We start from the raw sequence: 71343 nt of genomic DNA, 5'->3' as shown, positions 1-71343 counted from the left end.
GTGGCCCAGAGAAGTGACAGAGAGTCAGCCCAAATGCAGGACAAGAGCGATCTCTTCTGGACAACCGACGTCAATACAACCAACAGGAGAAGGAGAAGTGGGCCACAGGGAGGATGCAGAGTGAGACCACAACTAACTCAAATCTCAGTAAATAAAAAACGATATTGTATTTTAGAACGAAAATAGATTTATATGTCTTTAAATGCACTTGGTTGGATACAGTGTGATTGAATATTAGACACAGGACACTTAATTCTAATCAGACTTGAGGAAACAGACCCACCAATTAGATGAAAACTCAAAACAGAAATATTCTGGAAACATTTGGATTGGGATTTTCCTGAGGTTTTACAGTAAAGACCAATCGAGTATGACGTGTCATGCCCAAATGATCCATCATCATGGAAAAGAGCGAGAAAGACTTGGAAATATTTGTCAAAAACATAAATAGACAGAAAACAAAAAGACGGATATGGAGGATGAGAAAGGAAACATGTTTTAACTCCACTTCCTGAAATGATATTTTCCTGACAGAGCTGTGCAAATAATTATTATTTGTGAGTGACAACAAAGTGGGAGTGTCACCAATGCAATTGACTTTGACAAAGGATGCCACCTGTCTACTTCCAGCTGTCAGTGTTACTTTCTTTTAAACGAGACCACAATGTAATTCAACCCAACCTTCACCTTCGTGGTGGCAGGTCACATGGTTATAGCAATCATTTCTGTAATCATATGTTGTAATTATTTGCAAATGAGCGGACTTGAGTCATGAACCTGACGTGTTTAAACTCAGCTTGACAAAAAAAAGACTTGGGCCTGTTTTCGTGGCAGTGCAATGACCAGCGTAAGCGAAGCTCAGACAGTTTGGGTTTCCTGATTTTGAAATTAGCTTTGGTTGGATGCTATGTGATTGAAATTGCGGTATTTTGGTGCCAAGCGCACGGTGCATGGTGCACAGGTTACAGGAGAGGCACAAGTAGCTGGGAGGTCTATTCAAATGAAGCTGGTTGTTGGTATTGTGGGGGACATGTTTCCCACAATACCCTCCGATACATTAAATCCTTTCAGATGTGAAGACTGCCGAGGCTGACAAAAAAACTAACAAAAAACAACAGACGGCCACACAGGTTATCCATTCTTCAGTGAGAGCTGCAGGTGAGATTTGAACTGCTAACGTTAGCCTCAAGAGCTAGAATGTTTATCGTTGCCAGGCAACACATATACCGCTGTAGACTTGTCCTTACAGAGATATAATCATAATCTAGGTTTAACTCCTAAATATCAAGCATGTTTGATATTATTGGTGCGGCCCCAATGAATTCCCCCATTTCATGAGGCTTAATGACTGTAATGATTGTGAACCCGTCACATTATACGTGTGTACATACAACAACAATAATGTCAAGCCTCTGGTCTAAAATACCCATTTCAACCTTGTACTGTATGAATCACATTGGTATCCAACAATTTTGCTTCAGTGATTTATAATTAGTGGCAGCATTCAGTGATAATGCAGGTAGTATGTTACACTCATGATGTGTAAGCTTTCCAGGTTCATGTCTCTACAAACAGCACTGCATTATTCAACTATACGGCATCTGATGGCTGTGTGTTGTAAATGAAGGTACTGTTGCTGAATTACTTCAGTAACACCACACTACCTCTTCTGAAGTCGGGTTACCGCCCCCCTCCACCCCCCGTCTTTATGCTGTCTAATCATCTGGCCTCATTAGGCCCCGGCTCCTCCATTAGGGGCCCGTGGCTTGGCACAAAATGGCCGCCCTCAGGCCCTCCCGCTGCCTGGGGAGTAGCTGCGAAGCAGCAAAACTGCCTTGTGATGCCTCCACCACCCCGGCAGATCTATCCATCACCTCACCGTTTATCACACTCATCCACTGGCATACCTATCCATCAGAGCCTAATGCGTCAACGCCTGCTGGAAAAGCCAGCAGCTCCTGTGGTAAATAAAGAAGGAACACAGCAGGACCACAGAGGAGGAGGGAGGGAGGGAGCGACGAGGTGGTGGGGAGGAGAGGAAAAAGAGGACGGAACATGGTATGGGAGAATGAAAGACTAAACTAAATCGGAGAAAGAAGGAAGAGTGTGAAGGAAGAGAGACAGAGAAGGATGACAAATAAGGGAGGTGAAGGGGGGGTGAGGATGATGAAGAGGAAATGGTAAAGTAGGAGAAAGAGAACAGGAGGAAAGGAAAGAGGAAAAGAGCAAAACGTATTGAGCCAGAGACAAGCAAAGGATGAAGGAAGCAAACGATCAGCAGCAGAGAAACAACAGTATTCATCATTTGTTCAAAAACTCAAAATGACAAATGTCAAATCCTGACAAGTGACCTCTGGTGGTTGAGTACTGACTGTTGTTTCCCAGAAGCAAAGATAGAAGAGTAGGCAGTACTTTGACACCACACAGCATGGTTCACATCCTGTGTGCTACCGATGGTCAACATTGTTTTTCTTTTTAACATGATCTTTCCCTGAACATAACCAAAATATTTGAGTTGCCTAAACATTATAAAATGTTATAGATCTGTGCCTTTATTTGTCAAGCCACTCAGAGTTTTCATGTACAGTGGGCCTATCTTTGATGATGTAAACAGGAAGCAGACTGCGAGCTCTGCAGTTGGTTAGCTGCATAAAATGCTACAAACAAGGAACGAAGGCAGCTGTAATGTTATAAAATGCAGAATTTAAAGACAACAATGTCTTATAATTCATTACATGTTGCCTTTGTGGCAAATAGGATATGTATTTAATCGTCCACTCGTTTAATATGTTGCTCTTTAAATGTGTTATTTTATATCTATAGGCTACATGTATATATATTTCATTTTTAAAGATCTCATTCATTTATTTTACATTTATTCTTACAGGTGGGTAAAATTGGGTAAAAACGGTCATAAGTGTTGTCTGTTTTGTGTATTGTTATGTATTTTAGATTATTCTGTATACATGTTAAATGCGTAACTGTCAGTGTTAGCTTAATGTTTCAAATGGAGGCGAGTGGTTGTTGTCAGGTGACGTCTGTTGGGGTTTGTCGGGGGGGGGCAGGGGTGTCCTGCTCCGCTGGTAGATGTGTGTGTGTGTACAAGTTAATGTTACAGTGTTTTGTGGTTTTATATTTTGTGTATTTGATTATTTTAATTGCAACAGTTTTAATCATTGTTTAGCTAACTTGTTGTAGTTTCTGTTGTTAGAGCTGGAGTCACAGCTGATTAACTGCGATTACAGCGCAACAGTTTACCACAGTTTACAACAGTTTACCACTGCTAAGCAACCAGAGAGCGCACAGGCTGCGGTGCTGCAGAAAGAGGAACAGGGAGATTTTATTATGGAAACATTGTAAATGTGATTGTTTTGGGATTTAATATTTAAAGGAGAATAAGTTGATTATTTGTATTGGGACAGATATAATATAATAATTATATAATACCTACATAATTGTAGGTGGTAAAATGATTTAGAATTAACATTGTAAATACCTTTTTATGTAGAATTCATTATTATAAGCTTACCCTTTTTTTATATAATGGAATATTTCTGCTTATTGGGTTTAGCCTTAATTGTAAATGGAAATATCTAGTGAATAGTATTATTGTATTTTGGAAATAGTGGGACTTATATTAGTGTGATTTTAATTTTGTAATGTTGTTTTACACTGTGATTTATATTGATGCATTTGATTTAGTTGGCAGTTAACATCCTTACAGTAAAGCCCCTGAAGTCCAGTTCACTCAAATTGTCTTTTTATTTATTCTTACAGAATAACAACCTATTTTTAAAGTATGTCACCCCTGGAGTCTGCTTGAACTCTAAGACATATCACGGAGCGAAAGATGGACGTCAAACACCGCAGAGTGAAGCTGCAGGATATTCAGACTCAAAGCAGAAACAGGAATGTAAATACAGTATGTATATAACTGGTTAATGGAAAGTAATGCCAATGGACACTGAGAACATTAAAATGAAAATTGAAAAGCTGTTTGACATAAAACACATAACTGTGTTATTGTTCATCTATTAATTTACAGACTTATTGGTTAGGTGACAAATGTGAGAAAAAGGCATATACTGCCACCAAGTGCAAAATCCTCACTCAGACCTTAGAGGTTGAGTTGAGGATAACGTGGGAACACACTGGCTGCTTCGAAGAAGCACGTGTTTTCACACCGGCTGCATCACCGCATAGAGTTTACAGGTTACTGAAGTGTTGAATATCTTTTTGAAAATGAAATGCATCCAGTGTGTTGATGGTGTAATGCATCTGGTTGTGTATGGATGTAAATCATTGCCATAATAATTAAAAAACATATCAGGAACTGCAGAACAAATTGTGACGTTTAATCATGACTGAACGCTGTTTTATCTCATCTCAATTCTACATTCATGTTTCTGATTATGTGACATGTTGCGTGGCCGTTAACAACCTGTCTCTGTAAGCACCGAGTGATAACCAGGTTCTTGGTGCTCACCTCAAACTCGCACCTAATCAGTCTGCTTTCTTTCTCCATTGTCTCTTTTTACTGCAAAGAACACATGCGGAGTATCTCCCTCACTACACACAGAGCAACGACCTGCTTTCACGCAACCAGCTGTACAAATTAAACACAGAAAACTATGAGCGTTGAATGGCATACATGGATGACAATATTTTTTGTGTACACACGTTACACCCACATACACATACTGTACATATACACATATCTATACACATTCATACTGAAGTATACGTTAAACAAGAAAATAAACAAAACACACAAAAAAACATTGACCCTGTTGTCATTAACGATGATATCATATGTCCTTCATTACTACTGTTTATCTTTAGGAGCTCAGTGCCAGAAATGATCCAATTCATTAGTGATCACATTTAGAAGGGTTGTCTAAGCAAGAAAATAATGGGAACCACAAGTTTTAGGTCATAGGTTTCTCTCAAGTTAATCTCTCTTAAGTAAAAACTTCAGCTATTTGGTCCAGGAGGTGGAGGCGATTCATTTTTACAAACTAGAAATATGCATTTCTTAGCTAGTATGTTATAGTAATTAATATTCTGCATTGTTTTAATCTATTTGAAAACCAGGCATATAGTTTAATAAATAGCAACAAAGGTTTAATTTATATTCCAATTATTTCCAAAACTGATGTAGTGAAGAAGTGAATTAAGTGCCAGAAACTTTTTAACAGATTGCATTGCCAAAAGAGATGCATAAATGTTCCTTCTCTTGTCTAACAGCTGCATCTTTATAGGAGGGAGGCAGAACTCAAAATTTGCTTCCTTAATTTTGTTACTCGTAAATGAGAAGTGAATTCTTTCACTAATGTTTATCCGAGACCCAAATCTTTAATGGCAGTTGCAAAGATGAATGACCTTCTCCAGACAGAATATCATGAAATTCTCCAATTTGACCTTTGATTGTAATGGAGGACTTTATATATCCTCTGCTTCATATAAGTGAACGGACAACGTTTTGAATATGCAGATATTTTTTAAAAATGTGTTAGTTATGCCGTATTCAGTTCTAAATTGATGAATGATTTTAATAGGATTTTGATCATGAAACAAATGTTTGAATTGTTTTGTTGATGTTTAAATTTGTCCGTTTGCATATGATCGATGTTAAGTGTTTGTTCAAGTCTGGATGTTGATGGACAGGAGAGTGGATGTTAGTAGAACTACAATTAGTGAATCCAATCTTCTTAATCCATTGGCTCCGGGCTAAAAGTGTGATGAATACAGTGAAAGAACGCTCCATCATGGTTCTTATTTTATTCAAGTTTATAAATATGAGAGAATCCAAAGGTAACGGATCAGGAATGTTGGCTTCCATCTGGACCCATCTGGAGTCCTGTCTCCCCAATGACCATGATACTGGATGTCTTACTTGGTCTGACCACAAGTAATATTGGATGTTAGGGAGATCGAGAACCCCCCCCCCCGGCATGACTTCATTCATTACGACCACTTGAAAAATACTTGATTCAGTGCTGAAGTGTTGCTTATCTGGCATTGCAATTATTTCAGTGAAACATCACAAAGGTCATGGTTGAGTCCAGACTGTAGCTTCTGGTCACATCAACTACCTTTATGGCAGCACCTGAAGTTTAGTTACAGTTAAAGGTAACATTAACCGCAGGTCGACAAAAGAAAACTATGTTAAAAGCTTCAACGGCTCATGTGAAGGTGGTGTTGTGTATTTAAAAGATCCTTGTCCCCATTAGCTTCCATGTTAACCCAAATGAACCACAAGGCAACTAGGTGGGGTTTTTTTTTTTTCAGGAATCAAAGTCTCTTCATTAGCAAGGTTCGGTGCACAGCAGAGCAACAAGGCAGACTGATACACGGGAGAAGACAGAGGTGAGGTCAATTACTGCGCCGAGGTCATTCACAAATTAACTAGCAGCACTAAGGCCGGAACTCCTGACACAGAGGACGAAGACGAACTGGCACCGGGGGAGGGGAGAACAGGAGTTTGTGATACCAAAATTAGACATGACCGACGATGAAAACATGACCTAAGAAGCAGAGCTGGACATGACAAAATGTAGATTCAAACTCAAGTGATGTTAATAACAAAAATGGATGTTGTCATTTTTGTTCCTCGTCTGTTTAAGATATGGTTTGTTTTATATAGAAAAGTGATATTTCCTTTACAGCTAGATGCCAACTCACAGTGACAAACGATTTCGAAATGCTGTTGCTTATTCTCTGAGAACATGCACAACGGAAACAAATACAGCGGTGTACTCTGGTTCACACAGATGATATTAATGTCCAATGTCCCAATCTCAGCCAAGGCCTTGAGGATAAGGTGCTCTCCAGTAAAGTAACACACACTCGAGGAGCCATACTCCTTTTGCATGTGCGAGCACACGCACTGTGGTTCTTCAATATGCTTAGATGATGGCACCTATTATGAAATCAAATGACATTATTCCTTAAAAAGACAGTGTAATATTACCATTGATTTGAATTAAAATACATATAGAGAAAGACTTAACCAAAAGACAAGATAACAATAATATACCCTTCAGTTTGGGGGTCAAAGGGCTTGTCCAATCAATTTCTTGCCATTTACAAAACAACAATATCTCCTTTTCACAGTCCTCTTCAGAGATAATCTTGCCACACAGTTAGGTTAGGCTTGATATCTGCATTCCTTTAAATGTATTCGCTCTCATGAGGTCAGTGTCACAAGCACAAAACGCACATTGCAGGCTTAATGTCTCATTTTCATATAACTGTAAACATGAAGATGGCTGCGCTGAGAAAGATCAAGCTGCGAGGACTACACCTTCAGTGTCAGGCACTTCTGGAGACTGTCGACGGCGTGAGGATGTAGCTACACACTACGCTCCGCAGCCCTGTTCTGTCTCTCAGTGTGTCTCTCCTCCACTGTCCCAGCTAAACCTCAAACTGTTGCTGTTACTCTCCTCTGAACCCAAACTATGGCTCTTACCAGCGGCCCTGTAAAGAAGCCTGCGGGTGCCAGTGAATTACTTGGATGTTGCATTGCATAAGAGTCAAACTGCACAACAGTGCCTGATCCTACCACATGGGGGGTGGGGCATGCCTATATAGAAAAGACGCGACTTGAACCATAAGCCAACATTTAATATCACATAGGCACTCAAAGAATATATCAAAAGGCAAGTCAAATATACATCATGAGTCAAATAAGTATAAAACAACAAACCTATTGTAGCATATGCAGGTGTTAAAAGAAGAGACTGTGATGTTGTACTGAGAGTAAATGTTCGAATCATACTCAATTAAGTATATTTCTATAACTGATATAAAGCATGTTGCCTGAGAACCCTGCATACAGCATGAGGAATGGATTTACATCAGATCCTGGTGTATTACTTCTCAAGGATGCTAATGGAGGTGAGGCAAGTAGAACCCCTCTGCTGCTAATTATAGAAAGCTGTACATTATGGGTAATGTGTATTAAACCAAAGGGTCAATATATGAAACTATAGAGGTTATTGTTATTATTGGTAAATGCCCCAGGTATTAATTTAACAAATCGCTCACTTTTCACAGGGGTCACCGTGGCGTTCCATCTCTCTAACACAGATTTTTTTCTGAGTAGTACAGTCAGTCAGTCAGTCAGTCAGTCAGTCAGTCAGTGGTCCATCAGCCGAGGAGGCTTCTGAAGATTATATCATCAAAACAGACATAAATAAATGTCAGTAAATGAGACAGATAGAGAAATATACTTGCTAATCATCAAGAGATATATCCAAAGATTTAAAAGACATGTCAAGGACAAGTTTATGTATTTTTGAAGTGGTCACCGTAGCTGCTCCAGTGGTCAGATGTTCAAGGGAATATCCCTCCTTCGGTCAGGGTATTGTGTCCAAACCTTTGGCCCTTGTTGTCCCTCTGCATCAAAGGAGCTGAAAACCCTCCACACTCCTTTAGATGTGGAAAATGATGCAGCAGTGTCTCTAAAAGCTCATCTGGTGAGCAGAACTAAAATGAACAATATCATTACCTCTACACTGAACCTGTACCAGGTCCACAACCAAAACTAGAAGCAACAGCTTTGTGTAAAAAGATAAATGAAAAAATGAGACTCAACCTGTAAATGTGATCTTTTCCTTTCCCGGTCCTATCCTTTCAATGGTACCTTTCTCTTTCAAATGTGGCACTTCACAGTCCTTACCCTCCCTGCCTGGCAGAAGCAGCGGTGTGTGTATGAATACCTTTTTGTTTCCTTTGCTGGTTGAGAAAGGGAATGTGTGCTTGGCTAAGGCCCAAAAAGCCTCATAACTTCAACTATTGAAAAAATGAAAAATAAATATGTCAGTACAGCCCAACATTAAATATCATACAGGCATCTTAAATGAGTTTCCTCTGCGGGTTGCTGGGCTCAGCCTTAGAGACGAGGGTGAGGAGCTCTGACATCCAGAGGGAGCTCGGAGGAGAGCCGCCGCTCCTTTGCGTCCAGAGGAAACAGTTGAGGTGATTGAGGCATCAGGTTAGGATGCCAGGAAGGCGCCCAGCAGGCATCCTAACCTGATGCCTAACCTGAAGCCTCAGGATCCCCCAACTGCTGAGGTAGCCATGGTAACCACTATACTCTAAGTAAACATTTGATCAGCTGTCAGCAAAAGTTACTTTTTTTAATCTAAATAGAATTAATAAGTAGAGAAGCTGTTTACTTGCCATGGGTTGAGGAGAGTTTATTAACAAGGGGTAAAAAACCTGTGGCCGGCGCATGTGAGAGGTGCACTTGACAGAAATACAATATTAGAGAATTGACAGAGGAGAACGGGGCACAAATGGATGAGCCGGTCGTGATATTTACCAATAATAGAATGACGAAGCAGCACCCTACACATTTTATTTCATGTTTGAGTTTTGCGCACAGTTATTTATTATAGTTCCATTCACCGAACAAACCATCACTGAACGTTGGAGTGCCACGGGATTGAAACGTATACACAGCTTCACTGTTGTTTCACTGTCATGTTATTATGACGTTCCACGGAGCCATTGAGAGACTGGATACTCATCAAAGAGAGAAAAAAGTACATTATTAGTATATATCACTCACCCAGAAGCCTGACTGAATGTTGGCCATGTTTACGGCAAGAGGGAAGGCTGCAGCCACAATTTTTGGGATGTCATGAATGGTCATGGTTTTTGCTGGATCGCTCAACATCCAGGCAGCTGAGGGAAGTGTTGACGTGCCTCTTTAATGGGCCAGTGACAGACAAATCCAGAGGCTGCAGGCGGTGGGAGCAATGTGGGGGAATGATAGCATCACAACCCCATTCTCTTTGGTATAGTTGAATCCATCAACTGATAGGTGGGAGTTGTGGTTGTCAAGGAGCAGGAGAAATGGTCTATCTCTGCTGCGCCTTGTGTGCGCCACAAAATGCTCCTCCTTCATCCAGCCGCTAGGATTTGCCCCTCCTGCACTTCCTGTGGGGGCGCAGTTGAAAATAATGGTCATGAAAGTTGACTCTGGGAGATGGTAGATTAGGGAGGAATAATGTTCCCTGTGGCAGAAACAGCACAGGAAAGGGTGACCAGGGTTCCCCTCTCTGCAGATGACAAAGATCCCACCTGGCTACCACCTTGTTGGGTTTATGGACAGTGGAAATACAAGTTTCGTCCATATTGGATGGACTGGGGCTCAAACTGGTGTCTTGCCATCACCTCCTCCAGGTTATTGAAGAACTGGCCAACATTGTGCTTATTAAAGCCACTGGCACAGGCAAAACGCTGGTAGCCTCCAGGGGCCTGATTGAAAGAGAGGGATGTCTCTTCAAAAAGCCAGAGAACCAGTCTGCCCCGGCTATTTCCTTCTCTGCCCAGTTTGTGCATGCAGGGATATCATGGTGGACTGCATATGTGTATGCAAGTTTGTGAACTTCAACAGGAGAGAGGCCAAAATAAATGTCTGATGCCGTCATGATGTATTCTGCCAGCTGACTTTCCTGCTCCTCACTGAAAACTAAACGGTTTTTGATATGCTGGCAGGGATTGGCATCTCCAGCAACCTCTGATGGACTTATTTTATTACAGTATTTTGCCAGTGTTCTGTAATTAATCTGAAATCCCTTGGCAGTGGCTCTGATGGTTCTGTTGAGCAGCTTCACCTCTCTGACCGCCCTCAGAATTACATCTTGCGGAGTTTGGCCCTTGTCCTGACAAAATTCCCATTTCTATATCTAAAAAGGAAAAAAAGGAGTAGATATATCACACCGTGCATGTGTATGCCAACAAAGGGCTTGTGTCACATGTGACATGTAACCAACCCCGAAGAGAATGTGACAACCATCCCCAACTGAGATTTTTTGCTAATGCTAACATCCACCTGTTGTAGCATAGCTAAGAATTAAACATTTAAATTATACTTATTAATATATATATTATATTATTTAATATATTATATTAATTTAAATTATACCTTCATACTTTTTGATTGTAATAATTATTTTCTATAAACCTATTGTGTAAAAAAAACCTAGAAGAGAAACCAAAGTGTTGGATATTTACATTTTGACATGAAAAACATTCAGATTCCTTCAATTCACTGCAATGACTAAGTGCTTTCTCCAGACATGTCCTTGAAGGTGACCTCTGACCTCAATTTTTTTCAACAGTTTATAACAGCATGAGTGAGTTTTGATGAATGTGACAGCCAACCCTGTACTCCCCTACATGTCATGTAGCTACACATCATGTTCCATGATGGAAAACAGTGATTTTCCTGAGTACCCAGTAAATCTGTTTAACCGTATCTAAAGGTGGCGTTTATAATGATGTCAGTGCAAGCTCTTTAATAGTTTAAAATGGCTCCTAGGTAGAGCCCTACATATAAACACCATATTCACAAACGAAAGGCTGCACAGAAAGCGGCCGGGGCCGGGAACAAACAGAGGGAGCCGCTGCAGGAACAGCTGATGGCGTGTGGGTGAAATTGGTCTGTGATCATCCCTGTGTCCTCTTGTGGCTCCTGGCACCAAATTGTGGCAAGGCAAGTTTGTTTGTTTATGGGGATAAAATCTGTTTTTGTCTACCTGCTTATGTCTATCACATCTCTGTTAGGGAGAAAATCTGATCATCGATGGTTGAGGTTTTGTGAGAAGGAAAGACCACTGGAGCCCTGGATGTCTTACGCTGAAGATGTTTATTGAGATCCGCCAAGGAGAACGGAGGAATCATCAATACAAGCAAATGTGCATGATGTCACCTCAATTCTGACGAGAGTCTCTGTCGTTCCTTTAAGTAGCTCAAAAGAACGCCATAGATAATCTACTCTCCTTATTTGGTATAATGTGGAAAGAGAGGGATGTGTGAACATTCTATTGGTTCGTTAACCATAAACAAGTGAACTTGATTTACGCACGCCCAGGTGCAGGGCGTAGAATGCCAGCCACTTGTAGCTGCACATCCAAGGTCGTGCATTATCTGCCGTAGCTTCCGCAGTATCAGTAGAACTCACAGATGTGTCTGGAGGAGGCGTCTGTGCGTCTCCTGCAAGATTTAGTTCATTGTCAGTGTCAGGCAGAGCTAGGGCCTTCAGGATGACCTTTCACCTTCAATCAGTCAGTGACACTGAGCTCAGAAGCAAAAATTCCCTCACAATCTCCTCCCATCCCCACAGCTGTGAAGTGAACACAAGCTTTTATTAGCATATATAAGATTTAAACATGCACAATAAACTTATAATCAATGCTAACAAGACTTCAGCCACATTTGCTAGCTAGCAAAAACCGAAAACAACGTATATGAACTAGCCTTGCCTTGTCTGATTATTCCAATTTTCACTGTATGTTCTGCTGACTGCTGCTGAATGCATGCAAAGTCATGAACAGCTCATGTTGGTTATGGATAGATCCTTGGAGTCTACGGGTGGCATCATCTCTTGCTGCTTTCACTTGCACTCGGACAGATCAGTTGTAAATTTCCAACTAGCCACAATCTTTCATTTATATATTTTTGAATTTGATTGTCAAAAATAAGGGTGCTAGCTGCCACCCCATGCCACCCTGGTCGATCAGCCTCTGGTATGAACGTCCAGCATCCCTTGCTGACACAGACACCCACACCCACATGGATACAAAACACACACACACACACACTTGAATGTCCAGTAAAGGTTTTCAACAGTGTCAAAAATGTTACATTTATATCTTATCTCTGTCTCTTGTTAAAATTGCTTCATCTTTTCTAATTCTTCTCTTACTTTTTCTGTTTCAAAATTATTTGTTGTCCACAGATCTGTCTTTCTTTTTCACAGAGTCTGACAAACCCTATCCTGTGATTACTTTTTAATTGTTTTCCTATTGGTTCATTCTGTCTCACCAGTAAAGGTGTCCTCTCCCTCTCAAGACCTGTTTCCAAAGTAGCACAGATGGGCTGTGAGAGACTCTGATCCTGACCCAAATCTAACACCCCTCAAGGTCATGGGCTCCGGTAATGTGTGTGTGTGTGTGTGTGTGTGTGTGTGTGTGTGTGTGTGTGTGTGTGTATGTGTGTGTGCGTGTGTGTGTGTAAGTCTCCGGGTCTTGAACAACACTGAAGACTAGATGAACTATTCTTCAGACTCTTCATCAACAGTTCAATTCACACACTCGTAGGAGCTCAAGTCCAGTCTCCATCATGGTGTCCCCACGGGGTCAGAGTTCACCTCCTGCTGACAGGACAGCAACGCTGTCCTTTTACTAGCGTTGAAAGCTGACATCCTCCTGAAATGGCAAGCTGAATGTCAGGGCATGACCTCAGGCCAAGGGGGAACACTTCACCCCCAAAGCACTGGGTTGTGGCTAAAAAAAGCTGCTTTTGACATTCGTCAGCCAGGAAGCTTATTGGCCTTCTTGTCTGCATGCTAAGTATATAGCTGGAGCCAGGAGGCAATTAGCTTAGCTTAGTTTGGCCTAGCTTAGTTTAGTTTAGCGTGCAGTCTGGAAGCAGAGGGAAAAAATGAACCTGCTTAAGGCTCGAGATGAGGGTTTTACTCTCAGTTAAAACACCTGTTTGTGTATGCATTAGACAAAGCACATACATGTTAATTAATGAGCTTTAGAGGAGTAGTTTTGGACAAAAACAGACTAGCTCTTTCCTCTTGCCTTCAGTCTTTGTGCTAACCGAACTGTCATCTGGCTGTAGCTATAGTTAGCATAAATCCCTGCAAGAAAGAGTACTTTTTAAGTGTCATCATCTCATGACACAGGGTGACACATATTTTTATTGTTGCTGTATGTCATTTTTTCTAGTTGATATTATTTTTTCAGTTTCAGTGATGGATGAATCTGCTTTTTATGTGTTTGTTTTTTTTCACGCTGCCAGATATTTGACTCAGGATAATAAAGATGCGTTCATAGGTGTTCAGTTGTATTTAGTTGCTTCTGTCATGGGTCTGTGTGCAGTGACATTTCATATGCTTTTGGACATGCAAAACACATCGAGTCATTATATCTTACTCAGACAAATCTGTTTTCAACAGCAGGTATTTGTCATTTGTCTGGCTCAAGGTTCAGAAAAAAGGGAGCTCACACATCGGTGATAGGTGATTAGAAACAAACAAACTGCATGAACAGATTGTGACAATGTGTATAATCAGTAGGTTTAGCTTGCATTGATAAATAGTATAAGTATAATATAATGTCTGTCTGTGACAAAACCTACAGAGAATTATCACCTGATAATTTTATAACAAAAAGCAGAAAACATAATATCAGAACAATTAAAACATGCCTCTGTTTTTGTTTTCCTCTGAGACAGACCCCAGCTGCTCAAGGTCATCTTCAAGGTCTCCTCCCTTCAGCTTTTCCTCTGGTGAACTTTCCTCCTGAATAAAGGGAGAGGCAGAGGAGCAAAGAGAGACAAGAGTAAAAGTCCTTAGTAAGCACTGCTTGCTGAGAGAAGTTCTTCACCACCATCAATCCTCTGTCGGTGTCTGGATCCCTTGCCTCGTTAGCTAATTGAATAAATGAAAGATTGCTGCTCCTTGGGCATTGTGTCCCTTTGGCTTTGAGCTTTTTTCACAGTGCTTTTGCTTTTCATTTCTGTCCTCCCCTGCCTATTTTCAGGCTTAAATTCGCATAAAAATAACATTATAGTAATGACACAGGAGGTAATGTGTGTCCATGCTGATATATACTGTATGTGTGTGTGTGTGTGTGTGCGTGCGTATTTCAAATTACACCTCTAGATGTGCAGATGAAGAGTGGGGAGAAGAGGAAAGAGCGAATTGGGGGGGGGGGGGTTATTTTAGAGGAGACTTCAGCCAGACTTTAAGCTTCTACATGCATCTGCTTTCTATCCTCATATAAACCAGTGTTAAAGGTGTTGCCTGTAGAACTTAGTGGGTAGGTCATACACTGAGCAATCAATAGGCAAAAATGAGGAAGAATAATAATACCGTGGGTTCAGGGTCGTGTTACAGAACCCTCCTAACTTGCAGGTCCTATCTTAACTGTTTGGTAACCACTGTATCACTCCACTGATCAGCTGTTTGAGTCAGACAGAGCTAAGCGTAGGTGCGCATGTGCGTAGGAATATGGTAGAACAGTGGTTGAAAAAATGTAGCTCCAAAGGAAAATATGGTGAAAATATTCAAAATAAAGTGTACACTTAAACCTATATAGGTTTTTTTTTTTTAAATAAACATACAAAACAAAACATAATGTAATGTTACAGGACTGGTATATAAATGAGAGGAGATAAAAGGCACAGCACTTACATTACAAGAGAAACAATACAGAGTGGTCGAATGATGAATTGTCAGATCAGTTCTTCCATCGATGTAACGTCCTATTTTTTCCAGAGTCACAACCTCAGAGATCAGAGATTTCCACAGGGAGATAAAGTGGGGTTTGTCCCGAGCCCACTTCACCATGATGGCTTTCGTCGCCAGCATTAAGAGAGCTTGAACAACTTCCTCATGTCGTTTAAAAGAGTCAGGGACTCCAAGCGTACATAGGAGTGAATCCGCTGACACCCGTTGACCTACCGCTGTACTGATGATTGCACATGCTGCCCGCCACACCATACAGCTGTACGCAGAAGAAGAAAAGCAGTTAATACGACCCATGCAGCGTTTTTTAGCGCACACACACACACAGACACACAGCATGTTTGCAATCTACTCACACATTTTCAGTACTTTAGTCTGGGGCTGTTCTAACTTCAGCTTGTGTTTCTTGAGGTAGTTCACGGTGGCGTATCACACTGTGTCGGTTAAACTTTGCTGCATGTCCTCCCAGTCGTCAGGGTTAGGCTTTACCTTTCTGTCCAGCAGCTCTGCAGTTTATCTGAAAGTTTTCTTGGTCAGTCAGATCTTTTCACAGTTTCCCTTAACTAACATTTCTTAACGACATTTAACGCACAGTGGAAATATCATTCTGGAAGTGCTTCGATACCTTTTTACAGCCTTGCCTGCTTTGTAGGAGTCCGGGAGCTTGATTTTCCGATCCTCACTCAGTTGCTTAGAGGAGCTCCTTAACCTGCCTGACACGTCCGAACAAGTTCATCAAGTGAAGGCCCAGTGACTTAATGAAGCTCTGAGATTTATTAAGAAGAAGGCTGGCCAAACTTTTTCACATTTCACAATTACTGTTTAATTTTTCCATTCAGTAACAGTGTTTAAACATTTGAAGACTTGCTCCTTTTTACTGCAGTGGTTGCTTCCACCCCATTTCACTTTAAAAATCAACAAAGAAAAAATGAATTTTCCCACCGGTACTCAAAACTTTTGCACACGACAGTCTCTATGCGGCCATGTCATCTCCAGGAAAGGTACGAGTGCACTTTAACTTGTGTGATATTGTAATGCCCTCTGCAGGAGAAACAGGAGAACCTACTCTTCTGTTTTCCCTAACAGTCTGCTTGAAATCTGACTCTAAACCATTTGTAAGCCCGATCACATGCTGCATTTGAAAAACATATTTGATTTTTGACAAGTGGTATTTGTGGTTTCTGGTTGCATTTACTCAGTGTTCGTGTCAGAAATGTTTTACTTAATATCATTAACTGTTTTTTTATGTTGTAAATTAATATAAGTAATGCTGGTTAGAGCTTTTTAAACGGCTGTTATTTTCGTTATGCTCTGTAATGTCAACATCACCCTGATGAGTGATCAGACTCAGTCCTTTCCTGCTGTAATTTCAGGCTGACTCCAGCCGTGGAGAAGACATCTTAACCTGAGAAGAGACTTATTAAGACAGATGAGACATCATTTCCTTCAAGGCTTTTACCTTGAGGGAAGAAAATATATTTTCAAAATCACCCATCACTTGAGTTTCTGCCTCTAAGTGGTAAATGTGAGACCTTTATGAGTCTTGGGATGGAAAAGATTTTCTAAACACATGCTGCTTCTGCTTTCAAATGATGTGCTTTATGGGTTTCAGGAAATGCCACTTTTGTGTTGAAGTAACCATGAAATGTGTGTGTGTGTGTGTGTTGTTAAAAGATAACCTTTTTTCCTCGAAACCCCTCTCATGTGCATTAGAGAAGTGTGTGTAGCCTATAAGCAGGGTGTGTGTGCGTCGAGGGAACGTGGAGTGTGTTCGCGACCGTGCTCTGATAGTATGTCACAGTGAATTAGCCTCCGCGTGGCATCCGCCTGGCACACACCGCTGCCTGCCCCCTGCCCACCACCCCACATATGTGCCCAAGATTAGAATTAATAACCAGCGCTGCCAATCATACTTTAATCACAATAACTCTGCATTTAGGGGGCACAGCGAGGTCGCAGGCATCTGGCCCTCAGGATGGCCAATCTTGAGATGCTAATAGGGCGTGTGTGTGTGTGTGTGTGTGTGTGTGTGTGTCTCCCTGACGGACTCATTTTCAGCATTGGTGGTGGCAGCTGCTCAGGTGAGCCACAGAGACTGACAGGAGGGGAACAGGATGAAAAAAAAAGTGTAGGACAACCACCAGCTGCGGGGAAAAACATACAAGTTAGATGTGTGTGTGTGTGTGTGTACATGCCTGTGTGTGTGTGTGTGTGTACACGTGTGTGTGTGTGTGTGTGTACATGTGTGTGTGTGTGTGTGTGTGTGTGTGTGTGTACATGCCTGTGACCTGAAGCAAAGTCTCAGTGTGCATCCGTCCTTACATTAAAGGCCACAAACAGACTGAACAGAACATAAAATGCCATCCCTTCATTTGATCCTTATAGACATTTGAGTTAAACTGTCATAATTAGTGAAAGAATTTGAGAGTTATGGCCAAAAACATGTTTTGTAAGGTCACAGTGACCTTTGACATTTGACCACCAAAATCTATACAATTCATCCTTAGGCCAAGTGAATGTTTGTGCCAAACTTTAATTAATTACAGACTGACGGACCGTTGTGCTGGTCCCAATCTGGGCGGTGCCGGATCTGGCACAAATTTAAACTTGAATTACCTTCTCGTGGTTGACTGCCCACGCCACTCAGACTAGTTTCAGGTCACATCCTTGTTTTTACAGGAATATGTATCGCGTTCACGAGAATGGGATTGACGGGTTTATGTATGTGCGTACTGACGGATGGACAACCGGAAATCATAATGCCTCCGTCCCTGGCTGTAGTTGGTGCCGAGGCATAGAAGAAAATAAAAACACTTCAACTAATATCCATTCAAGTGATATTTATTATATAAATATATTTATTTGTTAAACCAATTTATTAAACGTATTCTCATTCAACATTACAGATCAATTTTAAAATTTCTGTCATTGTCTATTTTCTGACAAACAGCAATATCCATGACTTCAGTCTTGAATGACTGATCAAGCCACAATGGATAAAATGACTTAAGATATTTATAAGTTACAGTGTATGTATTTTTAGGTACAACACATACTTCTATTTGTTAGCATAAAAACATGACGGGAGACTTCAGTTCAATCCCACTTTGGCTGAGTGCTGAATAAAACAAGACATGTTCTGTGGCCAGCTTAACTTGGAAGTGGACAGTGACACATCACACTAACCAATACACAACATCAAGCAGCAGAATCCACCACACGGTTATTTCCTGTAGCAATATTCAGCAGAGCGCGAGCCTCTTTGAGTCTCTGTTGTTGGACACTGTGACGAACCCCGTAGCCAAAGTAGATGATCATGCCTGAGCACAGAGATGAGATTTAAAATGTTGCCTTTGTTAATCCAGATTCCTCCATCATGCACACGTGATGAGAGCTGAGGGCTGGCAATATTATATTATATTTTTCAACAAATGCCATGAAAAGACCAAACCAACAATGAACTGTTAAATGATTCAGAATTGTATCATCTTACAATAATAGTATCATTTTCAAAGAGTGGAGTATTTGAACAATATGTATAATTAAAATCAAACAGGTTAGATAGACTACAGGGGAAATTTCAGTTTTTCCTTTTTAATAAATTTGCAAAAAGAATTCTAACTCTCTGTTTTCACTTTGTCATTATGAGGTATTGATTGTAGATTGATAAGGAAAACAATGAAGGGGGTCTGAAGGCTTTCTGGATGCAGTGTCTGAAGTTCTGCTGGCCCAAACAATCACTAGAGCACCACATGTGGATTAATCCACTCCTGAAAATAGTCCCTAACAAAGACTGTACATTATTTCCTCCTGTTTAAGTAATGTTTGTAATAAACTACATTGTTAACAGTTAAAAAAAAAAAAAAAAAAAAAGTAGGAGTCAAGGTATTGAAATGCAGACTAATACATTGCTGGTGATGGTCTTTACATGGGAAGAAAATAAGCAAAGTATAAAATGACATCAACATCATTCTTTAAAAAAAAGGACTGAAAGTGTACAACATTCCACACCAAGCTGGTTATCAAGAGTAGTTAAAAGCTGTATGTATGTATTCTTACCCACGGCCATCCATACAGCGTAGCTGATCCATGTTTCTCCTCCCAGCTGAACCATCAGGTAGGTGTTAATGAAGACACTTAAAACAGGAATCACAGGTAGACAGGGAACCTGAAATAATAATTAAAAAGAATCATTGGTTCTGCACTTTTACAAAAGTAATTAATGCATCTTTTAAATGTTACTGTTATAAAAGTTCCTTGCAGAATTTTGAGAGAGGGTCTCAAAGTTAGTGACAAGCTGAAAGCTACACACCACAGCACTGTCATTCAGTGGGGTTTAACCTGGGTTGACCAGCCTTTAATGGGCACATCACATATGCTCTGCAAACCCTGAGTGTCCTTCAACAGCCCCTTAGTCAGGCCCACTAACTGACCCGCCAAACAACATGTCGGAGCTGTGAAGTTGCAAATCCTCAATCTGCGTGAAATATTGCATATAGAGCCGAGTGCCCCCCACCATCACCCCTCCTGTTTACCATGAAAGCAGCTTTAGCGCTGCTCTGTGGCTGTCTCCAGATAACAACAACAGCGAGGACCAGAGTCAGCATGAGGACAGCGGAGAGCAGGACGCTCCACAGCTCTCTCCTGCGGAGGGAATCCACGCCTTCGGACAACAGCGCGCTTAAAACGATCACCAGGAACACTGGAACGGAAGCACAGACTTCAGGAAAAACTTTCTTGAAATTCAAGGTTTCATTTGTAAATCAAATAAAAAGATAAGCAAAATGTTTGTGTGTGCAAGTATCTCTGGAAGGTAGCACTTTTAGCACATCTGGCCACTCCTGGGCAAACACACATTGTTGATTTTTGCAGTGAGCAGAATTAAATATAACAAGCAGACTGAATTGTTAATGCACTTTTGATTCTTGTATTTCTTTTGTTTAAATGTAAATGAAATACTGAAAGGGCTTCTGTGGGTTTTCCTGATTTGGTTTTCTTTCATTTACATTCTTTGTGCCAGGAAGCAAAGCCAATGGCGATCAGCTGATTGCACTTTTGAGGATGTTAGACTCAGTCAGTCAGTCAGTCAGTCAGTCAGTCATGGGCTGCCCCTGCCGCTGTAGTCCAGCCAAAAAAAGAAAAGAAAGGAAAAAAAAAAAAATGCAATTTGCCCAGGGGTGGCAAAAGCGTTATACATAAACCACACAAGTGTATTCTCATAAATAGTTTTAGTGTTAACAAGAAATGCCAGTGTGTAAACTTTCCACCATACTGAATGATCATCAAGGGCAACAAGTCACAGCAGCGCAAAAGGTGAAAAAAGGGAACCGGCGACAGTGAAGGATTACTCACAAATCACGATGATGACTGTGTTGACATTTTTAGACGTGCGGCGAGTGGGTCGAAACGGAGGCTTCAACAATCCCATCACTGTAAACGGCTCTGGTCTGTGGACAAAACCGCTGTCTTCTTTGTACCTGGGAGGAAAAACAAAACAACAGCTGAGGTCGAACTTTAACACGACTCCGTTGGCAGAATAGATTGATCCTTTCAGTCTAGAATTTGCTTAAATTTCTGGCTCTCTTACTGACTAGATTTGGTTTACATGTCTTTAAACCAAGTGTACGTACCTTAATATGAGAATACACACTGCAACAAGAGTGTAGGCGAAGATGGTCCCAATCGAGCTCAGGTCAACCAGCGCTTTTAGGTCAAATAACAGAACCATGAAAGCTGCAAAAACATTTAAATACATGAATAAACAAGCGTCTGCGGTGAATCTGAACTGAGCCCCCCTTGGACTTACTTTGTCTCAGGGAGGGTGGGGGGATTCTAACATTATGCCTGCTGGTCAGAGATGTCTTCTTATTTTAAAGTGGGTCTAAATGAAGAGCTGCTAGTAGCATTTCTTTCGAATTTGTCAGCTCATTGTGAAATTTGAGTTGATGTAAGAAATCGAAATGTTTCTGCTAACCTGGAAATATACCAACACCTACATATAGGCCTGTTTGGGAAGCAGTATGAGGACAAATTGGAAGCATCAGGATCAGCTGAAATGGGCTGTAACATCAGTAAACTCAGCTGGTGTTTTATCTGTTCAGCCCACATTTGTGTGAACTGGTGACATTAATGTATGCTGAATTACCTACTGGCAGCTCCTGTTTGAAATGTACCCAATATATGTACAGACCACTGTCAGTGGATTTAAAATGTGATGATTCTCAGGCATCTTCTCTGACACATCTCATGGTGAGATTTACAGTGGGGTCCAAAAGTCTGAGACCACTTTCCCATTAAAGAGAATAAGACCATTTGCCAATGCAGACCTTTCCATTTGGTGTCCCTTTGATATGCTCCATTGTTCATGTGTGTGTCGCATTGAACATGACATCGCGATAGCTTCATGCATCATCGCTATAGTAACGACAAAGTAACTGCCTCCGTCTCCTCTTGGACTGAAAAGCTACACTTAGCGCTTAACGGCTTTGTGAAGTACACCTACATCAAGACCTTAGGAGGTTTAGATTTAGGGTTTACAGAGCCCTTCTTTTTAGGAGTTTCTCCTAATTCTGCCAGTTATGAGCCTCTGTAACTTTAGGATGTGAATACAGCCCCTGATCTTCAGAAAGTTGATATGGCATATTGCCGCGTTATTGCCAGATAATGTTTAGATGAGATTATCTGTGTTTAGTGCAGCAGCCTCACCGGCCACAGCTCCTGAGGACAGCGTGGCTAAGACAGGACTCTGCCTGGAGCTCATGTAGCGAAGAGGCTTGAAGAGCAGGCCATCTCTGGCCATAGCAAACAGCACCCGAGGCATTGGAAACATCACTCCCAGGAGACTGTGGAAGACACCATCAGTTTAATATATTAAGTTGATTTCAGCTGGTCATTTCTGTCAAGCAATCAGTGGATTCTAGAAATACAGTTTAATCATTTTACCAGTGATTCTTCATCTTAGCAATGGCTAGGCAATATTCAGCTGTTTGTGATAACAGACGGCTGTTCACATTAAACTACAACTTTCTCAGCCATTTACAACAATTTTACACAAACAATGCAGACTGTATTTCCTGTAATATCCTCGTTCTCTGTCCGCTCTGACCCAACTTTCCTCCCAGGGGTCAAACAGTTCTAAAACACTACTCCTCTGCCAGAATCTCCCTGTTTTTGTCCGAACAGTTCATTTTACCCTCTCACAAAGCTCCACCTGTAGGACTACAGATCTGTAGGACTACCTTGTTGAGAGTGCGCAGAGAGATCCCACGGCCACTGCGTACTTTGCAGGCTCCCAGCCAACGTATTCAAATGCTACAGGTAGAGGACTGTGAGAGTCCAGCAGGTAGTAGGGCATCATGAGTGTCAGAGCGGCCGACACGCCAAAGTAGGCCAAGAAGCAGATTAGCAGGGATGCTGCGATCCCCAGAGGTATGGCCTTCTGGGGGTTCTGCACCTCCTCACCTGAAAGAGCAGGTCAAGAGCATTAGACTCCCTGAACTCCAAGTACGGTTCCAGATCACACCCTGCTTTTAAGTCATTTAAGAAAACACACTGTACCCTCACTTTAATGAACAGCAGTACCTGTTGTGGCGATGCAGTCGAAGCCGACAAAGGCGTAGAAACATGTTGCTGCTCCAGCCAAAGTCCCATCAAAACTAAAGGGGAAGAAGCCGCCAACACCAAAGTCAGCAGTTTCATTTTGTGCTGATGTCAAGTTCCTTTACGAAGAAAAGAAATGAATCAGCTTCTGTCATTCAGAGTGTCAATTCTCATGTTTCCATTACAGACGTTTTACCTGAAAAGGTTTTCAGTCACACTGTCACAGAATTTTATTTGCTGTAGTGTTGACATATCTGCATCTGAGAATGTAGCCTGTAAATTCACTTTGTTTAAAACATGAAAAAATAAACAGCAATTTCTCTCTTCAGAAACAATATGTTCATTATTCCAAATAATATAGTTGTGTGGTTGTTTGTTAGTTTGCAGTGCAGAGTAAGGGCCAAATCCTGTCCACGTGTAGCTGAGATTAATGCTACAGTCAGTGATATGATATGATGCAGGTTGTTTTAATATTCCATGTTACATTCTGTTTGAATATGAGTTGCTGTAATTCAACAGGTTGTGCTGTAAATTATATTGGCATTTGAAAACATTGTTGCCTGTGCAGCTTTTAACTTGCACCAGCTGCTCTAAAAAGGTCTCAGCACGGCCCGGCTGCTCAAGACCAGGTCTTCCGGACCTCAGTCATCTTTCTGAGAAGATTATGAAACCTGACAGCAGTGGGAGTCATCTAGACCATGTGGTAGAAATGGGTAAACTCCGCAGAGCAAACACGGCAGCCCAACCTGACAGGGGGTCAGCCCTATGTTCCCACATTTCTTAGAACTTTTTTTTCACAGATATTTTTGAAAATTAGGGTTAGGTTTAGGGCTGTAGGAATATAGGATCAGGGCTGTGGGAACATAGACACACTCTCCCTGACAGCGCATACAAACAGCAAATTTAGCACAGCAGCAAGCTGATCAGAACAGGTATGTGCTCATATGTTTTACCACCTGTATTTACCTGTGTGCGAAATAGTGAAATAGTGCATTGTGTCAAATTGTCTGGTGTTGCATGTGTTCATACCAGTTGTTGCCCGACCATTGTTTCCACCTTTAAGCGCCACTCGAGGCCTTTTGCTTTCTTACGTGAATTAGTTGTGCCGACTCTTTAAATATGTAACTGAATGAAGATCATTTGAAAGACGAATTAGCATGAATGTTACTTACTCCGTTTGTCGAGTGGCGTTCAGGATCGTCTCCTGACTGATGCGCCAGTTGTTGATGTCTCCTTTAATGAAGCCCGAGATGATGATAAAAAACAAAATGGCTACATTCACTGCAGTAAAAACCGTGTTCAGGACCGCAGACTCCTTCACTCCATATGCAAGTATCACTGAAAATAAAGAAAAAGGTCTAGAACTGTGAATGAAGTTCAGCTTGAAGAATATCTGGTTGTATTATAACTTTCACACAAAGTTAAAAATATTACCTGCAATTAACATAATGAGCCCGGCAGCAAAGAAGTCTGGGTATGGAGCCAAGCCAGGTGAGTCCATGGGTGTATGTTCAGTCAGAGTTTTTGCAATAATGTTGTCAATCAGGTCGTCAAAGGTCCCGGTCCAGGCCTTCGCTACACTCGACGTTCCTGAGGAGAACAAACATACAGACATTTGGATTCAGAGTGGAAAAATTGTACTAATTTGAAAGTGTTGTAAACTCATTTTACTCAGTTAAAATTACTTGCTCTAAAAATGGACTTAGTTTAGTCAGTTGAAATGTTCTCCAAGTAAATGTTACTGCATTACATTTTTTAAAATGGGGAAGGGGAGGATTATATGGTGATAATGTTGTTACAGAACCATTAAATGGACTGTATGTGATTTCTGCCGCTAAGAGACTCCCAATCACTACAATAACAAAAGATGGTATTTGGTGACATTTGCAAAGTAGCACGGGATCATGGGAGTTGTGGTCTGCACCACCATGACCATCATTCTAGTCAGATTGCTTGGTTTGGTCTTCTTCAGTGTCAATCACATCGTCACTACTGGAATTATCCACAGAGGTTCTCCTCTTGTCCAAAACCAACAGACCAGGGGATTAAAACCAGTAGAAATAATCTCAGCTGACATTGGGCAGGAGGCAGGCAACACCCACATCTGCATCACAGGGCTGAAACATGGAGACAAAGAACCATACCAGTGCCCCCGACCAGAGATAACCACTGCACCACCACGACTTTAGGTACTTTGGTCTGTACTAGATTCAATCTTCAAATGTTAAAATGTCAAATATTATAAATAACACGGCCACCGTCACCACCCACAGCATTTGGGCCAGTGCCATGACCATCCCTGTGGCACAGGACTGGGTCATTCCACACTGGACCATTGATTTACTGAACTGACAAATACTATATATCTCATATCATTGACATAAATGCATAGTTCATCTTTGGGCCATTGCTGAAATCAGGGGGAAAGCTGGGCACTCGTGGAAACTAAAGTCACTCTCACCTACATCACTTACCAATAACATAGGACAGCAGCAGGTTCCAGCCAGTCACAAATGCCCACACCTCTCCTACAGTCACGTAGCTGTAGAGGTAAGCTGAGCCCGTCTTGGGGACACGGGCTCCAAATTCTGCGTAGCACAGACCTGCAAAGGCCGAAGCCACCGCTGCCACCAGGAAGGAGATGATGATGCTGGGGCCGGCCACTTCCCTGGCCACCTCTCCCGACAGCACATAAACACCGGCTCCCAGCGTGCTCCCGACACCCAGACCCACCAGGTCCAAGGTGGTCAGGCATCGGCAGAAGCTGGAGTCGCCCCCCTCTGGCTCCAGAGGCTTCTTGAGGGTCAGGGTCCGAATGAACCCTAACACTTTGGCACAGGATAATCTGAAATAAGCAGCATGGTCATTCCATCACATTAGAACCTGTACACTTTACAGACTACATGTTGTAGACCAAAGCTCTAAACAAAGTAATGTGATGCTGATGAGGACAGACATTACCTGCGAGCCATTTCCAAGTCAGTGTGTTCAGACTGCTGTTAACATAGGGAAACTGAAAGCAGCACAGGTTCACTGCTGCATGGAAAAGCAGCTTCTCCCTGCAGCAGTGGCAGCAGACTGCCCATGCCCTGCTGCCTGCTGCAGGTGCAATCAATTTAGGCAATCAGTGCAATGAGGTGAGGCCTCCTGACTCACATCAGCTTCTTCTTCCTCTACAGCTCATTGTGTGTTTTCCACAGTAATTCTGTTGGCATTTATCTGCTTTCCATTGTAGTGAATAAAGAGCATTAGACTAAAAAACAAACGACATTCTTCAGAGGTGTATCTGTAGTGAAAACTGTGTGTTAGGCCTGGCCCGATATTTGATAACATTGAATATCACGATATTTCCCACCATATGCAATATTTTTCATAAGATTTACAATATAACATAAAAATATCATAATGAACCCTAGCACTTTAGCAGCAATGTGGTTGACCTGATATTTGATAATATTGAATTGAATTAGATTGAATGCCACATGTGAATAAATCTATATTTATGGATTTGGGTTTCAGTGGCTCAGACAAGGATTTCCATCAGTTCTGGATCGAGTCACAAACATAAAACAGCTGCTCTGTTGTTTCTACATTTATGTGGGTCTGCCAATGGTGCGTCACTTTAAATGGAGATTGGACAAGGAATTGTGGGATGGTATTTCTCCACTCCTTTCCTAAAGGAAGGTCCAGTGTTTCCTCTGCTAAAGGAGACAATATAGGAAGCACTGAAGCTCCTTTCCTCCTCATGTAGAGAAGTGGAGCAGCTGTGATCATGTTGCTGCTCAGAGACTTCAGCTCATTTATCTTAGTTTCAACCTTCATAAGAAAAAAAAAAAAAAGACTTTTTGACCGCAGCCCTGGTGTTGCAGTCCTCATTTTTGGAAATCTTCCCAGCCACAGTCTCTTTGGAGCAACAATTCAAACACTGTCTGTGTCTCATCATTCACAGACTTAGTCACACTGAGGATAAACTCCTGCTTTGGTCAGCAGATAATGTTTTGCTCTCCACAGTGGAACATCCATGACAGTGTTAAAGCTGTTTCCACTGCTGGAGAATTTACTGATATATAGTTTGTATTAAACTGTGTAATAATTCAACTGAATCAGAAAAAAAAAACTGTAGAAATAATAATTTTCCTGCCAAGTAAGAAAGATTCCCCAGACAAAAGACTGTGTATTAAGAACATAGTGAAGTGAAGTTGGCCGCAAAAAATATGAAGTCAAAGATGCATTTATTATTAAAAACATAAACAAAGACAAACAGTCGCACAGACACTTTCAAGATACACATGGCAGAATATGAATCAACATCATGAGGACGAAAACAAAGATAGAGTGGTACAACAGACAGAGAACAAACAAAAACATGAAGTTAAACTTTAGATGATCTTTTCTTCCGGCGCAGAGGAGACTCCACGTTCCACTGCCTGGGATGAGGAGCTCTGAAACACACAACAGACATTTTAACAACACTTTAAAACCCCCAGCCTCTCCCCAGAAAGTACTGACGTGTTTCTGTTTTTTTGTTTTTGCTGCACTCTGTATGATCATCCTGACTTTACTGACTAAATCTTTTACACAGTGCTGTAGGCCTAAACATTTTTATCTCTAATCCTGGTGAACCAGCTGTTTAAGGATAAGGATCATTGTATTGAATACTTCTCTTAATTGTCAACAAACTCATATTAACACCCACATAAACAATGTGTCAGCCTCTCTGTGATTTCTGACCTGTCCACCCTGTCTGTGGCTCTCAGCCTGAAGACAACTGCTTTCTACTGAAGACAAATCCAAAAGAGGCTACAACAGCCGGACACTGTCGTTTTTATCAAACATAATAATGTATTTGTTGAGGACTACTTTCAGCGGTGGATTAATCCACATTTGGTGCGGAGTATTTGGGGCAGCAGGATGGTGTGTGTGGACTGAGTTAAAATAAGCTCAAGTTTTAATAACAACAATGGATTTCTATGGCTCAGAGGAATAAGATACACACAGTTCTTGTTACCGGGAAACATTCAGTCCTGTCCTCTGAGGATGACATTACAAAATTTTAAAATACCATATTGGAAAAGGAAACCTGACCTACAATAATATATGACTGTGTTAAAAGAGACAAATGTTAAAATGAGTGAAAATACATCTTTTACTATTGAATCAGATGACATTGTTGTTGCTATAATCTCAGTCAAACCACATGTGACAGTGTGACTAAAACACGGAAAGTGTGGAACCAAAGACAAAATGGCCGACTTACTCCTGCTCTTTCGACTGCACATGAAAAACACTGGTCTCTCCGGCAAAACCTGTGAGGACACAATGGAAACAGGTTCATTTAAACCTGTCGACCTCACTTTGATGTTTTTATTTCTGGAGGAAATGAGGTTGATTTCTAATGAGAACAGATTCTCATTTAACTGCTGCCTGAACACCTGATTGGTCAGAGTGAGGGAGAGGTCAGAGAAGCTTACTTGTTCCTCGGTCACTGAAGATTGCGCTGAGTCCTTCGTCAAAAGTTAAGTTGATGTTGACACCTGGATCACAGGGAGGAGGACAGATGGACAGGTGGGGTTGACGGTGGGAATAAAAGTTCTTATCAATGAGGTAATAACACTAAAATGAATAGATCTGCACCTTAATCACTTAAAGATAATGTGAAAACCTCCAGCAGAAAACACTTGTACAGTTCTGTTTGTGAACAGATGAAACAAACAAGATACAAGAAGCTCATCACTGAGCTTTACATGTGTTGATGAGTTTGTTTTTGAACTTTAATAAGAGCCAGTCTTAAGCCTTCACGCTAGACTAAGCTAAGCTAAGCTAACCATGTCTGACTCCAGATCCGTACTTACCAGATCGTTCCTTTCTAAATACATTTTTCTTTCAAGTGTAGTTTTGTAACTGTTAAAGTAAAAGTTCCAAAGGTTGGGAAAAACATTCATTCACTTTCTCATAACACCGCTGATGGTTGTGTGTTCAAGTGCCAGTGGATCTGTAACAGCGATGCACACGTGTGATGCTGGAGGATAATGTGGATGACAGTATACACATGTCTGATTATCAGATGTCTGGTGTATGATGTGTTGTAGAGCGTGGCGCAGGTTGTACCTTTAGGTGTGCTGATAGCTCTATTGTCTCCAGCTCCTTTATGTATCACTGGAAACAAAGACACACAAAACAAGTCAGTCAGGACCGAGTGTCGTCACTGATGCTGGATAGAAAAAAGACTTCAGATTGAATTAAATAATAAATCAGACCGAGAATGATATGACATATTTTTATAGTGTTTCTATAAATATCTAAAGAATCAAGCACAACACTGGTATATCTGCCTGGCTAGCTGCCTCACTGTCTAACTAGCACTTACTAAGCACTTAGATGTAGTACTTACTACTTACACCAAGGTCTCCTACCGTACTGAAGCTTTAGTGTTGTCCCCTACTTGTAAGTTGTTTTGGATAAAAGTGTAAATGTAAAATATCAGCCCCTTTGATGTGTTAGCGACTATCGCTTTATACATCCCACAGACGAGGAGTCGTATTGTACAGGTTAGTATTCATGTGGAGTGGTGTTTGAGTAAACCTGATGAATCTAAGTCCAGTGTTCCCTTTCTTTTAGCTCTGATTGGTCTCCAGCAGCTCCTGAGGAAAATAACTGACTCTTTAGCTGATAAATGCTCTGACTGTGTGTGTCTGTTGTTTGCCGCTGAGCAGGAAGTGGCATTTTAAAGCTTCCTCTCTGAGAAGAGCTGCCTACTGATGCTAGAAACCAGACTGATGAGAGCTGTGAGATTCAAACAAAACTTTATAGTTTTCTAGCAGAGTTGGTGATAATTCTCTGTTGGTTCATCAGCACCTGTGACAACACGTGTAAATCAGAGTTTTAACCTCCGGCATGTTTTACCTGTTTCCTGCAGAGAAACCGACTTCGACCGGACGCGTTGCTCCTGTTGGGATCTGTTCGTACGCCTGTTAATAAAACACACACGCAAAGAAACATTTACATTTAAAACATTGGGCATCCTGATGACCCAGTGGAGATGAATCCAATAAATGCCTAAAAATAATCTTCAAAAATTACCTTCCTGCTTCCTCCATTCTCAATTGTATAATGACAGTCTTATTGATGTACAGTTTTATTTTGAACAAATATTAATTGTTCTGTCTACAACACAGGGATTAAAGCGAAACCTAAATAAGAAAAAAGGAATTTCTGACCCACTGCTGCAGGCTTTTCCATTGGTCTAGAATGTTGACACGTATTAAGTAATTTGGTTGTGAATGGCCAGTGAGGCCAGTCCCAGAACACTGACACATATTTATTGAATAGAGTTTTTTTTTTTAAATGGAATATTAATATAAGTGAATATTAAAATGAACATAAATGAGAAATTGTAGAGCGTGAGCAATTGTATGTCTCTATATGTCGGCTCTGTGATGGACTGGCGACCCGTCCAGGGTGTACGCCCCCCTCGCCCAATGTCAGCTGGGAGGACACAGACCAAGAGGGGCAGTGTCCAGCTGGTTTAGTGACACAGACAGACAGAGACGCACATCAGCTTCACGTTACTGTCATTTGCTGTCATTAAAATCGGAGAGGAGAGAAGACAACACAGGTTTATCCGATTGCTGTGTGGAAGGTACACCATTGCATGTGTACACTCACTGGCTTTTGTTTTTGTATTTTAAAGAGGAGACGGGTGCTGTGCCGCCTTTTTAGTGTGGCTGCTTTTTTCCTCGACATGCGGTTGCTTCCCAGAGGTTTTCATTTAAAAAAAAAAGCGGAGGAAACTGAGAAAAAGGGGGATGGTCGACACAGATGGCTGCCCACCCTGAGTCTGGTTCTGCTCGAGGTTTTTGCTTCTTAAAAAGTTTTTCCTTGCCACTGTCACAGTGTTATCAGTCGGATAAAGAGTGTAGTCTAGACCTGCTCTATATGAAAAGTGCCTTGAGATAACGTCTGTTGTGACTTGGCTCTATATAAAGAAAAATTTTCTTGACTTTAGATCTACAAGTTCTCACACACTGATCTCATACATCTGTCGTAGCTACAAAGAGCTTTAGTCCCTGGCAAAATGTAGTGATTACTGCACACGTGAAGATACTGAGTCTCTGGTGTGGATCAGCTGCTTTGGAAACCTACCTGTCAGTTTGTGACAGTCTGAGAGACGGGTGGTTTGGACGTGCCGGCTGTGGGGTGGCAAAGCTTGACAAGAGGAGGGGCCTGGACCTGGCAGGGGAGCCCTGGACTGAACCCTGAGGAAAGACCAGAATCACCATGACTGACTATGAGGAACTCCGAGACGCTGACCTGCACTTAATTCATTTAAGAAAATAACAATTTCATGTCAATAATTTCTTAAATGAATCAATAATTATGAAACATCATGAAATACTTTTAACGAAAACCAATCACATCACAACAGTAATGGTAACATTTTTATGTATTGTATTTCTTCTTTAATCTATTTAAAATGGAAAGAAGAAAATCTTACATTCTCAGACCATTTAAGACCCTGAATTTCTAAATATGACCTCAGACAGGGATTTTCAGTCCCTACAGAAACATTGTCACCACACACTTCTAACTGTTAGTGCTGGTTATTTTTCCAGAGTCCACGGCGACCAACCAATAATCCATATATGAATAAGTGTTAACCAACTATCAAAATACCTGATTATTAATTTAAAAATCGACTGACTAATCAATCAGCTCCAATTATCTTATTTTAATACAACTTAATTAATAATAATATATATATTATCAATTAATAGTAATGAATATATTGTTTCAAGTCAAACAGTTAAAATGACATTTAAAGGAATGACATTTTTGAGTCTTTACAATAGTTCTTTTTACATAACCATAGCAGTACAGGGCAGGTATTATTTTATTTTTTTTATCTTTAAAAATTTTGAACAGTTTTATGATTTCCTGTAAATATTTTCAAACGATAAAAATTCATATAATTGCAATGTGAAATGTTTCTAACTGTCAATTAAATCACCACAATCATGTTTAAAACAACTAAAACATTGAGGAATGACTGAAGAAAACTCTAAACCTAGTTTTATATATAAAAGGATTGAATTTAGACATTATTGAGTATTAATGAATGTGTTCATAAATTGTGACAAATGATTAACTTCACAAATATAAAGGTTCTGCTTATATCATTATTATTATTATCATATACATTAATATTGATGTTGCACTCAGTATGTATGTAGTGTATTCTGACCTGTGCAGTGGGAGTCTTAGCATCTCCCGTCAGGGTGCAGTTCTTCATCTGTTCCTCCATCTCTCTCCCCCTCTCAACCGACTTCAGAGCAAACTCCACCTCCGCCGCCAGCTGTTCGTCTCCAGAGAAAAACTCCTTCACCTCATTACGGTACTCCTGCATCGTCACCTGATGGGAACAACAGTGCCATGTCATGCATGGAGCAGTGTCACGGTGGGTTTGCTTAGCTCAAGGTCTTGCACAGTGACTCCACTCTCCCTCAACCTACATGTGCATCTACTGCTGGCGAGGCAGTGATAGGTTCTGCTGCCGCAGACGTTAGGTTACAGTCAAATGCTGCTGATGTAGATTTAGTGTTCGGGTCAGCCTCCGCAGAGGCAGGTTTAGGATTAAGCCTGCAGAAGTACAGTTAAGGTACAGTGTTGTAGAAAGGTTGGGGTCAGGGGCTATGGATGTAGAGCTGTTCTTACTGCTGCACCGCATTCTGCTCTTCTGGAGCTGGACCCGATAACGTCTAATACATGGTCTCTGATATTACTGGTTACATATATTCACATATCGTATCAAAACACTCAAAGATCATCAAATCATCAAATATCAATTTCCAAAAACATGTGAACCTCACATCAGACAAAAATCTGAGTCACAATTCAGTCAGACCTGAACACACAGTCATGAAAACACCACTGCAATGATCCCCCATAATTACAAGGCCTATTAGCTTTAACAGCACAATGTTGTATATGTATATAGCTCACTTTGAAGCACACATCAATAACATCATCTGGGCTGCATTCTTCCATCCACGCCATATCAATCACATACGTCGGTCACTTACAACCCACAGCACTGCTATTCTTGGACATTGCTTAGTCACATCTCGCATTGATTACTGTAACTCCATCCTCACTGGTCTTCCCCAGAATCCCCTCAATAGAGCGTATTACTCCTGTTCTCCAGCAACTGCACTGGCTTCCTGTTAAACACCGTACTGACTTCCTGTTTTCAAATCCCACCTCTTCAAACTTGCCTACTCTCTTTAACTCCAGCACCAGAGCCCAATCATATTTTTTTATACAATTACATTTGTTCTAATTTATTCTGTATTTTATGCCATGTACTATTTTTTTTATATAATAACAGATACATTTTATTTTTTAAATAAAATGTATCATCATTATTTATTATTATTATATATAAAGAGATATAAATATCTATTTTCTGTTTGTTGCTTGTTGAACAGGTGGTTTGATAAACTTCTTATTGGCCTTTTACTTTTTAGTACAATTACAGTAAAGTTCCTTAATAGCTCCAGTAATCTTCAGTTATCTTTACTTCACCTGGTTCTCTCGCAGCATCTACTCTGCTGTGTATGTGTGTGTGTGTGTGTGTGTGTGTGTGTGTACTGAGGAGAGAACAGAGAAGCAGTGCGACCATAAATGATAAATAGAAAATAAATATATGGCAGGTAATAGTTACTGGCTGCATGGTGACTATTCATGGCCCTAAACAGCATATTAACAGGCAATTGCTGTATTTTACAGATGAAAAAAAGAAAAAAAAGAACATTTATCAATTCATCCCTTTTCTGTGGCCCGGCACCGGTCGATGGCCTGGGAGTTGGGGACCTCTGGTCTACAGCATATCTGATGTAAACAAACTTGAGAGCGTAACAAACGTGCTACATTCTCAGAACCTTTTGGTGAACTACTCTAAAACAGGGGGTGAGCTACTGATAGCTCATAAGCCACCTGCTGGAGACCCCTGATCTAATCCAACTCAATAACACAGTCCTATAATAAATAATTATTCCCACTCTATGTCAATGTACAGTGTTTGATATTTCTTGATGATGTAATGCTGTGGTCTCACCTGCAGGTAGGCCATGAGGTCTCTGAGGACAGGAGAGCGTTTCTGCTCCAGCAGATTCTTCAGGCTGATGATGAGAGGAACCGTGTTCTCGATGAAGGCCTTCTTCGCGACCTGTGGGTCAGAGCAGGAAGCTGAAAGGAGCTCACACACCTTTAGAGCGGTATTTAGTTTAATAGGAAAACTACACCATCAGACTCGTGTTGTACCTTTGGCCAAGTGCTGACTCCACCCACTCACCTGCACTGTTGGGCAGTAATGTATTAGTAATGTCAGTAATGAGCAGTGTAAGGGATCACAATCCCACTGACAATCTGTTACTTTGACATTTGGTTGTCAGCTTGTTCTCTTACAGCAGTGAGATGGAGGATTAATGTAAATGTGCTGTGCTGTGGGACGAGGAGCCCAGATACACTTGGGTATAAGCATTAGCTGTGTTACTTTAGCCAAAGGTGTAGCTACATTCAAGAGTCCTCTAAACATTTTTTTGATGACTGATTGACAGCATTGTTCAGGTAGCTTGACCAACAACTCTCACCTGGGTCACCACCTTCTTCTGAGCGGCCTGCAGAACAACCTTAGCCATGTTGGCCATGTTCTCCTCCTCCGGTTCCTCCCCGGATCCTGCTGGAGCAGAGATGGCCTGCAGCTTCATCTCCTTCAGGCTCAAGATGTTGAAGGTCTCTGACAAAATCTCTGCGCCGTCTGCATCCAGAGGCAGCTCTTCGTCTGCAAAGTATGCTGGGATAGGAAAATGGAAGAGATTACAAGGGAGTTTTTTGAAGTTAACATTACTCCAGGTCCAAACTGGTGCTTGTTCAGAAAGAAAATGTTTCCCAAGAGATGTTTAAATTCATAAAACATCCTTTCATGAAGAACAGCCAGAGTTCATTTCACCATACAAGTCATAACCAGAGAAAGAAAAACATTAAGACCACACATATCCGGGGTTCTACGTACACGTGATGTTGGTTTTACTTCCCAGTTCAAACACACACTCACCTAAGATGGTGTGGTTGATCTTGTTGGTGATGTTGAAGCGTTGAGCGTCTGTGAAGTGCTCCAACAGGAAGCGGTAGATCCGGAAACGCTTCTCCCGGTGCTGAGCTCCTTTCAGGGAGAACCGGACTTTCTCACTGGATAGATTTTAAAATAATTAACTCCACGAATCAACAAAAATAACCGAGTTAACCTTACATTTAATGCTTGAATGAATTGTAACACGACACATACTGTACTGTGTCAGTGGATGACCCACGGCTTCCTACCTCTCATTTTGAGGGAACTTGTTGTAAGACTTGTGTTTGTTGTAGGAGTTGAAATGGAAGATGCACTCAATGAAGTGCTGGCTGAACATCTCTGGGTTCTTCTTCAGCAGCAGGTGGAGCAGACAGTATTCACACAGGCTGGGGGGGTTACATGAGATAGTTACGCTTTAACTGACAAATGCGTGCACTATAACATATGATCTTTGTCTGGGACATTACAATAGTGAATTACAACAGAAATACAGTATTTACACATGCATTCCCTATCATCATTGTCATGGATACTCCAGTTTAAAAAAGTGACACTGTGATATTGCAGTGCTGGTATAACTGGATACTAAAGATCAACAGTACCTTGCTGCTGATTTCCCAACACTGCCAGCACTTTCCTCACCTCACATCTTTATTAGACTTTAAAATTATTGTCATCATCCGTCTAGCTATACAGAGTTTGATTTACCTAGCGATGGCAGGGGCTGGGTCAACCAGCGCCACCATGAAGCGAAAGAAGAGGGAGCCCTTCCATTTCACAAATTCCTCCTAGAAAAAAAAAAGAAGAGAAGTTACATGAGATAGATATTACATCCAAACCCTGCTTAAAGATTTGCAGAGCCATTATATTGATTATTGTGATATTTCCTTCCATATGTGATATTTTTACATATATGTCACCCAGACACCATCCAGGCTGGATATTGTGGGTTTGCTGGAGGTGTCATGACAAAGATGGTACTCTGGTACACATGCTCTGGAGTTCTGACCAGCTATACATATCTATATATCTCTTTCTCCCCCAGTCTGGTTTTTTTTGTGTGACCCTCCGGCATCAAGTGGCTTGAATCTACCACGTTCTGATCCAGATCCAGACTGCCCTCATGTTAGGATGGAAAGCCTCCTCTGCACCAGCGTCACACTTCTCTTGTTCACCTGGCTGCTCTAGAGCAATAATCACACAGGCTGCTTGATAAGGTGGAGGAGTATTACTTGAAATCGGGGAAGTACCATTGTTATATATCGGGCCTTTAATGGCGTTTCCAGCTGATGTAACTAACAGTAAACTATTACATGAATTACATTTGGTTGGAACACCAGTTGACAAGCAATCCTGTAAACGCTTAAGCATTCTGTCAATTTTGCTTCTCTTTCCTTTCTTGTCCTCACATCCCTGTGTTATCCTTATCCTCTGTTTATTTCTTGCGTGTATCATTGTATTCATTACAGATTTCTTATTATTTTAATGTTCTGTCTTTTGTGAGTGAAATATTTGCATGCGTTTTGTTTATCATAAAAAGATATCGCCCAAGCCTACCTTTAACAGATGTCAATTTCACCGTATTTATTTTTTATAAATCATTTTAATAATTTTAAAGTCATTTTCAATCTGTAGTGCAGAAGGTCTAGACCAGTTCCCACCTGCAGCAGGTTGGTCAGCATGATGAGAGTCTGCTCCCTGATGACGGCCTCATTGTCTCGCAGACAGGCGGAGATGTTGGGGATGTAGTGATCCACGATGTTGGTGTAACGAACGCACAGATCACACATAACCACCACCACGTTGTTGCGCACGGCGACCTCTGTGCCGACCTCCAGCTCCCTTGCAAACACTGGCAGGTACTTCTGGACTAGTTCCTCATGCTGCAGGCACAGTTTACCTGAACCAGACAGACGCCAAGAGAGGAAACATCAGGTGTGTTATGAGATGGCAGGAATGAATGGAGGTCAAGGTTATCATTTCTCAGACATTACTGTAAGAGACACAGAAACTAAGGAGGACAGTTCACCTAAAGTGATGACTCCATGGGCTCTGACTCTGGTCGGCAGGGAGTTTGCTTTGAACTGGGACAGAGGCAGCGAGGCGGGCAGCTCCTCCTGGCAGCCTGTCAACAACCAACACAGAGAACAGGTCAACCATGTTACCACAGAATATAATGGATCTGTTCACGCAGAAGCCCATTAGGGTTTTATTTGATTTTTTTTCCCCACTTTGGCTACTTCTTACAGGGAGTACCAAAAAGGACACTGGCACAGAGCAATACACTCCTCCTAAGAAATATAATTTTCAATATCATCTTATGTAACATTTATTAAGAAAATGAGAAGTTTTCTTCAAGAACCAGGTCTGCTCAAAAACAAATCTTTCATGGCTTTTTCATGCCAATTAGACAAGGAAATAAAAAATTAAAACAAGACTTGAAGAATCAGAATAGAGTCTCCATTAGTGCTAAACTGATGAATCTATATCGGCTGATATTATCCTCTGTGACATAAACAGGTTTCAGTAAAATGTACAGAAATGCTACCCTAGGTTTGTCTAACTATGCCCATCAGGGAGCACTGTGGAATCCATATTAAGATTGTTTAAGGTGTGTGTGTGTGTGTGTGTGTGTGTGTTTGAAATATCTATCAATCAGTCAATATAATATTATTGGATAGTCTGATCTTGCAAATGTCAATATCAGCATCAGCCTCAAAAATCCTGTATTACTGAGGTTATAGTCTGTATGACAAGCCTCAAACACTGCTTCTACAAAGTAAAGTTAACTTTTGCCGCCAAAGTGCTGCCTTGACAATCAACCCTCACACGTCCATCCTGCGTACCTGCCAGTTTGTCAGAATGCGTTGTGAGGACAGATTCCACCAGCAGCACCGTCCTTTTGCTGACCTTGGCGGGACAGTTAAGTGACGCCACACCCAGAGTGTGGAGGTGTTTTATCTAGAAGAAAGAACATCTTCAGTTTTATGAAAAGCACAACTATAAATGAACTGACCTGGGTGCTGCAGGTCTGTGATTCTGACGGATAACAGTAATGTGACACTTTGAGCACAACCAAATTCTTTTTCTCTGTTGTCAAACACAATTTTTTGCCCTAAAATCTGAGCTTTTTCTAAATGGGCCTCCAGCGTGTGTGAATCTGACAACTGCAGCTTGGTGTTTTAGTGTGTTTACTGATAAAGTGAGACTTGAAGATGCTGTAAGCTGCTCAGTGAGCGTCGGAGCTGTGTGTTAAGAAGACAACGATTAGTCCTTCTAACCTCCTCTGTAATCTGTCTTTTTAAACGTCACTGTACCTGAATACAGAGATGTTCTGAAAACATTTTCCTTCCTGATACTTGTTCTAGTAACAGAACTCCTGTATTGGCTGATACGGAGTAACAATCCGATACCACTGCTCTAAAAAAAATGTACGGCTGTCAACCACCAACCCTGTGTGGTTGTAATATGATTGCTGTTATTGGGTAAGACATGAACAGATACATGAACACAATAGAATTTTTCTTATGTGTTCATGTTCTTAATTTGACTGTCCAAAATAATAAAATAAATAAATGTAGGAATAAATGAAACTGAATGCACTAGTTGTCCTAACACTCTTGCCTTTTTACTGGTGGGACTTTTCAGTGTAACATGTTGCTAAATCAACAGCTAACATTACACTATTTAGAAGAAATCTATTTTTCTTCACCACTCTAAAACAGTAGTTTCCAGTGGCTGCACAGTGTAGACTACTGTTTTACAGTGGAGAAGAAGAATTCATTTCCAGGTGTGAAACTATATAAGATTATTAATAAATTACATGGTATCGGAATCAGTCATCAGTCGTCCTCGTCTCGCCTGCAACTAGTGCAGAACACTGCGGCTCGGCTTTTGACCGGTTCCAGGGGGAGGGACCGCATCACTCCTATCCTGGCCTCTCTCCACTGGCTCCCAACTCGCTACAGGACAGATTTCAAGTTTCTCGTTTGTTTTTAAAGCCCTCAATGGATCAGCTCCCCCCTACATCACAGACCTTTTAACCCCCTACACTACAGCCAGGCCCCTCAGATCATCGGACACGGGCCTCCTCACCGGCCCTCACGCTAACCTTAAAAGCAGAGGTGGCTGGGCTTTCTCAGTCATGGTCCCCTGACTGTGGAATAGCCACGTCTATCTAGCCTCAAAACATTTTTATACTCATTAGCGTTCGGGCCAAGATAAGTTGTCACCCTCGTTTTAGTCTGCTTGCCTGTTTTTGTCATGCTGTTTGTTGATGTTTTTGTTTCTCTGTGTTGATTGTATTTTCCCGGAGTTGTACAGCACTTTGGTCAGCTGTTTGCTGTTTTTAAAATGTGCTTTATAAATACATTTGTGGTTAACATGTAGTGGTTTTAGGCCTCAATTAAATATGTAACCCTTGTACTACTACTACTACGACTCACCATCAGCTCCTCGTTGAGGTTCTCGGTACCTTTTTCACTCAGCATGATGGTGGCTAAATAAGCCTCACACGCTGACACCAGCTCACCACAGTGCCGGTTCAGAAAAGCCTGAAGAACAGGAAGAATAAGTTGTTTTGATGAAATCATGTGATGAATGATGTCATAATTGGGAAATATTTTTATATTTGGAATTTTACGAGAAAATGATAAAAAGGTAAAGTCAACGAAAAATTTTTGGAGAGCAGCAGAACGAGTTAGTTAAATTTTAAACCACATAAACTCTGATTTTTATATTTCTCATCTGCTTGAAATAAACACCCAGGTCTCACACTCAGTAAACATGGGTGGTGGGGGGGGTTACCTTAAGTTTACATTTTGCATTGTTACATCTCTAATTATGAAACGCTCCTGTATCAGTGAGAATGCAAGATCTCCAACCTGAGTCTGCTTGATGTCTTCACTGTGGCCGAGCTGATAAAGAGTCTCCACAGAAGCACTGATCACTTCCAGAGACAAAGTAAAAGTCTTCAACGAGGACATCAGATCATCTGGAGAGAGAGAGAGGAAGTCGTCAGATTAAAGCAGTTCCAGACTCTTCCTGTGAATTTGCCCATTATCTCAAACCACAGTCACTTACTGACAATCCTGTCTTTGGTATCTTCATTCAAATGTGGAGAGATGTCTCCGATCACACCCATGACGTGACAGTAGGTTGCTACACTGACGTCCTTTGAGCTAAGAGCAAAAACAAAAAAATATATGTACACAAACACTGGATTCCCAGCTGAATATAAAACATAAGCTCAAAGTACATGTAAATAAACCCTGTTTCCCTCACACCTGACCATGCTGTCCCAGGCGTCCAGGATCTTGCTGTAGGGCAGTTTGGGAGAGGAAGCTACGACTTTGGAGAGCAGCAGCCAGGCTCCGGCGGCGTGCTCAGCCTCGGTGTGCGAGATCAGGATGGTGATGAACCTCGGCGTGAACTTGTTCTGTTTGGACCAGATGGTGAACGCCCTGCTGAAATATCGGCTGGAGACACGGGACAAATACAAAATGAGAAGATGAGGTGGCTGTGATCCAAATAAGAAAGCTGTTTGAAGGTCAGTAAAACTCTTTATTTTAACTCATTATTGCTAATCTTCAGCATTCAAGCTGGACTGAATGTCATCGGTCCAACCTGAGGTTCCGGCAGTCGTGACAGAGCAGGCCCAGCAGGTCCCAGGTCAGCCTCTGACTGGTATCCAGGTGGCTGCTGGCGGAGTACTGCTTGACCTGGCTGAGCAGCACCTGGTCCAGAGCCTCCAGGGCCTTGTCCTGCACCGAGTTCTCAGAGTCCACTACAGCCGGCACCACACCCAGCAGCCAGGCCTTCTGCACCACACTGCACTCTGGTTTGGCCTGATGGTCAGAGCAACACATTGAACCTTTAATAGCAAATCTCTCATACATTTTGTCATCCAACTAAATTACTTGGGAAAGTACGCAGCATGCAAACTGTTCCTTTAGGCACAGTCAGTGTTTTTTTCTGTGTGTTTTACTGTCTGTCAGAGCTGTTGGTTGAGACTCACAGCGAGCAGGTCTCCCAAACACTGCAGGGCCTTTTTCTTCACAGACACCGCCGGGTCTCTGCAGCGCTCGGACAGCACAGCCAAGTTCTCCAAGCTCGTGGGGATCACATCGTGTTTCAGGAGACCCATCAGGGCCTGTGGAGGGACAGCAGAGCACAGAGGTTAAAGGTCATCTGCGCATCTGAGACAGAAAGCTACTAAAGTTTGAAAACATATATAATGGTGATTGATCAGTCACTGTGATTTGAAACAGCTCAGCTCCAGGTACCTGCAGCGCTGATTTCCTCACGTTAGTCTTAGAGTCTTTTACACGCCGCAGGAGCAGAGCCACGTTCTCCTTTGCTGCATTGAAAATACAGAATAACACACCTCTCTTACACATCTGTTTACAAAAGCTGCCCAGTATCCACTGTGTGTAATAAGAATCATGTGAATGAGAAGCTGAAGTTGGTTTGTCTCACCGTCACAGACAGAGCTGTCAGCGCTGCTGATCTCCACAGTCCTGAAAGGCAGGCTGCGGTACGTTTTCTGAGTCTGCTGGGAGCTTAGGCTTTCTGAAACACACAGTCACATCTATTAAAACACCACGCACCACAGTGAACCATACCTGGGTATCAGACTCCACTTCATTTAAGCATTACGGACTGAAATGTGTCTGCAGCACATTGTAATGTACCAAGAGCTAGCAGTGAATAATCCAGATTTTAACTTGTTTGCTGACCTAAAAAAAAACAAAAAGATTTTAACAGCGAGGTGAAAAATATGTCCATGTAGACTAGAGAGTTCTGGGTTCATTCTGTGAAGTTTTGCTGCTGCCAACAAAATACAGTGAATGACTTTTGGTTTGTGGCACTAAAAGAATCAAAACTGCTACTCAGGATAATCCAGAGCTCACTAAAAATTACTGCCATCACTAATCGTTAAGCAATAATACTGGTTTATTACAACGTAGGTCTGATTTTCATAGTTTTGTCCATTATTTCGGGCTTATAAAATGATACTTCCAAAGTAACTGCCTGAAGTCAAACAGGTTAAGAAACATGAGCAGTCAGATGAGGGCGGCCACTAATCATTATTTTCATCATCGATTTACCTGCAGATTATTTTGTTGATTAATCCATTTATTATTTGATCTAGAAAAAACTTCTCCATCATAAAAACAGTGAAAACTAATCTTCCAAGGTGAAATCATCAAATATTTTGTTTTGTTCAACCAACAGTCAAAACTCAAAGATATTCAGTTTACTACGAAGTGAAAACCCAGACAGACAGGCATATGACTTAAAACGCAGACCTGCTTTGACCTCATCAGGCGTTCATCAGGTCAGTAACAGTCACAACAGATTAAGCAAGCAAAGAAGTCTTTCCTGAACCTGCCACCTACAGGGGGAAAGGAAGTGCCTCAACACCGGCCGAAATGAACTGCAGAAGAAAAATGCCTAAGATTTAAAGACAACTAAAACTTACAATGACAAACCACTCTTTAATTGCAACACCAAATATGTAACACCTCACCCTGTAAATGTTGTATGCAGCAAGAAACAACAATTTTTTCCCCTTAAAGTTTCCTGGACCTGCCGCACGTGTAACACATTCAGAACTTCAAGCTTCTTCATTTTTCCTTGTGTTAAAAGTGAGCAAAACTTTAAATGTACAGTAGGTTGAAGTGAAAGAAGGAGACTTGATGGATGTTTTGTTTCTGACTGTTTCAGTTTCTTAAGCCATCACTTTTTTAACTTGAGTACAAAGTGATTATGACACAGAGGAGTGATGGATAAAAGTACAGAAATAAAGCTGGAGTTGTAATTATCTAGAATTGTGTCTTGAAAGCAAAAGAATAGAGAGAGGAATAAAGGGTCAATCTTGAAATTAATCTTTCCCACCTGTGTGGAATTTCATCCAAACTTCTCTATTTTGAGAAACACTTGGTTTAGTCAGTTAAACAACAAAGTGAAAATAAAGAAACAGACGAGTGCAGGGACCTACCTAATGTGGTTTCACCTTCCAACATGGTCTGTGTTCCAGCTGAACAAAACAAACAGACAGGTCACTTCAAATGCGTCCACAAAAACAGTTTATTTATGTAAACACAACAGCTCTGAAATGATACTCTAACAGTTCAGTGTGTTATGTGTTGTGTGATATCCTCCCACGCCACACGTTTTCATGTTTCAGCTTTACAAAGTGCATCAACTACTGAAATATGAAACAGGTCCAGACTCAGCCCAGGTTCCTCACATGTACAGGAACTTCAGTTCAGTGTCAGGTCCTATGTGTGAGTGTATGTATGTATGTATGTATGTGTGTATGTGTGTGTGTGTGTCCTCACTGGCAGAGAAGAGGTTGTGGACGGCCCGGGTGACGTTGAGTGACGGCAGCTCCAAACACTGGGCTATAGAGGCGAGGGCGTGGCCTTGGACGGTGGGTGACTCGTCCATCCGCCGAGCGAACAGCAGGCTCTGGATGAGGAATTTGTGTGGCAGGAAGCAGGCCAGCTCCGGGTCCTGTAACTCCTCTGGATTCCTCTCCGGCTGCTCCAGCAGAACCATCACCACGTCCACAGAGAAGAGCCGGGACACCATCTACAGAAGCCACAATAACACACTGTGAAGACTGGGATGTCACTGATAAGAGATGATGAAGCCTGATATTTAGACTATAGCCAATGTTTGTTAACACTCATTGGGGAATAATGTATATGCAGCCCCTCTGTGGGAATGAAACAGTCACAGTTTGTTTGTCTATACTGTATGTACTACAAGGCTGCACTGAGCAAAGCTGAACCACCTGTTATTTTATTGTTTCCCCCAATGCCCTCCTGCTTGAATATGTGTTTTTTTTCTGTATTTGTTTAGAGCAACAATCATTTCAAAGACCTCTAGTTGCTCAGCGGTGAACTGGTGGTTGTGGCCAATCTCAGTGCTCCCCTGTTCCTGCTGGCAGAGACTGGCAGGTTGGTCGTGTTTGTTATTTATTTAAGCAGCAACGGTTGAAACCTCCTAGCATTGCAGCCAAACTGTCTACTACGGGAGAAAGACTTGTTTGCCGTGCTCTGTGATACGTTAAAGAGTTAGTGGGTAATTACACATTTTTGTCATATTTGACTCATTTCGTTTCTATTCAATTATACTGTTAGTTGTTTTATGGACTATGAGTACATTTGTTAGAAAATACATGATCATTTGACGGATTTTTTCAGTTTATTCATAGACAAACTGTTGTTAACCTGCCATCCTCTGTGTACTGATGAAACCGCGACGCTGTCTGTGGTGCTGAAGTAACAGACAGATTTATTCTCTTTTAAACTCCTCCGTTGACATTAAATTGTCTCTAAACCAAATATCAAGAGCTCTCGGGACATTTTAAGAGACACATCGTAGCAATGTTCAGAGCGCCCACGGTTTCCTGAACAAGTGAAGTAGCAGTTGTTAGAGTTAAATGTTGCTTAGTGATCACCAATTTCCATTACTACGGCAACACATTTGAATGTATATAGGCACCGTTGCCGTCATTTCATCTGCTTATGGTCCCTAATTACTGCGTTGTGGGTCACAACCTCCCCTTCTGGTCCTGAGTTACAGCATTGAATAACGGCCTGAAGTGTTTTTGCTGAACATTATGATGTCACAGTGAAGTTGACCTTTGACCCTTTTGATATAAAATGTCATCATTTCATTTATCTTTATAGAAATTTGTGTTAAATTGTGTCATAATTAGTGTATGAATCTTGAGTTATGGCCAAAAACATGTTTTCTGAGGTAACAATGACCTTTGACACTCAAATTCAGTTCATCAGTTGAGTCCTGGTGAATGTTTGTACCAAATTTGAAGAAGTCCCATCTAGGTGTTACTGAGATATCCTGTTCACGAGAATGAGACAGACGGACAACCCAAAAATACTGTTGTCGTCACGAGGCATAAAAGTGCCTCCTCAGCAGCTCAGCATCAGTTTGTATTCATGAGCATGTCATGCAAATCAGATGAAAAGAGTGTATTTACATCTGTAAAACAGAAACTGAAAATAGTGCTTCCTTGATTGTAATTTGTGATTAGCTTAATGAATATCCTCGAGTGAATCTTAAAACAGTTTGGGGTTCAGTTCATTTCAGAATCCTGTTTGTTTTCCTGTATGTGTGGTTGTATTTCCATGTACACATTTTAGATTAAAGAAGAAATCCTGATGTTCAAGTTAAAGAAGCACCAAAACCTGTGATCATCAAATATTAGTGCCTTAATCATGACAGAAATATAACATAAAGAAAACACTAATATGTAGATTTTAAAGGACATTTCTCACATGAATAAAGAGGCGACCACTGGGACACTTTACCTTTGAGTGTCTGGAGAAGTTAAACAGCCACTTGATGAAGCAGGCGTAGTCCGTGCTCGTCATCTGAGACGTCAGCATCCCCACAGCCTGAGCTCCGTGGCTTCGAAACTCGCTCTTCTCCACCATCTGAACATCCACAACACGAACATTATATCACATCTGTGCTAATGCATCAGCTGACAACAATCTACCCACAAACAGTAGTCTTCACAGGAGGTGAGTCACGGCTGGAGGACTCACCTGGAAGCAGATATGCTGCAGGAGGATGTGCAGCCATGGTAACGCCAGCTCCTTCAGCTCAGCCACAAGGTGACTGGAATCACATAAATCATGTGTAATGTCATATATGAGTTAGCGACATATCTGCAGTTAAACAGGTAGACATACCCCAAATAATCAACAATCAATCATTGCAATGTATGATGCAATTGATTAAATACGGTCAGGTATAGGCACAATAAAGATATTATGTACTGGTGGATTTTATAATACAAGCAATGATGCATTTTTATACATCTGTAACATCTGCAAATATTTTTTAGAGTCTTGTCTCAGATTTTTATGTGGCAGAGAAACTGCTAAAATCCAGCTACAAATCTCTGCTTATCCAGCAGGTGGCAGTCACGCTCTGTGCTGAACATGTGCACTAGAGGCTTAAAAAAGGCATCAACAAAAACAAGATAATGATAAATTATATAATTGTCATAAAAAATCTCAGACCATTATTTCCCCTACTTAACTCTGTTCTGAGTTTGTTCTAATGTTCTAACTTATTTGCCTAATTATTTAACCATAGGTTTGTCTTCTCATTGCGAGCACTGGATCTCTCACAGCTGTAGATCTGCTCATCTGGTTCCAAGAAGTGAATGATACTGATCTTATGTCAATCACACATCAACAATCTCATGCTGAAATGTGTGTCCTGACTTTGTGGTAGAGATGAAGTCCAGCATCAGTTTAGCTGAAAAGCTGTGAAACTAATTAAAAATGTTTATTTCCTCACTTGGTTTAAATATTAACAAGATCCATATTCACAATATAGTAAAGTCGTTCTACAGTTTGGTTTAACATTCGATGAAAAACGCAGTTGTTTACCAAACAAAATGGATGGCCTGGTCGCGAGTGGAGAGGACGGCTTGGCTGGGAACGAGGAGGGAGGGCTTCCCTCTGTTGCCTTTATTCATCATCAAGATGACGTAGAGGAGGCGGTGGAAAACCCTCTGCAGGGACTGAACAACAAACACATCAGTTTGCATCAGAAACATCCATCCATTGTGACATTTAGGATAAATAACACTGTAGATATCACCCAGGCCTCATGTTTAACCAAAACAAGATCACAATCTATTTCAGTTTTAAAAGCATTTAGTAGATTATTTAGATTTATTTAAACATGATGGTTTATTTGTGTTATGCTTGTGTGGAGCCTATATTTTTCGACTTAACCTGTCTCTGAGAAGTTTCTGTCCCACATTGTTTCACTTGAATAGTTTTAGAGCCCTGAAGAGATAGAACTCTCCAGTATTTGACAATAAACAGCAAAGAAACATCAGGAAAAAGAAAAAAAACAGAGACATGTTCTTATTTTCTGTCTTGTTAATCGGTCATTCAGTCAATCAATCATCATACGGCCTTTAATCAGGGGTCATCCTCTTGGTCAATTCAGGCTTTAGAGAAACAGAAGCAGCAAGCACAGAAGATCTAACAGCAGTAGATTCATTCCTGAAAAGGGAACTGTACCACTTAAAGCTTTTGTATCTCTAGCTACCAGCGGTGTCGGGATGATCCACCATTACCAAGTCTGCAAAGTGCTGTTTAGTTTAATGCCTGCACCAGAGAAAACGTTTCTAATCTCTGCAGCTTGAAGATGGTATTTAGTGAAATAAGTTTACATAGTATCCAACAAGTCTGCGTACTGTCGGCCCACCATGCACCATGATTATTGGAGCTTACTTCTTTCTGGTCTCCGTGTTTTGGCAAGCAGAGCATCTGCAGGCCGTAGAAAGCCATCTCAGGAACACTCCTCAGCTTGATGATGTCTCTGCGCAGAAACAAAAACAACTGTCTCCTCTTTCATGTCCTGGATATGTTCTTTAACATGGAAGAGCAAGACGTCGGAAAACTCACTGTTCAGCAGCGACGGTTAGCTCTCCAATGACCGGCTCGAAGTAAAGCAGCTTAGTGAAGATCTGCAGAGAAAAAACAAAGGGGTCAGCGGCTCAGTGTAGCATGAAGCGGGTGCGATCGAAGACGCAGTAGTTACCTGTATGCAGCTGCTGGCAGTCTGTGGTTTGTCTTTGAGCGGAAATGTGCGCAGCAGTCTGAGGAGGCTTTGAACAAGCAGAACCACAGACTCTCTGATCTTGATCAAGTCCTGACCAGAGAAATGAAGCTCCTCTTCCTCCTCATCTTCCTCATCCACTTCCATCTGAGGAAAACAACAGATACCATCACTGAAGGTCATTTTGCATACTGTACATCTCCATCTGTGTTAGACACAGCATCATGGAGATGACCAGATGTTAATACAAATGCATTACAGTTATTTTTGTTTCCATGAAGATCAACATATCAAAAAGTAACACTAAACATTTTGAAAATCCATCCTTGGTGGTGCATTCATGGCAAATCTGAACAAAACAATTCAATCTGTTAGGTGACAGTAAATGTGAAGTCAGTATATGAAAGTCTGTAGCAAATAAGCTTGGGCAATATTCAAAGTGTAATAACTTGAAACAGTCCAGTCTACATATTATGATATACCATATTATTGCAGGACATGGGGGGTGAATTCTTTATTTATTTTTATATTTTTTTTTTTTGGGGGGGGGGGTTATATTATAATTATATTGTTGTCATTTATGTTTCAGTAATTTAAAGAAATTTATGTTCTTTTCGATATTATGAATAATATTTCATATGGAGAGAAATATCACGATATTCGATATCATTGAATATTCAATATGTAGCAATAAGCAGCAAATGTTGTGTCATCCTATCTTCTAATGCCCCTATGGGTTTGAGTGGTATCTGACACAGGGCCGTACCTCTGCAGTGTCTTTCCGCTGTGGTTTGGAGCGTTTGCCCTCGGCCTGAGAACTCTTCAGACTGTCCTTCTTGCGCTTTTTTCCAGAGTCCTGAGGCCAGCAGTGAGAGGTCAAGTCAGAACACGTGTCCAATAAAACCTCATGGAAAACCTTGCTGGCGATGCTCCCTGGACGCGGTGAACAAACATGCAGAAAGTCATCGAAAAAAAATTGTACACAAACACACAAAACATTCAACTTCTTAAAATGTACTTTTGTTGAAGAGCACTGATTCACACACAACTTGAGGCGCAACTGAAAAGATAAGCTATATGGTTTTTACTGTTTTACCTGGGATTCCCAGCAGCAGCAGGTAGAGTGAGGCAGCGTGCAGGCCGTTGACTCTCTGCTGGACATTGGCCGATTTGGCTTTTCCTGCCAGGACAAAGAAGGACAGCACGGCCACCAGAGTCTTGACCGACACCCCATTCTCTCCCAGATTCGCCCAGATACTCTGCGATGCAACATGGGATACAGTCAGCATTTACTGCTGTTACCAGACAGGAAAAACAGGTACCCAGCAGGCTGATGTTTTTCATCATCAAAGCATACAAAGCAATTGTTTCAGTATATTTCAGTACATTATAAAAATCTTAATTTTTTTTTTGTTGTTTGTTTGTCTGCAACTATAGAAACAAATACACATAGACACACTTGCACCTATATATATATATATATATATATATATGTATATGTGTGTACATAAACTTAAACAAAAGCCTGAGCAGTAGATGTAAGGAGCTAATAGAAACACCTCTGCTAAATCTCAAGCCACAATAGACATTACATTAAAATAATAAGCAGCAAAATCCAGCATAGTGGTGGTTCTAGAGATCACTCATGCAAGTCAGCCAAATGTAGCCTGCAAGTTCAGGTCAGCAAGTCCTCAACCTTCAAGTTTAAAATGGGAAGATATTTGTCATTGTTGTGGAATTAAAACAAAAAAAGCAGACGTATATAGTGTACACCAATTTGTTTAGAATTTAGATCCCGCATTTTAATACTACTACTACTATAACACATAATAATGATGATAATAATTGTTATTATTACTATTATTATTTATATTTTGAATAAGTAAAGGACACTGAAGTTTTAAGTGTTTGACATAATTTTTTTGCACACTGGACAGAAAATGAAAACAAGGACAGGCTGTAAAGTAGGAAGTCAGACTAGAAATCTACAGGATGATTTAGAAAATGAGCAGCATAAATGTAAAATATACATATCTTCAAGTTAAAAGGGTAAAAATTGCTAAATTGCCTAAACCCTGTAAATATCTCGCTGGAGCAGAGGACAGATCAGTTTTACCTGTGAAGCTTCACCTGTGCCCACAGACTGCTGCTGGTCAGCAGCGTGGGCCAGTAAACACTTGTACAGGTTTCTGAAGGCCTTGTCTCCACTGGCTGCCAGTTCTTCTTCTATGGCGTCATCCAGTGATTTTCTCTCTGTGAACTCCAAGTCCCAAACTTCATCCACCCACGCTGAAATCACAACAGACAACATTTGAGAACTTGGAGAGCTCTGATGGAAAGCGTGCGAGTTCCTCATTTCCTCCATGTAAGAATTTACCTTAATTAATACAACATTAAGACACCAGAGGTGGTAACAGGTGTGTGCAGTGACAAGTTAACAAAGGAACCCCAACACAAGGCAAAACTCAACCCTGAACCAGCAGCGACTGAAGTTAGTGAAAACATCAGCTGACACTGAAGCCACAGTGAGCACTTCCTCAGCACACAAAGGCAACACAATATTACAATGTGAATGTAAAAAAACATGTCCAACACATCGGGATTCACACATACATCACTGCATCACCCCACCTCCTCCAACAGTGGTCCCAGTGGTCCCATTCAGGGCAGAATAAAGACTGTAGTGGACTTGGCATGTGTTACAGCTCCACAAGCAGCTAAGGGAACGGTGCGATTATGTGCCATCATGCATCTAAAACTGTCCTCCACTTTGAAGTCAACAAAAATAACTTGTCATTTAATACAACTAACTGTCAAAATTATAACAAGACAAACTAAGTATGTGAATCCCCTGTTGAGTTTCCTGACACCACAGCTTCTGAATGGAGAGGTGTTGTCATCAGATCTTCACTTTAGCACATGAATGTAACACCTGGAAGGATTCAAAACTTTCAAATTAAGTAACTAACATAAACCAGTGTTGAAGTGTGTTTCATTATGAAGCATCAGCGATGCTTAGCAAGTTTCATGTCTCTGTGAGGAATAAAAAAAATCATGGCACCACTTGTATTAATTGTGAAATTGCTGTCAGTAACACCATCAAACAACCCTTTCAGCAGTGATGACATCTGTCTAAACGCTGTTCAAATATGGCTGCAACTAGGGTTGCAAATTGTAAACACATTCTTTTAACTGATCATTGGTAACATCAACGATAAATCAATCAATTAATCGTTTTTTTTTGTTTGTTTTTTTTAAATAACACCTTCTATCGAACTTTTTTTTTTCCTCAATAACACTGCATATTCTGACAGCATTGCATAGCCAACGAAACATAAGATCAGATTACCTGCGGAGCACTATCATAAAAAATTACATATAGTCTTATAAGACAAGCTCAAACTGAAACATGCTCAAACATGAAAATAGACCATTTAGAAATATTTCAGACTCACAATGTCCTGATTTCTGCCTCCTTGTTTTTGTTGAGGAAAATTAGCATGTTGACAATATGGTTGACACTTAATTCTGTGACAGCAGGCCCTTCTCACTGCAAACCTTCTGACATGTCAAAACAGGAAAAGCACAAGATGGCTCAATTCCATTATGTGCCCTAGTAAACCATCATGTCAGTGAGTGAGAATGCACAGTACAGTACCAGGACCCTGGGGCTGACTCACCTAAATGGAATGCAGCCATCACTGAAGTTACTACTTCCACCTGTGCTTTTCTTCTACAGATAAGACAGAAACGTGGAGAGTAAGATTAAAACGTAACTACACACCACTACTCTTAAATTCGGCAAACCAGATAACTGATACAGAGGGTTTGTTTCGCATCATTTCTCTGAAACAGAAACACACACACACAGCGAGGACCCAGACCGGAGTGTGTTACACAGCTGTTCACCGAATTCGCCTCTGGCTCCCAGCGGTTAAGCTTTAACGTCTAATGTTTCGTTTTAACGGCGTTTTTGCCTCAAAACGAGGCGGCGCTGACAAACTTGACGGATATGTGAATGGGATTTTGAATACTGTTCTTCATGTACATCAGAGCAGGGCGCCTAACCCGGGAAATAGCGACGTTAGTTAGCGACGTTAATCACTGTCATGCGAACTACATACACAAAACACACAATTTTACCTTGTGGGATTTCATTTATCCTCAGAAACTGCAACGCAGATATCAACTCCATCTTGTTTGTGTTTTGAATCAAGCCCGCCAGAAAAATGCAGCCTTTCGCACATGCGCAGTGAACACGTCTTCAACGCATACATTTTTTTTTCAGGTTTATTCTTTCAGCTTTCTTTACCGCCATCTTCTGGTGAGGAGGACAGACGTTATAACACACTAATGAAAATCTTTGAACCTCAGCCCCAGTTTGACTTTTGTGAATTTAATACTTCATGACTGAAGAGCCATAGGAACTGCAACACTAAACTTACTGTGCCTAACATGCAGTGCTACTATTGTAAAATCTTTATTGATCTGATTACGACTCATTATTTGAATGATTATATGATTATAATGATTATAAATTTCCTTTTAAAATATGAACTGTTGGAAGGTTTGCAGTGCACATGTTTATATTTCCACATTTATTTTTATTTATTTTATGGCACTGCTATGACTCCATGTCTATTTTAGTTACGGTTCTTCACCATTGAAAATCTGCCCGAAATGATGGATTGTATGTATGTAATCGTATTTATTTATTTTTATTTTAGATCACCTTGCAAAGTCAAAGGTAGTAAATGTTGTAATTATTAGTTAAGAGAACATTAATGACAAAAACAACAGAGATATGAAAGTGATATTTCTGTAACATTAAAACAGATTTTCTCCCAAAAATTCTTAAGTAGCTTTAAATTTAAAACATAAATTAGGAAAATGAATCATTTTCCACACTACGCAGGTCAACATATGACAGTTTGGACTCTGTATTTGCTTTTACTGACACTGAACTACAACATGACTTTAAAACAATGATCTTAACAGAGTTACAGAGGTTATTAGTGGGCTCCATGAAACCTGATGGTAAACTGACACTGCACTGGTGGACCTCACTTCAAGGCTTAACAAGTCAAAAATATTGTGCGTATCGACACCTTCACGGTGACAGTCACTGGCCACTGTACTGCTGTCAACTGAGCACATCCATCTCTTTCTCCATGGCCTCCACATTGTTCTCCAGACTGTACGTGGCCCATTTGTTGAGCCTGCTGTACAGAGGCAGTCCGTTCTTCTCCCTGTAGAGGTAGACGCCGGTCACTCTGTTCCACTCAGTGCTGCAGATAGGACTAGCACTCTGGTGTTCAGCCAGCTGCTCCTTCTCCTCCTTCTCCAGTGCCACGAAGCCGAAGAAGCGCTTCACGTTCTCTGCGGCCAGGAGTTGGGCGTGGACCGCCGCCGTGCGCTCGAAGAGGTTATTCTCATTAGAGCGGTACTGGGACCAGTAGTCCTCCTGCAGGTAGCCCAGTGGAGAGGAGCAGCGCTTCATGCACAGGATCAGGAAGACCATCAGAGACATCCCTGCCACCAGCAGCCAGCCAATCAGCTGAAGACGACAGACAGAGGTGAAGTCAACACCTTGTGTAGGTTCTGGATAAGCTACAACATATAATGTATTATACCGCTACCTGTTTACCACCATCATCATCATCATCATCATCATCAAATGTCAGATAATCAATGAACTTGTCTTGGCTAGAGCTAATGGGCCTTTGTTGCATCTTTATTTCACTGTTGCCATCACACTCATCCCTCCTGCCATTCCCTCGTTGTCCAGCTGTGTCCCCGGTGTTTTCCTGCTTTTCTGCATCACCTGACCTCCACACCAACCTGCACACCGGATCCCAATTCCCTCCTTATCTCCACAATAAACCATAGTTCGCTGCCAGATCACCTGTTTTGTCTCCCATCTTTCTGTCCTGTTATCCCACCTGCCTTATTTTTCACCAAATACACTGTGAGATGGGCTTTTGAGTCTACGCCCTAGTTTGTTGTGGCACTTGACAGCTTCCTCTGAGAGTGGAGTCTGCTCATCCCCTGCTCATACACTGCTCGTACACAGAGTCAGTGTTGTGTTGTCAGTCCAGTTTGTCTTTCACGTAGGCACCCAAGTACAAATAGTGCTCCACAACTCCAGACTCCCTGTGTCCCTGACAGCATCACTGGCAGGTGAACATCTTTTTTTATGCCTGCGTGCCAGAGACAGTCAGAGCTGCAGGCAAATTGTATTCCATCCCATTCTCATGAACATGATATCTCAGTAATGCCTTAAGGGAACTTCTTTAAATTTGGCACAAACATTCACTAAGACTCAAAGATTAACTGATTTGATTTTGGTGGTCAAAGGTCAAAGGTCAAAGGTCAAGGTAACAGTGATCTCACATTCTTGTGAATGCAGTATATCAGGAACATCCAGAGGGAGCATTATCACCTCTGTCACACTGTGACCTCACAAAACACATTTTTGGCCGTAACTCACAAAATAATTCATTAATTATGACACACTTTAACTCAAATATCTATAAAGCTGAAGTTAAGTGAAAACATTTCATATCCAAAAGGTCACCTTCTCTGTGACATCATAATGTTCTGCAAAAACATATCTGGCCATCATTCAACGCTGTAACTCAGGAAGAAGAGACTGTGACCATATTTCCTGCAACTTGACTGGTTGGTGGAGGAAACAAGAAGGGGATGGTGGTTCTAGTTTATTTTGACGCTACAGCTTAGTTAACCAAATTGATTTCATTCTCAGAAACAAACCTGTAAGACATAAAAGCTACCATGGCCCAGACCTCAGTGGTATCATACAGTGGTAACAGTGTCTAACAACGTCTATTGAACATGCAAGAGACAAAATCAAGGCGGTCCTGCAAACGCAAAGCACGACGTACGCCATTACCTGAGATTCATATTTCAGCCGACGCTCAATTTCATTCCAGAAGCCTTGCAGCTCTGCTGGGCCACTTGCTTGACATGGCAATTTCGCCATGACCTCTGACCCCTGATCTGAGGGGAAGTTCTCCAGTGTACTGCGGTTGACAAACTCACTGAGGGCACATGTGTACACCTTGCCCTTCAACAAAGAGATGACCACCCACGTCAGTGGAGCCACAACGGCTCGACCAATGATGGTCCCCAGCAGCGCGAAGGCGCTGGCTCCCGACAGCTTTCGGCACTTTCTGAGCCGACACTCGAACACCAGGTCCCAGGTGCTCTTGTTCATCATTATTCCCACGAGGAAAAGCACCAGCGCTGGAACACCAATGGCAGCCAGGCCGTAGACGTAGTTCCTCCCAGACGCACACGGACAGTTAAAGGCGAACACGCTGTACGCAGTCTGACCGGCCACAGTCCCCAGAGCGATCAGACCATTGAAGATCATCACATCTTTACTCTTGAAGAAGAGGGACACAAACTTAAAGTTCTCTGTGACGAGTGCAGCAGCAGCCATGTTGGATCTTTACTGAGAATAAGACTTGAAGAGCTGTGTTTGGTTCACAACAACATCAGAGACACAGAGCTGCAGAGACACAAAGAGAAGAGAAATACATCAGACACTAAAAGTTTATGAGAGACTGTTTTGAATCTTACAGTCATCTGAAGTTTTGCAGGGATTGTTTTGTAATGAATGGTTTCAGATCATTTGCAGAATATAAGTATTACACTGTTTATGGCATCAGTCAACAAAGACAGTTGAAAACATGCTCAGATTAAAGACACTGGAAACAAAGAGGTACTATGAAATGCAGTCTTATGCAAACTCACGCAGTGGCAGAGTTCCTGAGGCGGGACATGTGACTCAGCCTTTATAATCCATTATAAACTTCCAGTGCAATGAAATCTCAGGGAAAACTGCGGAGTCCACAACATAAAATCAACTTTGAACGTGTAAAAGAGAGGTCCCTCTTTCGGCATGTTACTTTGAGCCTGTGATAGCGATGTCTGGGCACCAGTGATGACTCATAGTCAGGAACTGCCCTCCAGTTTCCTCCCAGTGGAAAAAAAAAGGAAAAAATGTGGTGTGTAAGTGAGAACATGTGTTGGAAATCACAGAGGGCGGGGCGGCCCAGGAGCTGAGAGCCTATAGGAATCACACATCAGTGTTACAGACACTGGGTTGGCTTAATTCAGACTTTCAATAAAGTTTTCGGAATTTTCTTTAAAAACAGTGTTTGTTAGAAAATGAGCTGCTGTGTCTCTGCAGTGCGATGTGCAGGGGATGGATGGTCCATGATGGAGAGCAGTTTGTTCAGTCACCTCCTGCTCCTCAATGACTCCAACGTCTGCAGCAATCTCCACCAATGACGGATGAGTTCATTGATCCTGATGTCTTCTCTGGCACAGAGGCTCCTCCCCCTGCAGACGCAGCACAGGAGACGACTCTCACTACCACAGACTGGTCGAAGATCTCCAGCACCTTACTGCACACACTGAAACATCTGAGCTTCCTCTGAGAGTGGAGTCTGCTCATCCCCTGCTCATACACTGCTCGTACACCGAGTCAGTGTTGTTGTTGTCAGTCCAGTTTGTCTTTCAAGTAGGCACCCAAGTACAAATAGTGCACCGCAACTCCAACCTCCTCACCCATAGTGATTAACAGTGTGGTTATGGTTCTCCTCCACCTACAGACCAACATCTCCCTGGTCTTACAGTCTTAATCTGAGAGATATCATATGGACATTCATTATCCCCAGTGGATGGATCCTACTGACTTTCCTTTGACCTTATTTCTGGCGCCAAGTCAACATTTGTGGTTTTGAGTGAATAAATGCTGGATAAATTCCCTTTATGTTTGTTACACACATTCACGTCCCTCTCAGGATGAATTGTAATAACTCTAATATTTGTAATAACTTTGGTGAGTCTCTGACTTTTCATCTAGCGCCACCACTGGGTCATAATCTCAATGCCTCAGCTGTATTTTTTGTTTAGTGCTGATGTTAGCATGCTAGCACTCCAAGCTAAGATTGTGAACATCATACCTGCTTCGTGGTACTACTTGGTGTAAGTACAGCCTCACAGAGCTGCTAGCATGACTGTAGACATTTAGTCTTGTTACCTTCATTCATTGCGCATCTCTATGTGCAGCTGTACTTGAATATGATGATTTGTCATGCAACTCAAGCAGACTCTTTGGAAATAACTGGAGACTTTCAGAGGTAAGTGAAGAGCTTTGACAATGAGAAATTATTTAATAAATTATTATTAATATTAATATTATTATTATTATTATTATTAAATTATGAATTGGTGGAAACAGTGGGAAGCCAACAACAAAATCTATCTCAGGTTTGCTGTCATTAACCACCATAAACTATAGTTTACCAAATTAAATCAAATAAAAACATTTTTTTTTATGTTCTGTTGCTCATGATTTCATACTTCCTTTGTAGGAGGAAGAAAGTGTTATCACCTTATACAGTTCGTATGGTAAATATGTTAGCAAAATATTTTTATTTATACACCCAGCAGTTATGGAGAAACATGATCATTCATTTGATAAGGAGTGGTGTTCGCTCCGGCATGTTCACTAGCTAGTCTCTAACTGTAGGTACTGATAGGTGTTGTATTGTACAGTTAGTTTTCACGTCTTTTTCCTTTGAAAACTGCTGCAGTTGAAAACCAGGATGATGAGAGAGGAGTTTGCAGGTTGGAAAACCAAAAACAATGAGCTAGAGGAGGCTGAGTTGTTCCTCAGCGCTGACGGAAACTGCAGAGTTGGATATATTTCTCTGCCAGAGCAACGACTTACACATTTGGTTCATTGTTAATGTGAAACTATTTCATGTATTATTTCATTTTTAAAGCAAATGAAATAAAATAAAGTAGAGAACAGAATTTTTTGAGTATGTGAAGTTTGTTTGGTTCCAGATGTCCATTTGCATGTTTCCATCAATCTGTGGGGGTGAACTCCATGTCAACAACCTGTATGCAAAACCAGCCGGTGCAAACCCTCACATATTCAAATGGCCCTCACAACCTGGTTTGGCCCTATGAACAAATAAAGTAATCCTCAACACAAAAGATTCAAGTCAGAGACTAGCATGATAGCACATAACACATACATACATCTGTAGAGATTTAGTGGTAGACCACATGACATGACATTGTCTTTTGTTTTTCCACAGGAAATGACGTCATCACCACCACGGTCACTGTTCAGATGCTCTCTGATGTCAAATGTGACTGTGCTGCTTTCTTTTCTGTCAGTCCACTGAGTCCTTTCACCTGTTCCCAGAACAGGCTGTAACAGGTTTGGTGTTGTGTTCAAAGACGGCAGCTTGTACCTGCAGGGATACAGGGTTTGTACAGAGACATTTGTGTGGCTGTTTCTTTTATATTTGTAAGTCTCACATTTACATGTTCAGTCTTTGTTTTCCTGAAAGCTTCTGGTTGACATGATGATTTATTGAGATTTTTGGAGAGTGTCAGCTTCTCTAGAGGCCTTTGTACACCCACAGAGAGGTTAACATGTATCTCTATAGAAGCATGATTTCAGCTTGAGGACCGTGTTGGGCCTAAGAGCTCAACAGAAGCATCCACGGCCAACGCTGACCATCTCTGACAAGCTGTTATTGTCAGAAAGTAAAGATTTATTTCTATAGCACCGTTTAAAACAAATGTTACAAAGTCTTTCACAAACAAAAAGCATCAAGCAGACATAAGGGGTCAAACAGAGGTTGCTGTCAAACAGACTCTGGGGTCTGGTGAAAGCAAGACTGAACTTTTTTTTTACTTTTATAAAACTACTTTTTCTTTAATTTGAGATAAAAGGTTGATTAGGAATAGGTTGACTGAATACTGGCCAACTTGAAATAGTTAGAGACATAAGCAGAGACGATGCATTGACAGTGACCAACAACCCTGGGCCAACAGTAACCAGAACCTGTTTAAAGAAGTTAGCAGGAAAGTTCTCACAAAGACTGGAATAAGATACGGTGTTCAGAGAGATGGGAGCAAGCTGGGTTATTGTGACAGAATGGCTGTTACAAAAAAAACCTCAGATTATTCCTGCTGACATCAATAAGCTTGTTAAAATAAGCTGCTCTGATATTCTGGACTCTGGCATTAAAGCAGGTTAAAAGATCCTTCATGTGAAGGTAATGAACCTGCAACTTCTACTTTCTCTTGGACTTCTCATTAATCCAGGAGGAGAGATCAGCAGGATCACTCCAGCCATGATGCCCGTCAACATGTTGACGTTCTGACTCATGAGTGCTCGGTGGTTATTTCTACTTTATTACATGAGTACCTTTACATACCAACCCGACGGGTCTCGCCAGACTTGAGCCAAGTCTCAAACAAATCTAGTTTATAAGAGATCATAAAATCAATTAGCTTTGTGGTTGTTTTCACATTATTATTATTATTTTTTAGGCATTTTGCCTTCATTTGAGACAGACTGGAAACAAGGGTAGAGAGTTAGGTCATGGAACAAGGCCTGATGTTAGTTCCAAAAGCTTGAGATTGATGACGTCATGTCACATGACCAACCACCGTGTCAAAGGTCATTGAGAAGGAGTCAGTGGATGACAGCAGAAAGACAGTATTCACATCTGACACCAGAGACAGAGGCTACTGTCTCCACCTATAAACAGCCCTGTTATCATGTGACCTAACGTTCACTATTGGGTCCTGTGATGACCGGTCCTGTGTCCATCAGCTGAAGGACGATGGTGAGATACAGTTGAATACTCTGATTAATGAGTGAGTGGAGCTTTGAGTTTAGACAGCAGTCTGACTTTACCAAGGCTAAACTGAGGTAACCAACATCTAACTTGTTGCTATAGCTTCCTGTAAGTGAACCGGTGATCATGCACCGCTGAGTGTATCCTAGACATCAGAGTATAAAGTCCTCCCATCACGGTCCTTCCAGGTCACACAGGTCCTGGGTCTGTGGGCGATCCTCGTCACATCGAGTTCAGGTTTACTGTAGTACCACTTGTTGAGCAGCTGGTCCACCTGCTCCTGCTTCGTTACCCCATGGAGTCTCTCCTCTTCTTCATCCTCCCACTCATCCTGGAAGTTGCTGATGAAGGGCGGGTGTGGAAGACGGAGTATGGCGTCCTCCCTCATGTCCTCAAAGAACTGCACCACACACTTCCGGGCAAAGTCGCGAGCATGTAGAACGCACGTTTCGTCGAAGAGCTTCTGCTCCACGTCCAGATAGTTGCTCCAGTAGCGTGTCTGCAGGCCGGTGGCGTGGTCGTCGAAATAGGGCTTGATGAGGCGTCCCATCGCTCCCAGTACAATGAGGAGGAGGAGGATGGACCAGCCCACTGCCTACACAGGGTGAGGAAAGTTAGCTACACAAAGGCAACAAAAGCAAAAGGTCATGTGGTGCAGTGTGTGTGAGTGCGTGTGCGAGTGCGTGTGTATGTGTGTATGAGTGTGTGTGTGTGTATGCAAACACCTTACAGAAGCCTGCAGTCTCAGAGCAGCCACAAATACACAGTTTGTCATGTGATCTGAAAGTCAGTGTTTGTTTGGTTGAGGATGGGCACTATGTATATTGTGTATTTGTATTTGTGTGTTTTCTCACACTTTTATCCTTTTGACCACAACATTAAGATTACAGACCTTTATCAAGGACTAAAAGAAAATCAAGTTCTGTTTGTTTAACTTATTTTCATTGCCTGGTCATTGATTATATAGGTTATTTTTAAAGGATTAGTTTCACATTTTTCAAGTCCAATTCAAAACTATATTTGCAGCCCATATGTTCATTGAAAGCCGTATTGCTAGTAAAGGGGAATCATTTATTGTACTTAAATAACACAATTACAGAACTTGTGACAATTTTGGTCATGGGTTTCAAACACTTTCTGTAATAAAACATCTTAAATCTAAAATCTTATCAGATGTGGGGATCCTGCATTTTATGATCAATATCTCTGCAACAGCTGTTGCAACAGAATTAGTTCAGACGTGTGGTTTCAAAGAGTTTTTTCCACAGAAAGTTTCCACTACAGGTCTTATATTCCCTTTTCATACCAAAAATAGGCGATGCAAAACAAAACTTACATTTCTACCATGTTCATGTATCTGCAACTTTGGTTAAGTATCTCTTGTACTCATTCTGACTGTCTGGTTGTAAAATCATGACTGTGATCAAATAGATTGAAGAACAGTGACCTTTCATTTTGGGTTCATTATTTTTGGGCGTGTCTGGAAACAGGTTAGACACATCGCTACAACAAAGTGAAAAGGGTCAGAAACATGAGACCTGGTTGGAAAAAAAAATCCCTTTTGTGTGTTCAGAATAAAACCACCATATATACTAGTATTAGCCAACAGAGTCTTCAACATCTTGTGGCACTTTATATACCAGCTGATATTAGCTTATGGTTAATATATCTGTATCAGTAAACACGTCAGCTGATAACGAACAAGAAATGTTAGAAAAAGGTGCTTATATAAGAAAAATGAACATTGGCTGACAAATTGTTATCAGATTTTTTTAAACCTTCTAATACTGATATGAAAAAAAAAAACTTAAGACCTTGTAAAACATACCTTATTATATTATCTATATTGTATTATATAGTCGTATAGCTAGATATAGAGTTATATGAGCTATAAGTTATGATGCGACATCATTCTGAAAGTAAAGTGAGGAGTCATTGTACAGCACTTATGGCCAGTTTTTCTCTGTCAGTCACAATGAGACACAATCTGCCTGAGAGCTTTGTCTCTTTGTGTCCACAGACTCAGTCTCTACAAAACCAATATTAACCTGTCGTGTTATTTCTCTTTCTCAAACCTTTATTCATCCTGTATCTGACCAGACCAGGTGTGTGGAATAAACGAGCCCTCCGCCTGATCTGACTGATTTAAACTCTTCATGAGGATAAAAGATAAAAGATACACCTGTGCGTATGTGACTGCACCTGTCCGCTGAGGGCGGAGCAGCTTACTTGTGAATAGCAGCGGATATAACGAGACACTGCTTTGCGGAACGAGCTGTTCCTGAAGATGACGTCCTCCTTACAAGGAACTTTAGCCATGATCTTGATCACCTCCAGACCCGTGCTGTTGGGCAAACCTGAGGAAACACGCCACACGATAAACCAGATTGTTGTGATAATACTTACTGAATGTGTATTTTTTCTGTGGGGGATGTGAGATGTATTTGCAGGTACCTGAGAAGAGTGCAGGGTCTACACTCCCACTGAAGGCACAGATGAAGATCTTTCCGTCCAGCAACGTGACCAGGATCCACACCATTGGGGCCAGCAGGGCCCTCTGGAGCATGGCTGAGAACAGGTACCTGCATGACGACAGACATATCTAAATAGTTTGGGATTCATTTATATATAGATAGATTATCATTCATCTAAATAAATAAATATATAAGGGAAACACTGCAAAAAGTCATTTTAGTCAGTGTTACCGGCTCATGCTGTGACAAATAGCAGGGACAGACACCAAGTTTAAGTTTGCGAAACTAAGATTTTATGAGGAAAATAACATAATGTGTGCCAATCAGTGGAGTTAGTATCTGTGTCAGTGGATGCATGGAAGGTTTGTTGTGGTGCATAAGAGAGTCCCTTCATCTCCATGTTCTCCTCTTCAGACCTGTCATTCTCCATCCGACCATCAGATGTCCACAGACTTTTTTTTCCCTGTTTGCTGTTCCACTTCTCCAATCACCCAGCTTCCCTCCCCACCCACACACCTGAACTCAGCTCCCTCATCAGCAAAGCCACCATTAAATCTCCCGTTTTCTTCAGCTCTTTGTTGGATCATCCGCTTATATTTCCGCTTCTGTCCCCTTGTGTTTTCCTGGTTTCCTGCCATGGACAGCGTCATCCTGTTGTCTGTTCCTGCCTGTCCCTGCCTCCTATCTGTCTGCAGGCCTGTTTTTCACCATTAAAGTATTTTCAAGTTTCCTCAATGGCCGTTGAGTCTCCACTTGGGTCTTCCCTGCCTGTGCTGCCTCCATCAGCTGTGAAGACAATGGAAGAAGCCTAGAAAAGCTCCTTTTTTTTAGTTGTCAGCTGCACAGCCGTGTTCTCACCTAAACCTGTCCAACCAACCACCCTGTCAAAACAGCTCACTGTTGCTTTGGCAAACTCAAACTCAAATTAACTGTGAGATGTGCTGCAGCCAGGCACTCAAACAGCGATTACACTATCTACAGCACACCCCTCCGGCCCATCGATGACTGTATTCATCAGCTGCTGAATTGTTGGGGGGGCTTTCTGCAAACCAAAAGACGTGAGTGCAGTCCTGATGCTGTGATGAAAGCAGCGTCTCCATTACCTGAGAGCTACAACATGAACAAATACTCACAACCAGCAACAACAGGCCAGAGGGACATCACAGTCAGTTTGCTAAATTTGGCATTGGGCTATCTATAGCGCATGAATACTGGATTTAACCCTTACATACTGTTCATACATCATGCCTTCACAGTATGGTCCCAAGAATTCCCATGAGTATGGAGTACTCATGTAATACTGTCATAATGAGTACTCATGAGTTGGATCGCATCTCAAGATGATCTGTAGTTTATCTATATTTTCATCTTCCCAATGACTGTCTCAGACACTGGGGTCCGAAGGTCTGAGACCACTTTCCCACTGACGTGAATGTCACGTGCGAAAAAACACAGTGAAATTCTTAAGTTGCAGTTACACTGGAATCGACTTGCAAAATACAATAATAAATACAAGTAATGGCATAAATCTCCTGACTGAGCTGCACAGTTTAATGTTAGAATGATATTTGTAGCTCTGATTGTTGTGCTATAAAGAATGATTGATCTTAAAAAAAAACTGTATGGAAACAAGATCGCTGAACAGAAGAACAACAGTGTTGCCAGCAAATGACTGTCTATAAAGTCATGTGACATCATACATATTCAAATAACTCAGGTTGTGCTATAAAATGGTGCCAGTTAATCGCTTGTGCCTCAGACTAGAGGAAAAGGGTTCGGTCTCTAACTCCATCTTCATTATAAGTGAGAATAGACTGAATTAGGATAATTAATAATGGCTTTCACCTGCAATTCCTATGAGCATTGCTGAATATCAATGATACTAATAGTTTTAATTCACTGTACACTGTGTAATGGTAAGAACTGTTTGTCTTAGTAGATGAAAGAAGTAAATCTTTGACTCACTTCACCACAGCAGGGTTCTTGGATCTGTTCCCAGTGGGTCTCATCCACTCGTCCATCATGACGCCTGTATGTCTGTTGACCAGGACCCCAAGGAAGAACAGGATGATGGGCGGGACGATCATCACCCCCAGGGAGTACAGCTTGTTGTACTGAGGGAGACAGGGGCAGTTAAAGTCGAAGCTGGTGTAGAGCTTGACGCTGACCAAGGCCAGGATGATACAGATCCCGTTGGAGATGGACTCAGAGTTGGACTGGAAGTACTGCAGGACTAACTTCAGACGCTCCATAGTTTTAATTAATAATTAGTAATTCCTCGTCTCACAAAGTGTTTTAGCTTCTGTTTTTGGCTTTTAAGAAGAAACTGTGTAGATCCAGGCTGATTTTAAATCCCAAACCTTTCACCGTACCTCACAATACGAGCCGTTCCCTCCTGAGGAAAAGTCTGAAACCCACAGGTTAACAGTGTCAGTGAACAACCTGAGTCCTGCAGTGGTCCAGGGAGAGTCTGAGAATGCATGAACACACCTGAGCAGGTAACAGAGCCGTGTGGCCACGCCCTGTCTCACTGTTAAAGGCTTAAAGGAGCCACGGCAGGACGGCCCTGGAAGGATGGATTGTAGTCATGACTGGGCCTCAAATGCAACATCAAAGCAAATGGGACTGTACAGTAAACACACCACCACACACTGCAGCCTCTGCTTTCAAAAAGAGACTTTTGGTAGAGCTGTCTGTGTTTTACTCTTCTGTCCATGATGACATCAGAGTGGGATGCAAGGAGTGAATCTCTGATGTCTTAATGAAGAGGGACAGGATGCTTTCTCTCTCTCTCTCAACCCAACCGGTCGAGGCAGACAGACGCCCACCCGCCATGTGTTTGCTCATGGTGGGAATTGTTGGGTCTCTGTAATCAACGATTTAAACAGTACAGTGTAGACCTGCTCCAATTGAAAAGTGCCTTGACATAACTTCTGTTATGATTTGGCGCTATATAAAAATAAAAACTGACTTGAAATCTGTTATATACTTCAACCTGGTCAATGCACCTCTGAGGGTGCAAGTATATACAGCTGCAGCTCAAAAAATTTGAATATCATGGAAAAGTTTTTTTTTTTTCTTAATTCAATTCAAAAAGTGAAACATTCATATATTGTAGATTCATTAAACATAGAGTGAAATATTTCAAGCCTTTTTGGTTTTAATTTCGATGATTATGGCTCATGAAAATTAAAAATCCAGTATCTCAAAATATTAGAATATTTTTGAGTTTGGTTAAATTTCCATTCATACAGTGTAAATATCTCTCTCGGTCTAGTTCAGTACTCGCAAACACAATCATGGGGAGGACTGCTGACATGACAGCTGTCCAGAAGACGATCCTCGAGCCACAGAAGGTGCTCGCTGAAGGAGCTGGCTGATCGCAGAGTGCTGTATCCAGGCATATTCATGGAAAGTTTACTGGGAGGGAAAAGTGATCGCCTCCATGCCACGCCGCGTTGATGCAATCATTTGTGCTAGGAGTGCTAAGGAAGACTAAGAAGGCTAAGGAGTGAAATATTGAGTGCATAAATAAACATACTTTTCAGAACTTGAACATTTCTGTATTGTAAATCCTTTTTTGTTTGATCTTAGGAAATATTCTAATATTCTGAGATGCTAGACTTTTGATTTTCATGAGCTTTTAAGTCATAATCATAGAAAGTAAAACAAGAAAAGGCTTGAAATACTTCACGCTACATATAATGAATATAGAATATATGAAAGCTTCACTTTTTGAATTGAATGATTTAAAAAAAGAACTTTTATATTATTCAAGTTTTTTGAGCTGCACCTGTATGTATTACATGACAAATTACATTACAACTACATACAGCTAAAATTAGATATATTCTCTACAGACGTTGCACACATTATGTCAGACTCATTTTCAAATGGACGCACTCTGAGGAACATTTAGGGAGAAAATATTTTATATCTGGAACAATTAGTGTGGACAAAGAAGAGGAAGAAAAAACATATCTGCATCACAGAACCAATGCAATTTAAAGTGCACTGGCACATTTCTACTCCGTGTAAATCAGAACCCGCCAGGATTTGTTGATATCTGATCCAGGACAACTACTAACAATTACTTTTTATTATCTGTCAGTTACTTTTTAGACTTTATAATGATGTGCTTTTAATTATGTCCAAAAACAGTAAAATACTTTTAGTAAAGGCTGGAGAAAAAAAATAAGAGGAACTTATGAAATCATACTTTATTTATATAAAAAGACATGACAGAACATGTATGCTTGAATGGCATGAAAGTGCTTCGATTACAACATTGTTAAAGACAAATAAAGATCTGTTTTGAATGGCCACATAAAAATCAAAGGGTCTAATCTGACTAGATCCATGTGAAAGAGTCAGAGGAGAGTAAATGAGGCCAGGAGAAGACGTCTCTCTTACCAAAAAATAATCATCTGTGTGAATGTAGGAGTCGGGTCCTATGATCGTCTTAATGCCACTGACAGGGAGAAAACTCTTTTCTGTATCTTTCAGTATGGAAAAGATTCAATCCCAATGACAGCCTTCAATAACCACAGTGTAAGTCAAATATGAAGACGGTCCAGCGTTTCAACGCCAGTCACTTACAGAATGCTCAACACCAAAACAGTACAACACAAAAAGCTTATTAAACAATACTATGAAGCCAGTTAACGTAAAAGACAAAACAAAAAAACTATTCAAAGTCTACAAACAGTAGTTTCAGGATATTTTCTTTTTCAGTCTCTACCACAGGTGTCAGCAGCTGTGAGTCGTATGATGCAGCTTTAGCTTTTTTTTTTTTTTTTTTCCTTTCTGAAAGACTCTGGTCAGAAGTTCACATCTGAATATTTCAAGTGTTCTCAGGTCAGCATGATCTCCGACGACTCTCTGACATCGACCACTCTGAAGACTCCCACCTTCTCCTTCTTCACACGCGCCTTCTCTTTGTCTGAAAATACAAAAGATGCCAAAACATAATGAGTGGGATTTAAAAATCACTTCTAAAACCGACTGGCAGGTTAAAGACTTTAAGAGGAGTGATATGGTCCATTTTCTTGCTATTTAAAAAGGCCATTGCAGTCGTCTAATGGGGGGTTGAAGGTGTGTATGTAAGGATGTGAAGAGAACGGATGCTTCGGCACCAAGCCAGGAAGTACCGTCACCAACAGAGACAAAACACCTATCTGATCAGTAGGAGTTAAACCACTTCAAGGCTGTGCTGCAGTGTATCAGTACACTGTGCTCAACCGTGTCGAAGGCTGCAGACAAATCTAACAATGAGCACAGAGCGTTCACCTGTGTCCGCAGTCCTTAAAAGATTATTTATTACCCTAATAAGCAGAATCATGATGCGTTACCTTTCAGGACTTTTAGGAGTTGTGTTTTTCAGAATTTACACAATAAAAGATGATTTAGAGACTAGTCTGTATTTGTTTGCAACAGGGGACAGCAGAATCCAGCTCCACAGTGGAAGTGATACATGGTTGATGTCCTCCCTTTCAACAGAGATTTTCTGACTCAACTGAACACAGCTGTTGCATCCAGATGTGGGGATTAGAGGTGGCATGTCGTCAGTACTAGCAACTGAAGTCCACTGAAGATCCACGACTGAAAAATTTCAGCTGGCTCAGGAAGTAAGGTGGCCACTTAGCTAAGCTAAAAACAATACTAGTGGTAGGTAACGTCACGTGTTGTTGTTGTTGTTGTAGCCTAAATAAACTAAACTGCAGAGGTGTGTGTCTCCTCACCCAGTAAGTCGCTGCGATCCAGCAAAATCTCCAGGTCCTTGTCACTGATCACCTTACCCTTCGATGCTTTCACCTGCCTGAGTGAGACAAAAGTTGACAGCCAGATGTTACTCTCCTCTCACTGTGTGTTGTTTAAAGACACTTGTTGGAGTGGAGGATCATGTCTTACTTCTCTGGGCCATTGGCTTTGAGCAGGTCCATCAGCTCATCCAGATCAACGCGGCTTTTACCTTGGTTCAGCTCGGCCCTTTTGCCTTTGAACTTATCTGTGGAGGAAAGCAACAAAAGGAAAGAGAACGATCATCAGAAGAGGACGCTTGGAAAATATTCTGCAGAGCATGAGATGGGGGTGCGTTGTGCAGGTTCTCCCATTAAAGTGCATCTACTCACTCCTGTGAATGATCATCTGCTCCAGCTTCCTCTTGGCTGACGCCCTCTCCAAGGTCTTCTCATCAATGGTGTTGGCTGTGACCAGGCGGTACACCACGACTGGTTTGGTCTGACCGATGCGGTGACAGCGGTCCTGGGCCTGCAGGTCAGCCTGGGGGTTCTGAGAGGGGCAGGTGGCATCAGCACACACCGACTTAACACAGGAGACTGTACAGGTAACACGCGGTAACAGTGTTTATTATCGTCGATCTTTTTTAATTTGCACCCACCCAGTCGCTGTCGAAGATGATGACTGTATCAGCAGCTGTCAGGTTGATCCCAAGTCCTCCTGCTCTGGTGCTCAGCAGGAACACGAACACCTCTGGATCAGTGGAGAACTTGACTATCTGAGGGAGAAGAACAACATGATGAAGGAGAAGCAAGAATGTGTTGTAGTTCTAACAAATGAGGAAATCACACAGAAGTCTCTTTAATTGGTGTGGTAGACAGATAACAGGAAAATGGTGAACGACGACAGTGCAGTGATTCATTATCTAGTTGCCTCTGCTCGAAGTCCAAACACAACTGATCAACATTAAGAACCTCAGCAGATGCTACTGACTGTGAAAAGGTTAAAGTAAAATCTAATGGGTGAGTTGTATTCAGACTCTCAGGGAACCTGTTTGGACAGCACCGACAACAGATGAGGACGATTCCACTTGTCTCATATCGCACCCATCAATACATACTCACTGTACCTGTCTGATCAGCTCTCTCAACTTTAACACCACTTATTATCAGTGTTATTATTATTATTATTTGTGTTAATCATTTCTCTGTGGAGATACCTGGCTTGGGGATGTTCAAAAGTGACAACAGTTCCCTGAGGGCAGCAGCTTTCTTGCCTGCCACTGTGTCTTAGAGTGACACACAGGACTGGGTGAACATTATTTTTTTTTTAGATCCGATACAAGGTAATACAGGGCCGGAACCGTTCATATCGATACTGATCTTGATTTAGTACTAAAAGCGGCTTATGTATTTTCATGTAGGGAAGAGCAGTGTCATGATTTATGAGGTTTATGCATCATCAATAGAATAAATCTTAATACATTTTAATGATCACTAAATGATTTACCAAAAGTTCTCAATCATTTTAAGGATGGTAGAATTTATAGCTGCCATGTGTGAGACCTGGGTTTGACTCCCAGCTGAAGCAAGTGTGCAGCAAGTGAAGCAGAACAAAAAGAGGCTTCATTCATTCATGCAGCACTTTGTAAAAACAAAAAAAAACAAAAATAAAAAAAGTGCTCAGTGGAGGATGATGATGCTCCTTGTTCATTCAGCCATCACTGGCTCAGATAATTAGGGCGCTGTGCCGTGTGCTTATGTTCATGTTTGAGTGCACACAACATGACAACAGCAGTGGAGAAGAGTGTGCGCACTTGTGTTCACAACAATGGAACAAGTTTTACTCTGAAATGAGTCCAACATAGACTCATTTCAGAGTAATCGATCGCTGGAATCGATCTTCCAAAACGTTCATACTATCTGTTGTATTGATATTCTGCCCACCCCTCATGTCATCTCTGTCCGAATGGGCTGAATATACCCGGAGCCAATCACAGTGCACTCCAGTCTACACAACGTAAAGCATTTCTGCACCGTCATCATCAACTCATCGTTTAAAACTCACATCTTCATCTCTTTCTGTGTAGGACATTTTGCCATCGAGCCGGCTGTACTGGAAGCCCCGCAGATAGCAGTAGTCCACCAGGATATCCAAGATGGAAATCATCTGACTGAAGATCAGAACCTGGATCACAACAATCAATCACACATACATGTTAGGAAGAAACCAAAGGCTAAAAGACCCTTTACTGTAGAGTTCAGATGGATAAACGTGTCTGTGATACCACAACTGTATGTTACAGTTTGAATTTGAATAACTAAAAAAAATATAAAGCTACAACTGGATCATGAAACTCAGATTGACAGTCACTTTGTTTTAATCAAGCCAATAACTGTTGATTGATTGATTAATAATGGAAGCTGGTCTATTCAGCTCTGTGGTTATTAGTTGTACACCTGCAGGATGCTTTTACAAAATTCTGTGCGTGCATTTTCAACTGGACGTTTTTCTAATTGGTGAAAATCTGAGCGGGGCTGATACTCATATTAGTCAGTTTCAAATCTGGTGAAGTGACATGTTTGGGCACCGGTGTCCTGTCTCACCTTGTGGCCTCTTTTCTTCAGTTCAGGCAGCAGTCTGTCCAGTATGAGAAACTTCCCTGAGCTCCGCACCAGCTCCTCATCAATCTGTGCAGAGGAGAGCAGGGAGGACAAGATGTGAAGAAGTGGGTGGGGGTTGTAAACTATTCACTGGCAGCAGCTGTGAGTCTTTACTGTCACTACTCAAAAACAGTCACTTAAGTTACTACCTTTGATCTGATTGACTATAAACTGTACCACTTCTAATCACAAACAACAATACCAAGTGTAAGTGACTGTGCGTTACCTTGAACTCCTGTGTAGCGGGGTCGAGGGGGTACTCCACCAGGTAGGGGTGGTTGCAGCATCTCTTTAGCAGCATGATGATGTTCTGCAGCTTCAGGTGGATTTGAGCGTCCAGTGGGCTCTGCGCGTTCAGCACCGGACTAAGGCTGCAGGAGGCGTGTGAGCAGATACAAGTCAGACTGATACACAGCCACAGGTTGTGTCTTTCATGCAATCATGAAGGAGGATTTTGTAGAGGACATTCATCTGAATGTGTGCGGGCAGTGCTGACCTCTGCTCCACGTCCTTGCGGACACTGTCCAGGTATTTATCCAGGTCCTCCGGCGATTCTGAGTCTGGTTCTTCGTAGTTCACCACCTTTCGAGTGCGCCGCTTTGGCCTGCTGTCCGACATCAGCACAGGATCCTCTGTCTGAATAAACCAGGCGAGCAGAGAGCATCAGAAAAGCACCGATACCATCATTAATCCTCATGTCATGATACTGCTCAATAAGGCCAGGCAGGTTTATTTCTACAGCACCTTTCAATGACAAGATGATTAAAAGTGCTCTCATACATAGAAAGACGTTAGACATACTAGCAGCATTTCCTCTTGGATTTTTTTCAGCAGCATAAGCAGCCCCCCCCACCCCCAGCAGTTGAATTGAATATCGTCTAACTTTAAGGGCCGATGTGTACATTCTCTCTGCTGTCAACATGGTTTTGCTTAATGCCTCCGGCCACGGCTGTCACCTGTGCAGAGGCAGACCCTGACACCACATCTGTGAATGCAACATGGTGTTACCTTCTCCTGGCCCAGCAGCTTGGTGATGGTGTTGTTGACCACAGCGGTGTAAAAGGTCTCCTGTTTAGGCGTCAGAGGAGCGTAAACGATGATCTCCTTCTTGGGAGGAACCTCCAGGGTCACGTCT

At 41.5% G+C, this 71343-nt stretch overlaps 5 protein-coding genes across 5 annotated transcripts in view; all 5 read right to left on the bottom strand.

Annotated features, from left to right (window-relative positions):
- Positions 1-18099: 18099 nt before the first annotated feature.
- LOC130181656 (cationic amino acid transporter 2-like) lies at positions 18100-25741 on the bottom strand (the record flags this gene model as incomplete). The annotated part of the gene is made up of 11 exons (XM_056396021.1): positions 18100-18594; positions 19334-19442; positions 19810-19976; positions 20627-20751; positions 20905-21007; positions 21980-22116; positions 22513-22735; positions 22856-22992; positions 24046-24211; positions 24308-24463; positions 25348-25741. Coding segments are annotated over 11 exons (1839 nt in total), but the record flags the coding sequence as incomplete, so codon positions are not given.
- A 1347-nt stretch (positions 25742-27088) lies between these two features.
- ncapd3 (non-SMC condensin II complex, subunit D3) lies at positions 27089-51857 on the bottom strand. Its single transcript, XM_056394629.1, has 35 exons — positions 51774-51857; positions 49747-49919; positions 48727-48889; positions 48397-48563; positions 47613-47777; positions 47477-47538; positions 47303-47390; positions 46445-46578; positions 45590-45662; positions 45350-45475; positions 43349-43601; positions 43006-43044; positions 41481-41573; positions 41288-41361; positions 41020-41154; positions 40629-40849; positions 40289-40480; positions 40086-40183; positions 39887-39996; positions 39449-39556; positions 37850-37964; positions 37033-37128; positions 36665-36903; positions 35712-35791; positions 35252-35389; positions 34986-35119; positions 34522-34724; positions 33987-34097; positions 32115-32282; positions 31016-31128; positions 29777-29841; positions 28982-29029; positions 28345-28407; positions 28131-28179; positions 27089-27315 (listed from the first exon to the last, which is right to left on the bottom strand). The coding sequence occupies exons 1-35, from the start codon at positions 51823-51825 to the stop codon at positions 27246-27248; spliced, it is 4218 nt and encodes a 1405-aa protein (XP_056250604.1). The 5' UTR covers positions 51826-51857; the 3' UTR covers positions 27089-27245.
- A 475-nt stretch (positions 51858-52332) lies between these two features.
- On the bottom strand, positions 52333-55576 carry LOC130181602 (calcium homeostasis modulator protein 2-like). Its single transcript, XM_056395926.1, has 3 exons — positions 55410-55576; positions 54544-55164; positions 52333-53187 (listed from the first exon to the last, which is right to left on the bottom strand). Exons 2-3 carry the CDS (start codon positions 55093-55095, stop codon positions 52774-52776), a joined length of 966 nt encoding a protein of 321 aa, XP_056251901.1. The 5' UTR covers positions 55096-55164; positions 55410-55576; the 3' UTR covers positions 52333-52773.
- A 3901-nt stretch (positions 55577-59477) lies between these two features.
- calhm3 (calcium homeostasis modulator 3) lies at positions 59478-64058 on the bottom strand. Its single transcript, XM_056396181.1, has 4 exons — positions 63772-64058; positions 61787-61914; positions 61562-61689; positions 59478-59927 (listed from the first exon to the last, which is right to left on the bottom strand). The coding sequence occupies exons 1-4, from the start codon at positions 64056-64058 to the stop codon at positions 59478-59480; spliced, it is 993 nt and encodes a 330-aa protein (XP_056252156.1).
- A 1953-nt stretch (positions 64059-66011) lies between these two features.
- Positions 66012-71343, bottom strand: part of hells (helicase, lymphoid specific) — an 11803-nt gene continuing 6471 nt past the window's right edge. Inside the window, exons 14-23 of the mRNA XM_056396363.1 lie at positions 71217-71343; positions 70705-70844; positions 70435-70579; positions 70152-70235; positions 69613-69732; positions 68207-68323; positions 67938-68097; positions 67717-67813; positions 67548-67624; positions 66012-66748 (exon numbers count right to left, since the gene is read on the bottom strand). The exon at positions 71217-71343 is cut by the window's right edge and continues 35 nt beyond it. Of these exons, the coding sequence (XP_056252338.1) occupies positions 66660-66748; positions 67548-67624; positions 67717-67813; positions 67938-68097; positions 68207-68323; positions 69613-69732; positions 70152-70235; positions 70435-70579; positions 70705-70844; positions 71217-71343 (1156 nt within the window). The 3' untranslated portion in view covers positions 66012-66659. The remainder of the gene's footprint in view (positions 66749-67547; positions 67625-67716; positions 67814-67937; positions 68098-68206; positions 68324-69612; positions 69733-70151; positions 70236-70434; positions 70580-70704; positions 70845-71216) is intronic.

Source organism: Seriola aureovittata, chromosome 14, assembly GCF_021018895.1.
Source record: "Seriola aureovittata isolate HTS-2021-v1 ecotype China chromosome 14, ASM2101889v1, whole genome shotgun sequence".
NCBI classification, from domain to species: Eukaryota; Metazoa; Chordata; class Actinopteri; order Carangiformes; family Carangidae; genus Seriola; species Seriola aureovittata.
This window is presented reverse-complemented; position numbering and strand designations above follow the sequence as displayed.

Bases quoted from the DNA above. Each gene is read 5' to 3' on its own strand.
- ncapd3 (XM_056394629.1), bottom strand. From the start codon at position 51,825: ATGGAGTTGATATCTGCGTTGCAGTTTCTGAGGATAAATGAAATCCCA. The intron at 31,129-32,114 runs GTCAGAATACAC...GTCTTTCCTCAG, and splicing joins CTAAGACTCCCACTGCACAG to GGTTCAGTCCAGGGCTCCCC. The intron at 27,316-28,130 runs GTAAGTCGGCCA...TGTGTGTTTCAG, and splicing joins GTGCAGTCGAAAGAGCAGGA to AGCTCCTCATCCCAGGCAGT.
- LOC130181602 (XM_056395926.1), bottom strand. From the start codon at position 55,095: ATGGCTGCTGCTGCACTCGTCACAGAGAACTTTAAGTTTGTGTCCCTC. The intron at 53,188-54,543 runs GTAATGGCGTAC...TGTCGTCTTCAG, and splicing joins GGCTGAAATATGAATCTCAG to CTGATTGGCTGGCTGCTGGT.
- calhm3 (XM_056396181.1), bottom strand. From the start codon at position 64,058: ATGGAGCGTCTGAAGTTAGTCCTGCAGTACTTCCAGTCCAACTCTGAG. The intron at 61,690-61,786 runs GTACCTGCAAAT...GTGTTTCCTCAG, and splicing joins AGACCCTGCACTCTTCTCAG to GTTTGCCCAACAGCACGGGT. The intron at 59,928-61,561 runs GTAAGCTGCTCC...CACCCTGTGTAG, and splicing joins ATATCCGCTGCTATTCACAA to GCAGTGGGCTGGTCCATCCT.